This window comes from Gymnogyps californianus, chromosome 4 (assembly GCF_018139145.2).
Source record: "Gymnogyps californianus isolate 813 chromosome 4, ASM1813914v2, whole genome shotgun sequence".
Lineage (NCBI taxonomy): Eukaryota > Metazoa > Chordata > Aves > Accipitriformes > Cathartidae > Gymnogyps > Gymnogyps californianus.
In genome coordinates this window covers 31,783,464-31,855,552 of record NC_059474.1, presented here as the reverse complement: position 1 = coordinate 31,855,552, position 72,089 = coordinate 31,783,464, and the positions used below count along the sequence as shown (strand labels likewise).

General features: G+C 38.6%; 1 protein-coding gene across 1 annotated transcript; it reads left to right on the top strand.

Annotated features, from left to right (window-relative positions):
* Positions 1-52,620: 52,620 nt before the first annotated feature.
* LONRF1 (LON peptidase N-terminal domain and ring finger 1) lies at positions 52,621-70,957 on the top strand. The gene is made up of 12 exons (XM_050895871.1): positions 52,621-53,245; positions 59,091-59,209; positions 61,523-61,645; positions 62,257-62,403; positions 62,859-63,096; positions 63,182-63,272; positions 64,136-64,250; positions 64,838-64,959; positions 66,150-66,308; positions 66,430-66,592; positions 66,987-67,139; positions 68,683-70,957. The coding sequence occupies exons 1-12, from the start codon at positions 52,621-52,623 to the stop codon at positions 68,839-68,841; spliced, it is 2,214 nt and encodes a 737-aa protein (XP_050751828.1). The 3' UTR covers positions 68,842-70,957.
* Positions 70,958-72,089: the final 1,132 nt, after the last annotated feature.

Below are 72,089 nucleotides of genomic sequence, written 5' to 3'. Positions count from 1 at the left end.
CAGGCAGCTCTGAATTTCTCTTGTATAGACAATGCCTATGCAACTGAGACCCATTTCTGAACCTATTTCAGATCTGAAAGGATGTGGTGAAAATATCATGCCATGTTTTGCTTTCTAAACAACTCCTACAACAAACTTAGCCTGGCCAAAGTCTGTTTGCAACAGCAAATAGAATCCTAGTTGATCCAAGACTTAAGGCTTTACAGCTTCCTCACCTCCAAAGAAAAGCACATACTGTGGTAATATGATTACAGAACTTCCAGCAGCTAGCACAGCGTTCAGACAAGCATGTTATTGGCAGCAGCTGCTCAAACAAGTACTCACCTCACTGTGCTCACCATATCCCAGCAACTAAAGGAGTGAGAAATTATGTCAATGAAATCAGCCTTTTCTGAAAACTTGCACAGTGTGCTTTCATATCAATCCAACTACTTGCTGAGCAATTAAAGTTGCCAGCTTGACAAACTATTTAAAGGTTACTTAAATCTATCAAGGTTATTTGATCATTGGAAAGAAAATATTTTAATAGTCTGGATATTACCAAGTTAGCACTTAAACCACTAACCTGCCAAATTACTAGGCATTTCACCAAGTTATCATCCAACCTAAAATAGCTGAAGATTACGGCTGTAAAATGCTAGGATAAGGCTTTTATGATAATTAGTCTGACACAATTTAATTATGCATATACATATAAGTCTACTGTACATACAGTCCAACAAAACAGAAGAGAACAAAGTCTAACAAAGCAGAGGCTTAGTAGCTTCTCTCAGGGAGTTTTCTCTAAGGCCATTTCTCTTCATTTTGCTTGATTGGGTATCTTTCTCATCTTCCTGCCTTAGAAAAGATTTATACTTGTTGGCCTGCTGTCCCAGCATGTAAAGGATTACAATCTAAAGCATCTCATGATTATATAGATAAATTACACAATAAAAATTAAATGTACTCGAACGGATTAGAACTTCCAGTAATAATATCAAAACTCATTTGATAGACAACCACCTAAAAGATAAAAAAGGGGGCCATAAAAATGCACCAAATTACCTGAAAGACCATGGGTTAAGTTGGTAAGAAAATAGTTTGATTGCCACAGCTTTTTAAAACAAATAGCTATATGAAAATACTCATTATGAATACACAGATTATTACATGTTAGCAAATTCTGGATACAGCACATTCATTTGCCATTTATTACATCAGCTAAATCTAATTTATAACAATTGACTTCTAGTCTGGGCTTTCCCTGCACAAGAGGGAAAATATAAAATCACCATTTGTGCTTTTTTTGGCATAGGTTTCTACCATAGACATATGGTAGAAAAACAAATACTTGAAAACTCTCATATTCTTCTACTTTTGCACATTCCTATTTTGTAATCATAATGCATGTATAGCTATATAATTTCTTAATCCTAATTTCCCATTCTACCCATATAAGTATACTGACATATTCCAATATTATTTGAAATCCTGATCTCAGTTTTGAGGCAGCTTTCTTACTAAACTAATTTTAGATCAGAAAAAGCTGTTTATCAGTTATTTCTCACAACAGTGATGGAATTTTAAAATACCATTATCCTCTGAGATCTTCATATAGTGCCAATATAGTTCCAGGTAAGTCAACATAGCTGCTCATTAATATCATCTGAAGATCTGGCCCTTACATCAGTTGTGAAAATTCAGTAGATCTAAACTTACGCCTCTGTTGTTCATGGCTCTTACATGTCCCAGCTGCCATGATTCTATTGGACCAGCACAACAAGGTTTCATGCAAAACGTTCACATATGCCATTCCTCAATTAGCTCACCACTACAGAGGTGCAAGAATAATGGCCACAACAGAAAAATAGCAATAGTTTCATTGACAGATTCAGTGGTCTGCAAGCTACATAGCTAGATCCGTCAGATCGTTTGGAAACCTCAAGCCAATCCTGAAGGTATTTTTGATGCCAAAATGAACCCTTAAACTACAATGGGATGAAAAATCTGAAAATAAAGAAAAAAAATCAAATTAGAAAACCCTCCCTCTTTCCTCTTTTTCCAGGTCTCCAAAATAGGCAAATGGATTAGTTCAATCAAAATTTTAAACTGAGAATTTCATCAGGTCTTCTGAGTGTCGACCACTTTTCATTATAATTAAAACAAAACCACTTTTCAAAACACCCATATTGTAAAGAAATTGAAAATTAAACAAGTTGAGAAAACAACTCATCAGAACCATCTTCTTTCAGAAAAAGCCTTTGGTTCTTATGAATGAATATTATCTGATGATAAAGCATTTGCCATAGAATTCTATTTGACGGCATTTTCTATAACACAGTTTTGCCACTGCAGATGAAAATCTTCTAAGATGCCTTGTAAGATACCATGGGGATCAGTTTCTTTCTAATTGCCAGGTGATGATATCCTACATGGGTTTTTTAAATGCAGGCATGTATGAATCACTTAAACATTTAGGTCTAAGAAACTCTGTTTATCTAGAAAAAGAACTAGCTGCCAGTATTGTATGCTGGCTAGATATGCTGAGTGCATCCAACATTATCAACATTCTTCTGCTTCAGCAAATTACTTTATTAAATTTTCCTGGCAAGAGTCTACTCTGTATGAAAAATGGATGTACTTGATGCACTTCCAAATTGTTAACTCATTGACACGTCCTTTATGTTTCCCTAAAAGATTTCAAAGGACAAAGATAGTGTGGATCTTGAGATCAAACAAACTAGCAGAATTTTTCACTAGGCTGTCTTTGTTGAGTAAAACACATTACCATAGATTATTTCAGAGCCTGAACACATCACTGGTTTGTCAGATGAAGACATAGGGTTGGCCTACATGGCTTGGAGGAGAGGAAAAGGTATGATTCCTCTGTTGTGGAAGTTAATGAATCTTGTGACAGTTAATGAATCCTCAGCACACTGGCATTTTTTATGAAATACTGTGCAAGTATTTCCAAGTTCCAATTCCATTGGCTATATTTCACTCAGAGTCTCTTTGGGGGTTGTTGTTGCTCTTTCAGTGTAATAGCAATAAAAAGATCAGCAGAGGTGTGCTGATGAACTAATGCAAAAATGCCCACAAGACATGCCTGTACTTTACTAGACTGAGGTGCTGTTATCTTCTCATGCTATAGGCAAAGATAAATTATAACTTGAAATACTAGTTGGAAGTTTTGAGATTTACATTTCATTTAATCAGAATTTGAAAGCATGTAAACACGAATCTCTTAACTCATTCTGACATTGTCTATAATAAGGAAACTGCACAGTAGCAGCTTTAACAATCTTTGTCAATGTAATTATCTAAGCTGAAGCTGAAAGGTCAAACCTTGAAAATCGTGTGCAGGCTAATCAAGTAAATCAGTCAGAACAGAAGGTTTTAGCAGAATAATTCTCAGTTAATCATGTATACTCTTGTACATTACACAGACGTCCAAAGTAACTACAGCCTAATAGTTCAGGATTCTGACTTCTCTAAGAACTTCAGTTTTAATGTGGTTTCTCCTGTACAGATGGTAGGTGGAAAAGTAATGAAGAAAGCAATGTTTGGTATATCTATTATTTATGATTGGGGATAAAAGGTAATCAACAAAGACAAATTTACATGTGCATACACATGATTGACTTAAGAGTAGATTGACTACAAAGATGTACAAACCGCATCACACATACAGAAACTAATTTCAGGAACTCAAAGTGACAGCTTCCTTTTCTGGATTTTTGAAAACAAGATCTAGTAATTAGTCTGAGATCTAATCAGTTACAAAGTTCCCCTAAAAATAGAGCTGATCAGCACTTCAAAATTCCACTTCACAGGAAACAAAGGCATTTCAAAATCTGATGTCATGCCAATTCAGAACAAATCTGAGTACTCTCAACATTTCCTATGAAATACAATTAAAATGCTCTGTTAAAATTGATTTTTTCATGCTTATATTTATTATTTTTATCTTATTCTATTACAGGTATCTACTATGTGTTATTGGATGTTGTCAATGCATAATATAATTTATATTACGTCAAGTTGTCATCTTACATCATGACATACCAAATAGTCCAGTATTCTATTTTTATATTATTTTTGTATTATTTTCATTTAAAAGCAAAAGCACTTGCTACATTGTTTATAATGAAATAGCTTATTTTCTAAATCAGGGCTGCCTAGCATTTTAAGAACTGTGGCTTGGTATGAGTTTTGGGACTCCTAAAAATCAAATTTATCATTTCCTGGAGATAGATAGGCTCAGCAGGAGTTTGCAGAACTAGATGCTCAGCATAACTGTACCAAAATTATACAGACCTGAGACAAATTCATCCTTCAGGCTAGACAGTTCACAGGCCAGCAGTTCAGTGACCTTGCTGTAAATCAGATTGGTTTTTATTTAAGCTGCAATGAGACAGTATGGTACTTGATGCAAAATTTATTGTTTTACTTTCAGTGCCTAACAGCATTATGAAGAAAACAAGCTTTTGATCTTTCTGAATATTCCCTAGACACATTTTTCTTTGAATATCCTAGTCTTCAGAAAATCATCTGTTACTTTGTCAGATGTTCTTTATTAATCAGTCCTTGCACCCACAGATAAAGAAAAGACTAGAGATATTTCTCACAGCTGAAATATATGCATAATGGATAATCAGAAGTGTACATGGAGTTAATTTATATCATCAAATTATGCAAGCTCTCAGCTCTTCCCAAGATCTTGGTCCCTTGATTTCTCATACTGCATGCATCTGAGTTCTGCTTAGGCTCTCATTTGGAGCAAACTGACTAGTTCCTCTAAGACAAAGCTTAGATGCAGTCCAGAGGTAATTTTTTCTGAGGATTTCAACCTAAATGTAGTACGGACAAGATGACACCAGGGCTGACTCTTTCCTCCTTACATAGTCCCCCAACACTATTTCAATAGACTCATTCTCAGTAGACCAGTAGTCTCAAACATGTCTCTACTACCCTCGCTGTGGTCACTTGACCCTGGCTGGATGCCAGGTGTCCACTAAAGCCACTTTATCACTCCCCTCCTCAACTGGACAGGGGAGAGAAAATATAACGAAAGGCTCATGGGTCAAGATAAGGACAGAGAGATCACTCACCAATTACCGTCATGGGCAAAACAGACTCGAGTTGGGGAAATTAGTTTAACTTATTACCAATCAAATCAGAGTACAATACTGAGAAATAAAATCAAATCCTAAAAACACCTTCCCCCCACACCTCCCTTCTTCCCAGGCTTAACTTTACTCCCGATTTTCTCTACCTCCTCCCACCGAGCGGCGCAGAGGGATGGGGAATGGGGGTTGCGGTCAGTTCATCACACATTGTCTCTGCTGCTCCTTCCTCCTCAGGGGGAGGACTCCTCACACTCTTCCCCTGCTCCAGCGTGGGGTCCCTCCCACGGGAGACAGTTCTCCACGAAATTCTCCAATGTGAGTCCTCCCCACAGGCTGCAGAGGGAATCTCCGTTCCAGTGCCTGGAGCACCTCCTCCCCCTCCTTCTTCAATGACCTTGGTGTCTGCAGAGTTGTTTCTCTCACATATTCTCACTCCTCTTTTCTGACTGCAGTTGTGCAGTTTTCTTTTTCCCTTTCTGAAATATGTTATCCTAGAGGTGCTACCACTGTCGCTGATGGGCTCGGCCTTGGCCAGCAGCGGGTCTGTCTTGGAGCCGGCTGGCATTGGCTCTATCGGACACAGGGGAAGCTTCTAGCAGCTTCTCACAGAAGCCAGCCCTGTAGCCCCCCCGCTACCAAAACCTTGCCACGCAAACCCAATACACTCGCATATCATGCTCCATGCATGCAGTACATAACCCTGGTATCGTCTAATAAAAACGTCACTGCAGCAGCCCCGACACAACCCTTACATGACTGTGGGCATCTTCAGCAGAAAAACCACAAGCTAAAAATTTACATCCCCAGAGGGACACCAGATGCAGCCAGTGAGATCCAGGGTGAACATTCTTCTGTGTGGATGTAGATAGTCCTGTCTAATGGAAACAACCATTAACAACATACTTCACTATTTTTGGCTTGGAGGACATGGGGTTTCTTCCAGAGACATATTAACCTTTACTCACCTGTCATGATGTTACCTATTCAAAACCTGAATCTTCCTCCTCTGATATGAAGAGTTTGACTTTGCAGGTACAGTTGGAAATGAGAGACGCTCTGTTCTGGCAGATCAGAGTTTTAACAGTAGCTACTGGAAGATTGTAGTCCCTACTGGGAAACAGAGCATTTTCTGCGAAAGGCAATGCTAATTCTAACATTAACAGAGAGGAGTGTGTCTTGTATAGAAGAGTACAGGTAGGTTATGTTAAATATCATTAAAATAAGGGGGGCTTTTCTGGATATTGTTTCAATGAGAGGGAGGTAGAAAAAGAAGAACAAAACTCTAGAATTATAAAGGAAAGGTAACATCAAAATGCAGTTATAAAAGCATTCAGGCTGTAATTCCATGCTAAAAGCATTCCTGCCTTGTTTCTGCTGCCCCCAGCTGCTCACTCCTATCTGCATCTTTGTTATGTACACAGCATGGCTTCAAAAACACAACTTGAGAGGGTGGGCAATTGTACAGAAGAGCAAGAACCTTTAAAAGGGCTTTCCCACCAAACAATGATCCTGTAAAACTGTGATCTCATAAGATTACCATAAGAAATGACTTTTTTTTAGTTTAAGTGTTGACTGGAATTCTTGAAATAAAAAAAAAAAAAAAGAATTTATCTTCTTGTGAGTAAGGAAACAGTTGTGTTTTGGTTTTTTGGGTATTTTGAATTCTTTGTCAATAAACGGGGGGGATTGCCCTTAAGACACATGATTTCATGCTTTTTCTGACAGAGACAACCTGCATGGACCTGAATTTTGCTTCAAAATAAGGTAACAGGTGATACTGTTTGATGCATAAACTTTTTATTTTCTTGTTTTTGCACATCTGCATATAATACATAAAGGAACTTTATTTGCCTCACAGCGTAGTGTGTTTTATGAATTAGAACCTATACCTAAATGCACTTTAGCTATAAGAGATGATCTTCAACATTTCATTAGTGCAAAAGCAGTTCTGCATCATCTTTAATGAATAGCTTTGTTGATTACAATTTTCAGTATATTCTGTAAAATAACTTCATGCAGAGCATAATCAGTAAAGCTACACATAAAAAAACAAATACAAAAACTTCTTTTATGGATAATTTCAAAGAGAATAAGAGGAGCAGCTCTGTTTTTTCTAGGTATGTCCATATTACATACATATGCTCCTGAGCTAGTTCAGTTCTATGTAACCATGCCAAAAATAGAAGCATAGTGCAGACATCTGAACTGAACCTATATTTACAGTTCCAGAACTGGAAAAATGATATGACTCTGTTCTAAGTGCAACACAGCCATTATTCACAGTCACAGCATATTCATTTGCTGTGAATGAATATTCACTTGGCTGTGAGCAGCCAAGTGCCTAACCAGGAGAAGGTAAATGAAATCCAAAAGCTTCTTCCCTCTTTCAGTGCCCCTTGGCACAGATTCCTGAAAGGACTGGGTAAATATAGTAGTAATTTTATTCCTAATGATGCTAGCATTAATAGGCCGTTGTATAAATATCCTAGAAAGAGCTGAATGGAAATTAATAGTAAGGTATATCAAGAAAGGTGTTCAACTGAAAAAGGGATTGCTCCTGTCATTATCAGAAATTGTTTTTAATAGAAACAGGAAATAATCATGTACCAATAGCATCAGTGTTCCTTTTACAAGAGCTTTTGTATTTCACTGGAAGACCAATACAATCTACAATAAACAAATGTGTTTGCTTTATCACATACTATTTCCCATTGGATATATTTGATTAGTTGATTGGTTTAAACTCACCGTGCCCTGATCCAACATGTACTTCCAAACAGCGTTCAAGATGGAGAGCTACCTAGTGCCAAATTAGTTTGGGGACAACACAAGTAGTGGGTAAACAAATTAAGGTAATCAGTGATGAAATATCATCTTTAATAGAAAATACGTTTGCAGAATGTAGGAATGTTTTCGTAGTGGTTCTAATCTAGCAGAGAAAACCTTCTTTTGCTCTGACCATTCACATGAATTTTAATCAATGTTAAAAAGTTGCTGTTGATGTTTCTAGTTTTTTTGATTCTGAAGGAAAATGTTTGGGACATCATATATCCCTTGAATATGCACACAAAGATGAGCCACCCACAGTATTTTTTAAATCCTAAAAATGGCCTGCTGCACTGAATTGCTCGCAGTCATTGAAGCTCTGAAATACTGGCTGGGTTCCAAAGCAACTCAAGTGCCAAAAGACCAAGTGGAATTACTTTCAGATTATTATTAAACTCACAAAGCATTTACAGAATTTCTACGTTTTGATCAACAGCAACTTTGCCTCCCCTGTTAATGCAACAGCTGAAAGTGTAGATCCAATGCAGTGTGACCTAATTGGCTGAAAATCTAATTTACTAAAATATGCATTTACTTAAAAAACAAAAAGCAAACAATAAATGACAAAAGCCCATAACAGGTTAGATCCTTTCTGGATTCAATACGAAAAAGCTGAAGAATGGCAAAGCATGAAGCAAAATATTTTTCTCTGTGACAATCAAAGAAGCCTGAAAATTCTGAAACTGCTTTAGGGGTCAAGCCACTTCCTAATATTGTAGTGGCAACCAGATCAGGAGTTAACCCGTTCCTGTTACAACTTTACTGAGCTCTGGAACAACAGAGAGTGCAAATCAAACATTTAAAGGAGATTTAAGAAAAACAGTAGAAATCAATAAAAATTGGCAACTATTGTTACGTGGTATTCTGATAGTTGAGTTCTTCTGAAATTTATGCTGAATACCAGCTGCAGCTATAAGTGCATGCTATTTTGGGCAGTAATACATTTGTCAGTGACAGGATAGAGAAGAGTCAGTATTTTCATGCTATCTTAAAGACCTGCATGTTTTCATAGCTAAAAACACAGTATAAATCAATCAGAAAGTAAGTCAGATAAACAAACAAACAAAAGAAAATCCTTGAAAAATAGGTAACCTTGTAATATTTCTGGCTTAGGTAAAGCTCCTAAATAATTTTAGACAAATAACTGTGGATAAACTACACTTGTAATTCACAATGTACTTAGACTACATTGTAATGCTACCAATAAAACTGAAATGTCCACTGGCTGAAAGATAATCAATGAGATTAAATAAATCAACTGAAGTTTTACCATAAAGGCACTTCTGTTTTACAAGATCTAGTAAGCATTCTTGGATTGACCTCTAAATTAATTTTAATTTTCTCAGTAATACTCTCTTGGATTCCTGGAAGCAATATTCCAAGCCTACAATAAGCATGCTCTCAAATTAAAAAACTAATCTGGATACGTACGGAGGTTTCTAGAGCCTGTTCAGAATACTAGTGTAATGCCCTGAGATTTTAATGTAAACTGAGGCAAACATTTCAGTTATCCATCAGTCAAGATCTGGAAAGTAGGTAGGAAGGACTACAAACAAGTTATAAATTGTTATGTGGACTGGTACTGCTACTATTTCCAAGAAAATTTATGAGGTTGGATAAAGGATATTAGAGACAAGGGCAGGCCAGAGAAGGGAAAGAGTATTGTACTACCCCACATAACTGCTCTTGCTGTATTCTATTTTTCCATGTCTTCCAGTAAGCTTATTTTCACCCACTAAAGTAGAGAAGTTTGATTGTGAAACACCAACAGTCCAACTTCAAATTCTATTTGTTGCATGCATGGAAGAAAAAAATATTATTCCTTACACGGCTGCAAATAGTAGTCCCTGACAGTGTTATCAAAATAACAGGAAGAATGTAGAACAGCAAATAGATGCATTTCAGAATGAGGGAACTGCTTATTCCCTGATTTCAACAGATTGGCCTGTATAGGTATTATCATTATATTTGATACGTTCAGGGAAACGTGAAGCTTGTCTTAAGATTCAAATGTCAGGAATCACATCTATCTGAAATTTCAGCTTCAAGTTAATTTCAGCTCTTCTTAAAAACGGATTTAACAAATAGAAACCCATAGTGCCCTACTTCTAACATAAAGATGTGTTAGCTTCAACACTTTTGTATGGCATTGTAATTAACCAATATAAATTCACGCACATTCTTACTAATTCTTTCTGTTTAGAATAGAAATTATTTTCTTTATTTTTAAAATACCAGGACAACTTCCATCTTGCTCCGTTCTGTCAATAGAACAATTCTAGTATACCACCAAACAATCAAAAAAACCCCCTAAGATTTCATTAAATGAACTTCAAAGCTATGCACTTCAACAAGAAAGGAAAGCCTTGGGAAAATTAGATAGAAATGACTCTCCGTGTCTTCATCTATCTGGAATGGAGCTCACTCATGCTAAAAAAATGATTTAGAAAAGCAGCAAATCCATTTCAGGTACACTGGGACTGAAAGAAGGAAAAATCCATTGCATTTCATATTTCACAAATTTCTTTATTATTTGATAAGAGCCAACACAAAATAAATTATATAACTGATTTCTGTAGTGAGCAATTCAGAGAAAATATACATAACCTCTATTTGTATGTTTGTCTTAGGAATCATCGCATGGTCATCTTAATTTGGAGCTGAAGAAAACCCCTAGTTTTATGAAAAATTAATTACCAACAACTCAACAGCTCTCCTCTGGAAGTGTCACAGGTATACATCCAAAATAAAAAGTGACAATTTAGATATCTGGAAAAGGCATAATTTGAAATCTTGGTTCAACCATACTTTATCCTAACCATAGTCAATGTTATTTGGATCAAAACTGCAGAGGAGTACCTTGTTATTCACTGCTCATGATAAGTACTTAATGCTGACACTACATGAATATATTTGTTATAAATCTAATTTTACATTGATCTCTAACACAGAGTTTCAACCAGTAAAAGTTCTAATGATATCTCATTGTTCCTGAAAAACAATACTAGTATATCAGCATTGCAATGTGCTTAGAAATGCTGTCTCCTGTCTGCAGACACAAAAATGATTCAAATACTTAGCCCATGAGTCTTAAAAGATGGGGACACCACCACAGTGTCCCGTGTGGATGACAGCTTCTGACAGTGAACAAATGTTGTTTCTGACAGTAAGTTCCTATAAAGAGCTGTAAGGATCCTTTGATAAAATTTGGCCTTGAACTAGAACATAATATTGTTATTGGTCAAAAACACTTTCACATGTAGGGAATATATAGGAAATATATAGGGTCATATATAGGGAATAGAAATGTCCATTTGTCTCCTATTACCAGTTATCAGATAATTAACCCTTCAGCCTGCTGCTGAAGTTACCATTATCTCAGTTCTGCTCAATACTAACATCTGTTTCACCACTCTCTTAAACAGACCTGTGAAATTATCCTAAACTTAAGAACAGAAGAGTAGCATAAAGTACGTAGGGTAAAATCCCCATCATAAAGTGGATTTTTTTATTACAAAACTTTAGCAGATAGAGCAATCAAGTAAACTGCTATTGTAGCAGAATAAACAGTTTGGGTGCCAGCAAGCAGGTGATAATGCACAGCTGGGAGGGGGCCAGGGTTGGTATCTGCATCAGCCACTATTAAAATCATTTGTAAAGCTACAGTTTTAGACTGACAGAAACCAAACACACAAAAAACAAAGACCAGTCATTGAAAGGAATAAGAGAAAACAAAGACAAAAAACCAAGATCATAAAGTGACAAAACTGTCAGAAAGACTTGAGCCAGTATCCCACAACTTTTAAAAGTCACTCTTGCGAGTCTAGATTTACTGATTTACTGCTTATACTGAAGTATATTATTAACAAGAAAAAGACAACACACCCATGTCTTGCCCTAGTTGCCACCAGTGTCCTTTTCCCGAGGATGTGTAATGTAATGCAATAATCTACTACCGAGAAGGAAAAGCTCAAGTGAAAGAATGATTGAAGAGTTAATCCATTCATCCTATTTATAGCAAATCATTTCCTCAGTGTCTGATAATACAGCCTATGAATAGGCTAAAAAAGAGAGAAAGAAGTTGCAAAGCCTCTTCCCTCCCTCTCCCGGTATATCACAGCAATAAGCATCAAACTGCCTTTTTGTCCGAGGGAGATGATGCCCCTGCTCTTGTAAGCCTGTTCGAGACTCCGAAACTTGGCAGGGCCAGAAAGGACACTGCAGCCATCCCCTGGGCCTCTGCTGATTTGCAGCTTCACTCAGCACCACACCGTGGGAGAAATGCAATATTGCATCTTTCCACCAGCAAACTAAAGCACGCAACTATTAGCTTGTATTTCTTTCACTCGTTTACGTCGCTTTTCTTCTTATTTCCGTGTGAGTGGCTTCTTCCACTGCTTTTTTAAACAAAAAAGACTATATTTATTCAAAATATATTGATTCAAAACACCCTCCTTACCAATCTCTGCCTTCCAACCACAGCATCTGTTATCTGCACCATGTGATTTGCAAGACCCACCATCCCCAGAAACATACCCAAACATATGGGGGGCACCTTGATTGTCTTTTTCCCCACCACTGGCACAGCCTGGTGTGACCTGCACTCCCACATGTGATAATGTGAGGACTGGGAGGCTGCCAAGCCCTCCTGTACCCCTTCCTATCGCCTCTCTACACCAGTCAGATCAGGACATGCTGTAAAACTGTGTAAGAAGTCCTACTGATGACAGTAGCACTCAGTGTGGGTATAAAAGATCAAATCTTTTATACTGAGATGTAACAGGTTACCATACCCAGAACCTGATCTATTTATTTTGGAGAGTAGTAAGTCAGCTCCTACCCCAGTTCCATATTGAACTCTCCTACTCACGTGCTGAGAAAATTCTAAACTCTCCCTGTCTATGACACACTGAAATGAGGCCAAAAAGATCATTTTAGTAGAAACAGAAAATGCTATTTCCATTAAACGAAAAATTCAACAATTTGTCCACTACCATTCACCTCTGCCTTAGTTAGCTTCCAGAAACGAAGATAAAGAAGAGTAACCTCAATCTTACAGTGAGCTCCTTAAAGAAAAAAGGATTCACTCACAGAGACATCTCTGTTGGATTCTACTGTCATTTTACTCTTTACTAAATCAAAGCTTCACAGAAAATAGAGTCACTCCTCAAGTAATTAGATTTCCCAATCTTTATTTGTATAGAAATATTCCTTCCTAGTTTCCAGAAAAATCTACTGTTCATCTTCATACCTGTCTCCTCCCATAACAATTCATATAACAAGAGAGAGTCCTGGACGCTTGTAACATAAGCCCGTGTCTGGGGTAGAGGATATGACTGTGAAATTTGAGACAGACACTGAGACTGAGAAACTTGAGACAGCTGAAACATTTAATGCAATAAAGTAGAAGACAGCTTAAGGCTGCTAATCAAAACCTGGCTGTTAATAATTATGATATCTAATACTTCATATTTGTGTAGTCTGTATCCTAGCTTAGCAAACCTTTTTTTTAAAAAGCAATACCTTAAAATGGGTTAGATAACAAGCAATAAAGAGCCGCAAAGCTCATGTACATGCTGAGGTTAAATAGATGTGCATCTTTGTATTAAACCATAGACATCCTAACAAAACATTCTAAAGAGCAATTAAGGTCTAAAATGTTTCTAAGTGACACTGTGCTGCGATGAGGCCAGTGCCCAGCCAAATCTTACTCAGTATACAAATAATGGGAGATCCTGGCAGAATGCTCAATACCAATATGCCTTGATTTTGCAATACTTTCACTGGAAAGGTACAAAACATGTTGACCTTCAGAACATGCTTTCAAGCTCATCTGTTTGCTCTGGAGTTTAGAGGGATTGAGGCATCTGGGTAAACTGGAGGGGAGAAGGTGGTCTCTGTAACAGCTGAAATAACCTTCTCAGGTCTCACTGGTATTGTTTTGCTCTGGGGTGTACTTCTTGCTACTGTCTAAACAGATATTAACTGACAGTCTTTTTATACAGACAAGTGGTATTTTATATTTATACATAACTAAAATGGACAGATTCCAATAAGAAGCCTTTTGCAAATGAAGTATCACTAGCCCTAATACATACTACTCTCAAAAATGCAGTCATTGCAACAACAAAAGGAACAAAATCATAAAAAACCTAAACAGAAAATATCAATCTAAACACTTATTAGAGCTATATTAATGTGACAGTTGTCAGACAAGACCGTAGACGTTAAACAGTCCCAGTGTTCTTCAGACAAATTATACCTATTTCCCGCACAATTCCAGAAAATATCACCTGCACCTCAATCATCCGCCTTTGCCTCAAGTCTTGACAACGCTTACCACGCTTCCCCCCTCTTAATCAAAAGCAGAAGTTGAAACCGGACCTCCATCCCGACGAGATTTACTGGCGCATTGTGCGCAGCGGTGGGGGCCGGCGTGGGCCCTGTGAAGCCGGTGACCGGGCCGGGCCGTACCGGGCGGCGGGAGCGGCAGCGGGACCGTGGGCAACCACAGCCCAGCGCCAGCGGGTGGCAGCACCTTCCCAGCGGCCGGAGAGCAGACACCGGCGGCGCCTTCGGCGCGGCAAGCCTTGTCACTCCCGCTTCTTGAGCGACGGTCGTAATTAACACATATCAAGGTTCATTATAAGGCTCCCTCCTTCCCTTTGATTATACCCTCTTTTCGCGGTTCCAACGGGAAATGCATAATATGCATGAGTGTGCAGATTGATTAATTGAAAGCTTTAATAATTTTTTTCCTCGACTAAGAAAGCTAACCTTGGAATGATCAGGCACACCCATAAGGCACTAGTACTTTGGGTACCACTGCCAAAGTCACGTTTTCAATTACAAGGCAACATCTTCTGAGAAAAAGGACACAGCTCCACAAAACGTCTTCTCATTGCACAAAAGCTACCCCGTCGCTATGTGCCCTGCAAACAAAACACAGATGTTGGGACTTCTCCACAAGAAACGGAGCTACATTTGCTGAGAGGTGCAGGCTCCAGGGAAGCTGGAGCAATGTACAGATTTTTCAGAAGGTTCAGCAGATTCAGTAGCCATTATTTTTAAGTTTAAAGGTATTAGTTAAATACATAGTGTATCTTGTTTCAGTATAGATACATAAAAAGCACAAAATTAAGCATTTTGTTGTTCAAATTCCAGGAAGCACCTATATACATATACATTCACTTTCAATTTACACTAATTTTGAAACAGACAGGAAATGTGTGTCATTTGTACACATTTCTACACATTCGTAATCCTTTAATCACTATCAAGCTAAACCACCTTAACAGGAACGTTTCTTTTGCACTGCACACCTGTCTTGGCCCTTCTTATAAATATCCGAATTGCTGAAGCTAAAACTGATTCATTTTCAATGTGTGATTAAAGCTATATTCTTATATATGCACTACAAATTCACTGCAACAGACTCAAAAATTGAGCAATTATATGAAAAACTTGAATTGTAAGTTACTTATTTGAATGTATGCTGAAGTCACAGCCAAGACCCCTACTGACAAGTTCAACAAAACAAAAAAAGCCGAAAGGCCAAGCCCTCTCACTCACACGTGGCACGTTTATGCCCCCTGTGTCTTAGCTATCGATCCTATTCTCAAACACTGTTTTGACTCATTCCCCTAATTCTTAACCAAGACTTCCCAGTCAAAAGAGGCTACAGGCAGTCCAGAAAGCAGATCTTAATCAAAGTCCTCAAAACAGAAATGGGGTTCACCCACAAGTATAAAAGCCACAGTCCTTTACAAGCTTACCCTGGCCACAGGGCTAACAGACAGGCAAAACAATTAGTTAGGTCCAGGCTTTTGACTTTAAACACAGACAAGGTCCTAATTCCAGTAGTGAAACACAGTGGGACTACCGGGAAGAACATAAAGGCTTTACTAGATACAGCCTGGTCTTGACTTATGAACAGAGTATCAGTAGTGGAGAAAAAAACCTGAGACTCATTTGCCTATTACACCCTGAAAAGAAATTGTTCCATCTTCTCCGTACTTGTTGCCATAGTTATAATCTGCTGGTAACTCTGCAGATTTTCTGTTAACTACGATAAACCATAAATATGTGTTAAACTGAAAATCAATTCAACTATTTACATTAGAAAAGTAATCCACTTGATTTGATCCTTTAGCTGCAGTACACCAAGTCTGCACAGGGCCTTACAGGTCTACAAATATCTAATTAAACAGATAGTGAACTAATTAAACACTAACAACTGAAAGAGGAGGGGAAAAAGAACCAGGAATCCATGACCGATAGTAATGAACTCCTCTTAAATGTAGGTGTGAGGAAAAGGATTTGGCTGGAAGTTGATCACATCTTTTACCCTCAAGTTTTTGACACACAAAGAAATGAAAGTGCATATGCAATGGAATGGACACTGCTGGTCCAAACATTCTGCTCTTGAGCAAACCAGAGACGTTGGTGGCCATTTTTTACTATTCTTCCACAAATGCCTGACAGATGCGACAATCTATGCAAAATATATCACTGAAGTTCAAACTCATTTTAATTAAAAGGAGTAAAAATTACTCCAGTTTGGGTGAACTGCAGCCTTGTTTGTGAACAAAGCAGACTACTGGTAAAAAGTATCTTTGAATACTAATTTCTAATTCTTACAGTTCTGGCTTCTAAGGATAAACACATGACTACAAAATTGTTAATCCACAATCCCTGTACATGCTGGTACTGGTAGATGCATTATCTTCTCAAGAAGGAATTACCAAAAATGTGGGGAAAAAGGACACAGCTGTATAATTATATGATATTTAAGGATACATAGAAAATCCTCACCTTGGCCTTTCCTATCTCACTCGCCACAAATCTAATGATGGCTAGCCCTATATCAATTTGGGACTAGATTTTGAAACCTCCATAAGACTGGGCCACTGCTCATTTCACATACTTATCCAGCAGTTTTGAGCCACATTTTCTAGTATTTGCACATGATAAGAGAGGGACAGGAGGATATGGAGGAAGCGCAAGAGCAGAGGGAAATAATTAATTGGTAAGCCTTCTTTTTATCATGGGGCAATTTCAAGGACTGAGTATCAAGCAAAGATTTCATGGGTTTCTTTGCCAGGTTTGATGGCAGCTTGTTATAGCTACTGGGAAACCTTCATTCAAAGAAAACATTTTTAACTGGTTAACAGTAAGTAAGCATTTTAATTTTAAAATATGTACTTTTTAAGAGGAAGAGCACCTTTTCATGAGATCTAACATACCTTACATTTCTATTGCTTTGTATTTGTGCTATGTAGGACTTTGCTTGAAGTTCTTCATTGGGATTCAACAAAGAATCTCAAGCAAATCTCTGTCACAAACAATAAATATTCTTATTCCCACAGTTAGCATTTCTGTCTTCTCTTCATAAAAGGCTTTCCTTCTCAGGAGCCTCTGAAAAATTTCATGGATGCCAATCCCTTTCTTCAGGGCACAGACACTAAACAAAGGAGAGCCCAGTCTTTTTATTTTGACTTCCACCCAAACAAATGTCTGTAAATGTCAGTGGTATGATAATGTAGGATCAAAAAACAGAAAGCTCTTGTCATCCTTTCCTGTACCATATGAGAGCATCACAGAAATCTCTGCATCATAAACTTGCAAACTTATTTTGATTTTTTGCTAGTAATGATTTAAATGGAATATTTAAATATAATTTAATGTATTTTAACAATTTTTCTCGTTAAATACTACACCATGCATTCTTGAAAGAATATCTGCTAAACTATGATAAATAGAGATTAACTATGACAATATGAGAGGATGTGGAACCTTCCAAAAAGATTTGGCAGTCCAAAAAAGTTTCTGTCAGTTTTGAGGGATCTTCACAATGCTTGGCAGAATACAGGCTCGTAAAATCCATCTGACCTCTTCCTTATGACAAGCGTTACAAAAGATGAATGTGTTTTAGGATCAATCCTGTTTGCAATATATTGTGCAGTAGTATCAGATAAAGCAATGCGTGACCTTAAAGCAAGCCTCATGATTCACTTTTGCACTGTACGAGAATATTTTCCATACTATTGGATATAAATGACTGCATAATGGTGAATCATTTCTAGCAAGCTTTTCAGTTGCTAATACATAAAACTTCAGATTCTGCAGACAGCTTTGGAGTAACAGTTTGCAGAAAACTGAATCTGTCTATCAAATAGCTTCTTCCATATCTATCAGCAGAACTGAACTCCTAGTCACCCAGGAGTTTATTTTTCTCCTAAGCATTCTGCCACAGTGACGGACATTCTCCGTCGTATCCAGAAAGTGACCTGAACCTTTGGCAGACTTATGAACTGAGCATGGAATCAGTGCTGGAAACTGCTAAACAAGGATGAGATTTGGACACTGCACAGAAAGGCCCATCCATCACTGGGAATGTTCTACTAGAGACACATTTGTGTCCCTCTGTATGGGTCCTGAGAGTATACCCCTTCCCAGAGGTTTGGCTGCCTGGGCTTGGGGCCAGCTTAGAGATAGCGCAGTCGAGGAAGGTCTCCCTCCTGCTGGCGACTTTGGACAGAGCCCCCCAGACAGCGTTGTGGGGAGGCCTCTGCCGGGGCTGACTCCCCTTTCCCACACAAGCTGCTTTTAAGCTGAGCCACTACCACTTGTCTCCCACCCGAGCTACGGATCCCGCTGTACTGCGGCCGTGACTGCGTCTGGCCATCAGCCCTGCTGACTCAAGCCCAGACCCTGACATGCAGGCTGACTTTCTGGCCTGGCCTCAGCCCTGCCTCATCACTATGGCCTTGCCTGGTGATTGCTGGGCTGTGCCTTACCCTGGGTGCCCTGACCAGACCTGCCCTGCTCGCCCTGCCCAGGCACTGCAGTCCTGCACCCTGCCTAGCAAGGCACTTCCCTCTGCCGGCCTTGTAACCATGCTCAGCTTTTGGCTCACCTTCCATCGCAGAGCAGCTGGCCCTCGCTGCTCTCCGACACTTTTGTTAATTGAGACTGTATGACAAACTAATTGCAAAGTCATGCAGGATGCCAACTTTTTACAAAGACTTAAGTCCAGCTATGTGACCTGGGTTTATAGTTGGGTGGACAATACGTAAAATGTCCAAGTTGCTCTTATACAGCAAAACAAAATATGAAAATAGGAGGTGTGGCTTCTTGACTGAAGTGAAACTCAATGGGCAACTTTACTGAGATTTGAACTGCAAATAAATCTTGGTGAAGTAAGATATTTGTACAAAACCAGTGATTTAGCATTTTGTAACTTGGAACATATTTCCAGCTCCACAGATGAATGCTCTTCTGAGGCTGTAACACCATGCTGAAGAAAAATTACAATAGCAGTCCACTGTGAATCCAAAATGCTTTTTCCAATCAATCTTCAAATCCTTTCCATACCTAGAAAGCCCACTTTGGCCAGCCATTTCAGGGTCTTTTTTTGAAGACTGCAAATTTCTCAACTCTTTGGCGTATTGCAGGTCAGCCCCACTCCCCCTCCCTATGCTTACACACACCAGCCTTGTTGCTCCCATCTGAGGAATACCTCCACCCTGAGTCATGGGACAGGGGAAGAGCCTCAGCAATAGAGCATAGTCAGAGGAGTGCTATTAAGGTCATCACCATTTTCAGTCACCCTCTCATTCTGTGGAAAAGAAAGTATCTACGGCTGCATTTTGAGGGAGAATGGAAGCTCTCAGAGATTTATTTGTTCTGACTGAGTCAGTACCAGACGGAGACCCTACAAGGCGCCATTCTTTTCTGCCTCAGAGACTCAGTGTGCTTGGGGAGAAGCAACACATCCAGCTTCTTTGATAAATGTTTCTGGGGTTACAAGGGACCAAATTGGTTCAGAGGAACAGGCAAACAATAAGACATTTCATTCTTACCAAGTAACTGTCAGAACCAGGTGTCCAGCCTGAGAATACCCAGAAGGTGCAGTTCTTTCACAGAGTTACACTGGCTGTCTTGGGAAGCCATTATATAAATTACCTATGTGGAAAAGACGTTGTCCAATGAACAGAGCAGGTTCACTGGTATAGGGCAAAGTTTTTGGTAGAATGCAAGTGTACCTAGTCATGTTGCAACAGGAAGCTACCTCTTTTCTTTGATCAGGTCATTTTTTTAATAATTCAACCTATTTTCTGAGCTATTCTCTTGAAGTTTAATAGGAGCTAAAATCATAGATCAAGTAAAACCATGCCCCTGATTTCCTACATAAAGCTTTTCAATTGCACCTTGGTGCAATTTTTTGAATTTGAATTATTATTAAAGAAGAAAGACCATCAAAAGTTTTCAGGGAAATTATTTTCTCATCTGCATGTGGCAAGGAGCTGCCACTCTGGTAGAATTAAGCCTTCAGTTAATATTTACTCTCAAACAGTTTCTTAAACTAAAAACTGTATTATTTGCTGTGCTTATATGTAAAATAAATTTCTGAACATGTACTAGTTATGAGATTAGCAGGCTAGAAGATGTACATTTAGATACAAAATATCTATAAAACATCTCAGCATCTCAAAAGAAGATTTTGCTGTTTTAAGAACAGTTTAAAGTAACTAAGGCAGAACATGAAGTAGATGTTACTGACAGCTTTCCAATACCTCCAAGTTTTCCTTAGTATTGAAGGGTTAATACTTTAGAGCAGGAATTTCCAAAGCTTTATTTATGGTAAGACTCTTAAGGATGGGAAGTCAGGCAAGGGGCTGCATAACAAAATTTAAAGTGGAGCATCACCAAGGTCCTGGTTAACTCTAGAAGAGGCATTGCTGCATTTTTTGTTGTCATAAAGACTAGTAAGAAAGGCTGGAGAAGCAGCTGAGGCCTGGAAGGTGTATGTCCAATCTCAGGATGACATTTCTTGTCAGACACAGTGCTTCTGCCTCTGACATGCACAGCTCCTGCCCTGTGAGGAACCAGACAACTAACAAAGGCCCAGCACTGTCTTGGTTCTGTCCTGACAATGACCACATTTAAAGGCTTGAAGAAATTCTATTTCAAGAGCCTCTGCTCAGTAGGTCCACTAAAAATATCATCTTGAGATTATTATCTTTTTCAGATAAAAACCCTAAAAGGTGATCTTCTATGCCATAAAAGAGGCTACACAGCATAAGTTCTCAATGACCCTGAACAGAACATTGTCATGGTGTCTCCAAATGTGCTTTCTGAAGATAGAATTTCCTCTTTTACCAGATTTATAATCTAAGTTTTTATAAAATGTACAACTTCCTGTTAAAAACTGATAACAAGTAATAACTAAAGCCTATTTGTATCCTTTAAAAACATTATAAAGAAAATATGTAGAACATTAATATAATATATATACCACAAAGCTGGTTTGAGAGTTTGACAGCAACTGTATATCTCAAAAAAAATCAAACATTTTTATCCATTAGGTGACTATGATCCCTTTTCATCTATATTAAGATTTACCTGTTGCCTCAAGTAACCAAAAAGAACTGAAGGGTTAACAAATGGTGCTATTACAGGTTGTCTGTATAGCTTGAGTTTAGATCTTTATGTTTTTTCCCCTCTCGCTTTATTCTCTGATGCTATTAGCTAGTCAATTTTTGCACTTGTTGGTGTGTGGAAAAGATTATATGCATAAACCAATTAGAGGATTGGAAGTGCTTTCCTCCTATAAGCTAGAAAACTAGTTTACTCATGGTGAATGAGCTAATTGAGTACTAGCAAGGTGGCAAGCTTTTTATATACCACCAGAGACAACTAGAATAGTCAGGCAGAGAATCTAATCTATTACATAAGCATTACGCAAGGACATTAACTGGCTCTTTCCTGCAGCAATGTCAAATTTAATTCAGATATGCTCTGGGTTTCATTATATCACATCCTGTGTTAGCAGATAATATGTAAGACATAACTGACACAGGTTGTGTGTTAAGTGCTTATGCCAAAGAAAGCATACTTCTGAAGAAGCTGTCAAGGTACTAAAAGCTAACATTGTAGTTCAACTACACTTTGCCTGAGGTCAAAAACAGACTATGAATACTAGATTTCCTCCATTAAATCTTTATCAGTGTAAGTATTTACTCAAACATTTCAAAAGCTATAAATACTGTTCTACAAATTGATGAACCTCGAAAGATCGAGAGTTCTAGTTTAGATTGGAGCTTATTGTCAGAAATCAGGTGATGTATCAAGCCCACACTTAGCTCCTGCCCGAAGTGAATCTTCTGTGATACGTCACTAATATATTAACAAGTAGCTCTTATACAAATGTATCCCCTTAACCTTTGCTAAATCCTGCTTATCCCTGGAGCATGTCCCTGATGACAAGGTTGAGCAGCTGGACAAATTATGTATCTGTTTTTCCATTTAAATGGAAAGGTTTTCAAAGAAATAATCAAACAGTAAGCCAAACTGCACTTGCTGGGCATGTTTTTCTGAAATCTATGGGATAAAATCGTAACTTTATCAATGTCAAATGCAGGGCTCCCTTGACAAAAAAACAATAGCAGTGGCCATGGCAGACTGGCAGATTCAAAGGCAGATTAAAAGGAGAGAGGAGAGGAAGCAGCCTCCGAACATGGGTGTGACATCATGAAATAGACACATTTTCCACCATCTGCACTTTGGCTTTGCAAGGTCCTAGTTCCTTCGGAGTTCTACTGAATAAGTTGTGTACTTATGCTTTAAGAGAGACAAAAAATCCAAGACGGGAACCAGCATGGTAATTGGGCTCTGTGTTTGCCTTTCTTGCTCTCTGTCATATGTGTTTTTAATCCAAGTTGTTTACCAATCAGGCTTCCAAAGAAAAATTAAATACGTTAATTGTGAAGACTGCACTGTCCAGGGTGAACATTAGAGAGCATTAATGAGGGAAAAATTCTCTTGTATTCACTCTAACTCCAGTAAATTGAGTCTCTAATCTTCATTTGGTGTTAGAAATCAGATCAGATAAGGGTCTAAGATCCACAAGACTTTCTAGCAAAAGGAAATGGGAGAAAAAACAGCCAAGCCAGAGCTCCAACTTAGCTACAATAGCCCTATAACTTAAACAGTCATAGAAGCACAACAGGCCTAAAAACACAGAAAGCTCAAAGAAAAAGCAGTGTAGTGAGTCAAGGATGAAACAAGCAGTGAGCATAGGCATGTTGTTAAGGCCAGGCTCAGCAGTAGGCATCAGTCCGATTCCTTAAAGAATGACACCGCTTTGGCCAAAGGTGGCAACAACAGAAATGGCCACATGTTAGCTAACCTCTCTCGAGTGATGATCATGCTGGATAAGCAGATCCTAGGGATTAAATCCAGTTTAGATCAACAACAAGAGACAAAGGAATACTCTGGTGTATCTAATGGGGTGTGCATGAGAGGACATAATCTATTCCAGAAGGCTTACAGCTGCTTACATAAAACTATTCAATAAAAAAGTAAGTTTCATATCACACCACAGTGTGATTTTTGAGAAGGCGCAATCTCACTCACACAGCAAAATAAAGGTAAATCAGCAAACAATTTCAGAACAGCCCTGTACAGTCTAATCCTGCACTGTGATTATGGGAAGATGAAAAAAGCATTAACAGAAACAAGACAGCATATGGGGCTGAGAGATAAGCGATTAGAAAAATTCCCAGATGATCTAGTACACTAGAGATAGTTAGGAACACGGTTCTCCAAAGTCACTATATAAAGAAACACCATCTTCTGAGGATGCCCAGATACATGAGGAAAAATGTTGCAGAATGTCTAGAAACAGTATCTCCCTAAACCAGTACAAACACAAAGGGAACCAGAAAGGAGACTGTAACATGTAATGAAGAAAATAAATACAAGAAGAACAAAATAATCCCAATAGTATTACAAACAGTGACAGCTAATGGTTTTGTCCAGCAAATGACACACCGTACCAGAAATGCCTTTAAAAAAAAGGGTACACCACAGTCTGCTTATGTAAGCATCCCACAGAAGCTGCTTTTCAGGAACAAGTCTCAAAATGTACATTGCATTTTCCTTCAGTCATGAGGGGTGATCAGCAAGAACTATCTATGTCTCTTGGGAAAATATGAACTAGATGCCAAAACAAAATTGATTGTAGAACTGTGAGATCAGAATCTTTCCACAGGAAAACAAAAGCACCAGTGCTTCCAAGCCAAAGCAGATAATGAAACTGCCGACTGTATCCATTAAGTTTGAAATAACAAATCTGGACGTTCTACAGTTAGAAGAGAACATTCTATCCCAAGAGATCCATATATACTGTGCTTTACCTGGATGTTGAACAATCAAAATGCTAAGCACTATTACAAGGAGAGAATCAGTGGAGATAACCCTTAAACCAGGAGGAGATTTCCAAAATTACTTAGGTCTGCGGACAACAGAGGAAGAATTAAAGCAACACCTTTTTTCCTGTCATCACCAAACAATGATTTTTTCTTTTCTTTAATCTACTGCTAGAATGAAAACAGAAACCAGCCACATGAAACAGACATATTAAGTTTCTTAAGAGGTAAATTAAGTCAGGGATATGCAAGCATGGTAGTAGTCACAACAGCAAATTGTAAGATTCAGGATGGTATTAAATCTAAGATAGCTAGGCTTTCAGAAACATCAAGCAATGCCTGCACATTATGCCAGTTCTGAACTTATTAAAAAAAAATAAAAATCCTCCAGCGCAATTTCAGCTGGTTCCTCATGCTACAAACTTTGTATATTTTCTAGTTGGAGAGTGTCTAGCAGCATATGCCTTAAAAACACTCTTCAAAAACAGAGCAGCACTGAGCACAAATAGAAAAAGCAGTTAAACCAGACTTGCACATGTTTCAGGCATTTTCTGGTAGGCACTGAATTTCATATAGTGATTGACCTTAAACTACCAGTCCCTCTTCCATATTCAAAATCCTAGGTGACTCATGAGATAAACCATTTTCATAACAGATGAGCTTTCAGCTCTCATTTGTTTATTTGTCTCAAAAGAACCTCATCACGGCTGATAAACTCCACTTCCGTGACTGCAGTCACTTTGCAAGAGGTGGAATAGAAAAGAGTTGTTCACAGAAGACATGATAAATGCATTACGTATATTATTTTCGTACTACAGGAAAACGCTTACAAAAAAAAAAAAAATCAAAAAGCAAGAACAGATGGAATACTGAGCCAAGTCATAAACTACTGCAAAAAAGGCAGGACAAAGATAATGATCAGAATAGGATAAAGAAATTTCAAAACCAGTACTGAAAATATATGGGCCAGTTCCCTGACCAAATTCCAAACTGCAAGGAGGGACCTAAATACTAAAAAAAGTAAGAAATAATTCAGAAGTTTGATGTTTTTGCTCTCACAAGAGTCAGTGTAATGAATTCTTACTAGCATTCTCTCAGACAGGTCATGGTAAAAAGTAAAAATTTATTTTCTATCTATCTGGCTAGCACAGTTAATTTTCATAATAATTCATTTTTTTTAATTGCTGCAGTAACGAGGCTGTTCAACACTGTTGATAATGAGGTGCTGATAATGAAACTCATTTTTTTCTAGTCTTCAATCGCAAGAGCAAAAAGCTTTTGACAGTCTTCAATTTTTCTCTTAGACCTTTGATTTTACATATGCCATATCCAATCACAAAACATCTCGGAATATATTCAGTAGATAAAAATAATAAAACAAACCAGGATTATTTATAAAGCCTCATATTTTCATTTTGCCCGGTTGCCTTTCCACCTAGATTCCCATCTGATTTCCTCACGTCTAGAAAGAGAAGGAATACCGACGTTTGAGGGAAAGACTGAAGAAAAAAACAAGTGTCTGAGGAGCCGGAATCACTTTGTCCTCCTTGGTTAGCAAGCAAGTGAAAATTAGCTATCAGAATACACATTGCTTTGAGGCATCTTCAGACAGATTTCCAATTTCTCTCTGTCTCTGTCATGATTACCTTGGTAGGCAACATCTCACCTGCCCACACAAAACCACCAGCATGTCCTCCAGATCCATTCCTGGTAAGGTGATATCCAACTGAAAGGGAACTGGCCTCACACATTCCTGTTGGTCTATCCATAATCTTGAAAAGCCAAAATAGAAGTAAATAATTTTGAACGACAAAGTTTTATGCAATCTACCCAAACCTTTGTAAGGCCACTGGTTTTGTGTCACTCTTCGGGGTTTCATTATGCTTTCACCAAAAAAACCCATATAGGCATTAACTGGGAATGTTTGACATCTCTTTTTTTTTTAAATCAAGTCAATTGCAATGTAGCATTGCTCTAATAGGAGAGGACTCCATGAAAACGGGGAAAACAGGCAGTGTTGCATTCATGGCAAACACAATGTTTTGTCCACACATCCCAAACAAACTCTCCGCTCAGTCCCTCCAAGCCTCACTGTCTGCAATGCTCTACAGGATGGATTTCTACTCACTCCTCTTCCGTGCCGCCTCCCATTCAGTGGCTGCAAGATAAACTTCAATTTAATCTCCATGAGATAATTCAGAGACATTTTGGAAAATCCAGGATCTAGAGGTTTCAGAATTCAGGTGTCTCTAAAATAAAATGAATGGAACAGTCTTCCTATTAAATCTATTATCTGAGCTCTGCAACTGCAGGCAAACTATATAGCAGCAATTTATATCCATGGGAAGGTGATGGAGAAAATAATCCTGGAAACCATTTCCAAACACGTGAAGGGAAAGAAGGTGACCGGGAGCAGTCAGCATGGGTTTGCAAAGGGGAAATCATGCTTTACCAATCTGATAACGTTCTACAACGAGGTGACTAGCCTGTTGGATGAGGGGAGAGCAGCTGATGCTGTTTACCTCAACTTTAGTAAGGCTGACCCTGTAACATCCTCATAGACAAGCTGACAAATTAAAGGCTAGATAATTACACAGTGAGATAGATTGAAAATTGACTGAATGGCCAGGCTTAGAGGGTGGTGATCAGCAGCACAAACCCCAATTGGAGGCAAGTCACAAGTGGTGTAACCCAGGGATCCTTACTGGGGCTAATACTGTTTAACAGCTTCATTAATGACCTGGATGATGTGACAGAGTGCACCTCAGCAAGTTCACAGATGATACAAAACTGGGAGGAGTGGCTGAAACACCATATGGTTGTGCTACCATTCAGTGGGACCTTGACAAGCTGGAGAATTGGGTCAAGAGGAACCTCATGAAGTTTAATAAGGGGAAATGCGAAGTCCTGAAGAGGACTTTGGAGAGGAATAAACTCAGGCACCATATACACTGAGGGCCAACCTGCTGGAAAGCAGCTCTGCAGAGAAGGCCCTTGGCGTCCTGGTGGACAAGCTGACCATGAACCAGCAATGCACCCTCACAGGAAAGAAGGCCAACACCATCTTGGGCTGTATGATGAAGAGCATTGCCCACAGGTCAAAGAAAGTGATCCTTCCCTTCTGCTCAGCACTGGTGAGGCCACACTTTGGAGCACTGTGTGACCAGGTCTGGGCTCCCCAGTACAGGAGAGACATGGACTTAATGGAATGAGTCCGGCACAAAGATGATTAAGGGACTGGAACATCTCTCGTATGAGGAGAGGCTGACAGAGCTGGGACTCTTCAGCCTGCAGAAGAGAAGACTCGGGGGGGATCTCATCAACAGGTATAACCAGTCGAGTCGGGGTATAGCTCAGTGGCAGAGCATCATCCATGCTCATTGCAGGGGGGGGTGGACTAGATGACCTTTAAAGGTCCCTTCCGACCCAAACTATTCTATGATTCTATAAATACTTGATGGGAGGGAACAAGGATGAGGGCACCAGACTTTCCAGTGGTGCCCAGCAACAGGTCAAGAGGCAATGGGCACAAATTAAAACACATGAACGTCTATCTGAACATGAGAGGACACTTTTCTTACTGTGAGGGTGGTCAAACACTGGCACAGGTTGCCCAGAGAGGCTGTGGAATCTCCTTCTGTGGAGATATTCAAAATCTGATGGCCACGGTCCTGGGCAATCAGTTCTAGCTGACCCTGCTTGAGTACGGGGGTTGGTCTAGATGATCTCAAGAGTTCCCTTCCAAACTAAAAGATTCTGTGAGTCTCTTGATATCCAGTAAGACTAGAAACAGTTTTTTGCAAGTGCAAGGCAATGCAGTCCCTAGTACAAGCGGATCAGTTGCCAGAATAGAGACTTTTCAGCCTACATATTTGACATACAGACGTGAATGAATAAGTGAAGTTGATGAGCCAACGATATCCTAAAAGCAGAATTTGTTCTTCAGATGTATTCAGATAAACCCCAGGCCTATTGTCCCTGCTTATATGAAAAGGAGATTGGTAAGGACATGCTTTGGAGAGTTCTATTAGAGTCCTCATAGTGGATAATTATGTAAGTTGTATACTGTACTGCTGCATTTTTAATAGGGAACAGACTGTCACCACCATCTTTTTAGGCAGAAGACTACAATCCCCAGGCAAGATAAAATCTGCTGTTTCCACCAAGGTTCTGCAGGCATTGTGGAGCAAGCTGACTTGGAAACTGCTGCCTAGAGGAAGATAATTCTTACAGCTTACTTCACAGGTCTGGTAGGAAGACAGCTGAAACTTGGGAAGAGCCAGAAGCTGCTAATTTGCTGATTGGTGTTATCTTGTCTCTTTGCTTTATGCTTATGCCTTGTCAGCAAGGCAGCAGGGTTTAAAATCATACCCAACTTCTTCTCGAAGCCTTTGAGAACTATGACTTTGATACTGTGGGATTTGGCAAGACTGAAAATAACAGACAGATGCTTGATATTTTAACTCCAAAATGTTATCTCTGCATAGAGTATGAATTTATAAAAGGCCAGCTGTTACGCTATGCAAATCTTACCCCATATTTAATAGAATTTAAGGAATTTTGCACCCAGTAAGGAGATATAAACTGAGACTTACCCATACAGGCAGGCTTTACAGCAGAGCAACTAATGTACGATAAGCCCATACCCTAGATTATCACTTATAATTTAAGTTAACAAATAATTACTGCCAGAATATTGCAATACTTGTCTGATCGTTCATCATCTGTTGTTTTACCAACAATGATGAAAAAATTAGCCAACAACCATCATTACTTGTGGATGTTTAGGAGGAGGTTAATTTCAACCAGTCAAAAGGGATTTCATAATTAATATATTTAGAGATGTGAAGGAATCCTGACACTTCAAAAATTCTAAAATGATGTGCATGGGAAAGGTAAGAGATTGTATGTACAAGTGATGAGGTGCCCTCTTCCTACGTAAAAATGGAGCTGAAAAGCTGAAGATTATATAAGTGGATTAGGAAAGCTGTAGATTCCTCTTCCATCTGCTTTGTTTGCAGATTTTACAGTGCCTTGATGTTATGGCAATAAATCAGGATGACTGTGTTTAGCCTACTTACCTTCTCTTGCAAGGACAAATCTTTGTGAACCATCTCTACACAGGGCAGAACAGAGCAAAGGACCATTGCAGCAAAGTATCAACGTAAGGGTTGGATGATTTAATACAAACTGTGTAGCCTGGCAGGAACTTCCAGTATCCAGAGCCACATTTTTCACTTTCAGCATGGCAGAGAACACACTGCCCTGTTCTCAAACACTCATTAAACTTTATTATGGCATGTCAATATCAGAACAAGCTGTCAACCACGGTTTTAAAACCATAGCATTTACAAAGTCATGTAACATGAATTCCACTTTGATTTCAGATTCACAATATACAAGAAGTCTTCTTATATTGTCTGCTTTTAAGGCAACAAAATATTTTAGGTCATGACAGTTCTCTACATACACAACACATGCTAGAAGAAACAGTATGGACCTTACATATGCACTGAGTGCTCTGCAACATGCTACTTCATGCTGTGTAACATGTTACCTACTAAGAAATAGGCTATAATGGCAAAATACATGTAAAATGGTGACAGAGAGAAGGTGACAAGAAACTTGGAGTGAGAGACAGATTTTCTTCATAATTACTTTCACTTGAAAATGTGCAAAGATATCAACAAAGTAATATTGATTGCAGTATCACTAATTCCCCCATGGTTTTTACTCCCAAGTCCATTCATGTTTTACTCCCCCAATGCAAAGGAGATGGTACTAAAAAAAAACATGAGGAGAAAATCAACAGCCCCTAAGACCACATGGCTGGGTGCTAGGGAAGGGGCATAGTGGCACAAGACAGACAGTGGCAGCTCAACAAGTTTTAAAATATTCTATTTGGAAATATGATGTCATGATTTTGCTTTCCGATTATTTCTTTACTCTTAGCTTTGCTTTCAAACTAATTTCTTTAGGTTCCTCATTAAGAAACTCTGTTCAACGTGGAATTTCACAATCATAAAACCTCTGGCCTTCCAAACATAGGTAAGGTAAGACACTGTCATTGAGTAATCCTTCATGATATGTAACTGCCACTACACTTAGTGCTATATATGTAATGTGCAAAGGAATGTGTATGAGTTGAACAGAAACAGCTCAGCAGAGATAGACACCAGTAAGAAGATGAGACATTTAATTAGAAGCAATGTTTTGAAGAAAACACAAATTCACCTGCCCATTACTGTATCACCAACTAAAAGGCATGTCTACCATGCAAGGAAGCAATAGGAGCTGGGGCATTATAGCCCACGCAGCCACTGTAGTTTATCTGTACTCAGATCAAGAAAGTTAAATTATAATGCCCAAGGATCTCTCTATACAAACTAAAGGTTATTTCTGGCAGGGCCAATTAAACTTCATAAGCATCTTTGCTGCCACAGCTGGAGCACTTTAGATCATGAACTGTTTTATTTCAAGCTCATTTAGGTACTACATACTACGTTGCCTTCTGGCATATAAAGCAGATAATAATAACAGTCATACATCCTCACCCTATGCACAGCACTTAGTGAAAATGTCAGCAGTTAGTTACTATAGATACAGAAAGCAAACTATTTCCACGTGTGAAAAGCGCTCAAGTCACAGCCCACAGCAGTAAGGTTGTAATGTGGCTTACCTACAAGAGATACTATAGTGGCATGATTAAAATGGTGAAAATCACACTCAGCATCAGCACAGGCTAATCCAACATAAATATAACCTCACAGCAGAACCACTGCATTCCATTCCTTCAGAGTGTCTGATGGATGGTAGCATTGCATGAACGCTAATAACTTATCACAACTAAACACATACCCAACATTCCTTCCTTTTCTTCTGTTGGTGGCTGATTCAAACTAAGGCCATCTACTGGAACCGAATCTTACATGATGACATAGCACTACCTTGGGTTATTTCTTTGCAAAAGGTGTCTACATTCTTGGCCACTATACAATGGAGTGCTAGAATGCTGCCCTGTCAGGACTTCTGTTATGGTTCTGTACAGCCTCAGCTTCTTTTACAATGTGTTTTTACATCGTGTCTGTTCTGTATCACCTGAGTAAGGATTTCACAGACATTATCACAAAATACAAACCTAATTTTACAGCTCTTTATCATGTCTTGTGGTTTTGTACCTAATTTCCCTACACTGTTCTTCTAATGAGGGAAGCCTGCATCTTAGAAACTATGCCAAGGAACTTTTCTTTAGAAAGAGCCCAAAGTAATTTACAGTGTATGCAAACTGTGCTGAATATTTCTTATGCCCAGGCAAGATAGCTATATTTAAAGAATGTGACAACTGCCTAACTTTGCAACCATCAGTACAGGCCAACCTTGACTGGAAAGCAGAGACATTCTACATTTGTAATATTTAACTCTCTAGGTATGAGCTTAGTCAGCAGACCCAGATTTGAACATTTTAACTTTAAAAAAAAAAAGGCAAAATTTCACTGCTGAGAAGTCAGCAGGTACCACATTTAAACAGGGCATGCAAATGAAAGCTATTACTATTCTTTACTAATTATTAAGTTTCCAAGTGATCTCAGTATTTCACTGTAAAAGACAGGAATAATGAATTCTCTCATTATGAATTATATGAAATATAAAATAAATGGGAGTATATCAGAGTATATTGTAATTTAGAATTCTTTTTTTTCTTAAACTACACAGTAACTCCTGATTTTTCATTCATCTTTCCCTCTTTAGAGTTTTATAAAGCCTCTTCAGAAATAGTTTTGTGATTGTCTTTATTTTGTCTGTTGAAGAAGTTGTCCAGTCACTAACAGATGGGTTTGTTGAGGTAACACTGACAACATGACATTTGACATTAGACACTAATTGTAAATCTGAACCACACTATGAAAGAAATGGGGGTTGCAGATGTAGGAAGTATGGATAGGGTGGGCAAAGAATTAATAATTAATTAGGATAATAAAATTATCCTAAGTGACCCAGACCATTTAACTGCCAGTGAAATTCATAGTATTTATTGTATTAACAGAGATATCACTATCAATGAAATTAGCTGATCATTTTTGATTAACCAGACATAGCATCAACAAACTATGTCTGAACTGAAATAATGTGTAAATGGTTCTTAAAATTTATATTAAAAAGTTTTGCCAGATAAAAAATATAGCAGTGCTATACTACTGAAATAATCTGTAAATGGTTCTTAAAATTGATATTAAAAAGTTATGCCAGTGCTATGCCTGCCACAGTGTTTTAAGTGTCTTCTGTAGTAAGCAAGGAAATTCATAGTTTAATTCAATAGTGTAGCATGCCCTGAGCGGAGAAAAAGAGAAAACATCTGCAAAGACACTTATTTATAGAGGCATGTGATACACAGATTCATGTGCTTATTAAGTTAAAAAAGAATAACATTCTTTTCTGATTAATTAACAAAGCTACCATGTATCATAACGCAATTAATCTGAGTTTTAAGATTGCTTATTTACATATTTGTTCTGCTTTGGTTTACTTTTGTGTATCAACCTTCTCAGTGCTGTAACACAATTCACTACTCTGGTTTGAAAAGTAGTCAGCCACGTTTTTCATTTCCAGCACAAGTAAACTAAGCTTCATTACCAGGTAGACTTCCTTCTGTGTAGCACTTTTTAATCAAAGGTTACAAAGGTTATTGTGAGGATAATCTAGGCAGTCAGAGGACTGAAGATCAACAAAATGCTTAGGTTTTTTTAAATTTTCTTATGTAAGTATGATGGCTGAGATCCAGTTCTCCTACTCTGAAAGCTACTCTGAGTCAACAACACGGTAGACATTTTGGAGAAGTTACAACAAACTAAAAATATGAATTCTTATTGCTGCCTGTTATGCCTTACAAAAAGTTTCTGTTTTGAAAATTTTTTCACGAAAAATAATTTCAGAAAATGACTTGCAAAAACAGAATAACTAATGAAATATACTTTTTCCTTTGACTTTTTTGGACATCAAATATGTTGTCAGAAGGCAACTAGCTAAGCAACAACTAGCAGGGTCATACATGTTTGCAGAGATAACATTTGGAATTGTAGGCAGGAAAATAACTAGAAGAATTCACTAAAAATAAGGTAGATAATTCTTAGTCTGAAGAACAGGAAAAAGTTTCTTACGTGTTTGGACTTCTGCTAAGGGACAGTTTCTCAAGGAAACCGACTGCAACTCTCATCCTGGGACATTTAAAGCTCAAAAGTTGAACTCCAACTCAATGTAGAGCACAGCCTTGCATGGCACAGAGAGGGACTGCGGGGCCCGAAGACAACCCATTCTGTCTTCCATGACTGTATAGCAGAAAGTTACTGGATGTGAGCTCCCGCTCATCTCCCAGGTTCAACGAAGAATCAGAATCAACTGTTACAGAACCACTAGTTCTTTTAGACACATTCCTCCTTCAGCCATATTTTAGTCATACCATAGCCTTGGTGAATGCAGATCACTTGACAGGAAAGTAAAGTAAGGTTTGTGGGACAAGTATTATCTTCTACAAGACCACCTGATGTAGTTGGAAAAAAGACAAGTTTAAGGCACACAATTATTTTCAGGTTTGAAAGGATAAATAAAGTTTTGAACAAATTGATCCCAGTTTATTTTACTTATTTTTAAAAATTGCACAATTTGAAAGAAAAATGTGATTCCTCCGTGGCCAGGGAGCGCCAATGAGGTAATTAACAGGGCAAAGAATGACACAGAGAAACAGAACTGCTACTGGTAATATTAGAGGTTCTTGTGAAAGACAAACAAAGAAATGATGTGGAAATGATTAAAGATCTTAAAAAAAATTAAACACATTTAAATAACCATCATGGAATTCAAATGTCATGAGACACAAAAAATGATTACTTCTTCCAAGAAAATAACAAGAGAAATAATTTTCTTGGTAATTCCATTCCAGATGAAAAAGTGATATATTAACACTGAAGAACTGTACAATAACCAAGCCCTGAAACCACTCAGTAAATAATTTAACAGAGTTTGGCAGATAGTATCAGGAAATGCTTAAAAAAACTCTCTCCCCCTCAAGACACAAATCACTGCATTATGAGTCTGAGATACTAAAAAATTCTTTGTGTTAGCTTTATTTGTTATAAATGTGAAATATTCCAAATTTGACTAAATTTCAAGTTGTTCAAACTTTTCATACATTTTAAATTTACATCTTGTTATCTTCTTGTTTTCTTATTTATTTTTCCCAGAGTTAAACAGTTCATCACATACCCAACTAAAGGAGCTGGCATGTAAATGTAAGGTGCAGCAGGAAGTGACGTAAGTAATTCATTAGGTAATCTCTGATCCTCTACTCAATCAGTGTCAGTGTGATATTTCTACTGTAATAGCATTTCAGAAAACAGCATTCTTCAGATGAGACTGATATTCTTGTCCTAACAACTTTTGTAAGTTTTAACGAGTTTTTGGGAGAGTAGAGATGTCCATTCTAATGTCAAGAGGTGAATCTCATGTAACGGTGTATTTTTTGTCTCTCAAATCTTTGCACTGCAATATCAACTCGACATTGCGCTTTACTTCTTGTCCTAACAAGTCATGTTGCTGACATACAGCGGTTTGTTCCACCCAACAGTGGGGGCAAAAAACCCCCAGTGAGTCTTAAATGATTTACTAAATATATCTTGAGATGAAAGGTACATACAGAATGCAAGATAAATAGACATCTTAAACAAAGAAATGATAAAAAGAAGTGTAACTTTTTGTCAACAGTTTGCAGTATGTACTCTTACAAGCATAACCAAAATCCTAGCTGTGTCTTCAAAGATTGAGGTCATGCCAACACAACTCCAGAAAGTCCTTTTGCACTACCGCTGAAAGCTGTATAATGAAGGTATTCCTCATAGTAAATCTTACTTTTATGGCTCTGTAATGGCAGCATTTGTCAATGCTGTACTTACCAGTGTTATGAAGAGGGAATGTGCTAACACCATTTGGTATCCTCTGGTTCTGAAAGCATTTAGTACTAAACAGTGCTGTGTAAGGCAGAACAACAAGAAACAACACCAAGACCAGGAAGGACACTTGTCAAACATGTCACATTGTTTCCCTTATATACTTATCTTATAATGTGAACTCTGTATTTATATTCTGTTGCTGTAAATTAGTTTTCTCTAATTGGTATGAAAAGTTGAAGTTTTTCTATGACTTTTCTCTTTCCACAGAGCTTCACTCAGGCAGCCATTGGTCCATTATTAACATTATTCCACTGAAACCACATTATCATGGCATAAACATGAGCTGCCAGAAATTGTGGATTTGCACAGAGGCTTTGGGAAATCTGTGAGCAGGCTTTATTATATGGAAAGACAGACTGCACAAAGAAACACCACTCAATAAGCCAAAATTTAAGATCTTAAAAGTTGCTACATCTGAGCTAGTGAATGCTTTTTGAGAATATAGATCTCCAGGCTTTGCTAATATGAAAACCTTCTTTGAGGGATAGTTTAGCTATGATAACTATTTTATTATGAAAAAATGTTTGTTTTATAATGATTAGGTATTGATTAAAAAGAGCTCTTAGTAAAAGTATAGCATACATATTCATATTACTTAAATAGACTGTAAACCAATAATGTTATTTTCCTCACTGAAATCAGGTTAGATGTACTGTAAGGTTCCTGTAAAGCACTAGAGAATACTTCAACATCTTAATTCTTCTCTTTACTCTCTTCCGGCTCTTCACGGAAATGCTCTTGTATATCATCCTCCTATTTGCCATCATTCTTTTCTTTGTTATACATTTTCAGCTTGTATATCTCTCTGTAACTGAGTCAACTGGTTGCTAATATGTACTTACTTACCAATTTGGCAGTGATGGACGCAGTTGCATTTTATAAGCTCCTGGAAAGCTGTGGGGTTTTGATGACCCAATCATTCATCACAGGCCCACACTTCTTTTGGCATTACTTTTCTAATCAGAACTCGTTGGATAGGTTACCAACTGGCAGAGTGAATTCACATTGCAAAGATCACCCTGAAATTTGCACTTGGGAGTTTGCATGTAGTATGTGCTGGAGAAGACAGTATTTCTGTGGCGAAAATAGTTTACTCATTTGGTACAAAAAGATATGATAATGCTATTCATCAGAAAAACATACAGATGGCAGCTGGATTTTCTCAGCAAGGGTTCCTATTCTGTATTCTCTCTCTCAAGTAAAGTTGTCTTGTTTGGTTTTCATGATGATTCATCTGATGCTGCCTGGTGGGCAACTACACTGCTAAAAGCCTAGTGGGGACAGAGAATACAGCCTGGCAGGCATTCCAGGACTTCTCTGATGTCCAAATTTGCACTTTCAGTAAAAGCCAACACATTTCCAAATACATTCTTGCCTATTCTGACTTCCTTTCCTGAGATCTCTATGACATCTTTCATTCTGTTGTCATCTGGAAACATTTTATGCTTCTGTTTGAACATCAGTTCATAAATCTCTTTTGAAAGGAGGATCATACCAAAGACAATTCTTGAACTCACTGTATCTACTCTCTTGCTTTGTGTGTGTTCAGTATGTGATCAGGAAAATCTGTAAGACTGACTGATTGACAGACTGACAAATCCTACCTAATTAGTACTCACCAGATTTAGCCAGTCACCTTCAGCACTTCAAGCAATATTCTACCAATGTAAGATCTTGCTTTTCTAATTCTAAATACCTGAAGATTTGCATGAGTCAAAGAGAATTATTCAATGGTATTATGTCTCTCACCAATTTTAAAGATATTTCAAACCTGAAATGAAAAAGTAATGTGATATAAACTGCACAAAAACTAAGCATGAGATAAAAAAGAGTGGATGTGCAAGAAAAATAACATTATGGAACATAAATTGCATTCTGCATGCTAACCTGGAAAAAAACACCCTTTGAAAGATTATTACATATTAAAAAAATCTACCAAACAATACAAAATAAATGACTTAAGATGGGTTCACTTGAGAAGCAGTTTATTACCACCTGCACTACTAGACCAAATGGGAATAAAATCTTCAAAAAAACCCTCACTTAAAAAGATTTTCTCCAAGTTAGTTCCAACTAGTTTTTCTCCATGAAACAAAACCAGTAATGAACAGAAATATTTTAATACACTGCCAGACAACACATAGATAATGTACCTACCAACCACCCCACAAACACTCACACTATATTGTTTGAATATCAGATATACACAAACACAATACATTTGCTATGGTTAAGACAGAAATTGAGCCACAAAGATAGCTTGCCCCATACAGTACAGGAGATCTACAAGAAAGGCAGGAATAAAATTCAATTCTTGCAAGCCCCTGTTTTAACCACATCAGCTCCTTTAGGAATTGCCCGTAGTAAAGAAATTTCTTTTGATACAAACTTTTTTCTTTTCAAAAAAAAAGCTCTAACATAGGAGGAAACACTGCTGATTTTTTTGAAGTGCTTTCACAGTTATGCTGGCCTAAATGTGAACAGGAGCTGTCCTATAAGTTTTAGAAATACTTGGCTAGACACCAAACACTGCACTTACATAAGGCCATATAATCACCTGACACTTGTAGTTGCCTCGCTGATTTTCCAAGAATTTTAATCCTCTTTTCCTGAAACTATCCCTTTAGTGAGAAAATACATTTATTCTATTACTTATATGCTTGCTTTGGAGACAGTTTCATTTATCAAACAGGAGAATAATATTTTCCACTCTTAAATATCAGAAATCAAGAGATTTCTTTGTACAGCAATGTACAAAGTGTGGCTTGTCATATAAAAGGGCCCATTCCTCAACTGTGCGCTCCCAGGCTGCTTCTACACATTGAAAAGCCTTTCAACAGAATAATGAAGCTTCCCAGCTCTTCCTTCCTGCCAAGCAGACCGATCATGCCAGCAAGTAATGCACATAGCTGGTGCACAGCAATTACGAGACTGTGCAAAGAGCAGACCAGAGATAGCTGCTTGATGGTTGGAGACAGAAGTAACTTTAACTTCCTATTATCGTAGGTTTTTGGTTTTATAGAATGTTTAAATACATAACTAACCTATTCACTTTGCTTTAGTTCCTATTTTATGTCAGATATAAAACGTAATGGGTCAAATCCCTAGGCCCATGAAGTCAATGGAAGTTTTAACTACAGACTTCAAAGAAACCAAAATCTGTCTCATTATTACTCAAAATGTTTCTAATTAGTGACTATACAACTGGAGCTATTCATTAACAATGATTTTGGTGTCCGTTTTTTTGCATGTGTAATTTACACTTACATCCTTTGTAATAATTAAAGGTCGCTAAAGTGACAACAGAATATATTAAGAAGTCTCTGAACCACAAATTGTGGGAAGCCAGAACAATACTCCAGGGAATTACCACTTCACTTTAAAAAGTATTATTGCATACTTTTCTTACAACAACAGAATAACAGATTGGTTGAGACTGGAAGGGACCGCTGGAGATCTTTGGACCACCCTCTGCTGAAAGGAGGGTGAACTAGAGCAGGTTGTTCAGGCCATATCCACTCAGGTTTTTAATATTTCCAAGGATGAAGACTCCACAGGTTCCAGAGCTTGACCACCCTCACAGTAAAAAATATTTTTCTTATTTTTAAGTATTTCAGTTTGTGCCCATTGCCTCTTGTTCTGTCTCTTCTTTGCAGTGGTGTCACCTTGTAGTTGTACATATATTGGGGAAATATATGGAAATCTCCACTGTTGCAAAACCACCAGCGTAACTCCACTTCAGCTGTACAAAAGATCACTCAAAACATCATTCACTGTCAATCACTTGTGTGTCAAAGGAAATTTAAATTCCCACCATACTCCTACATAAGCACTTCCTACTATTAATCCTGCAAGCAGTTTTTCTCTGAAAACCAGATCTATCTCATAACACTTCTATACCATATGAGGTTCCAGAAACCAGAAAGGGCTTGTCATACAAAAGGGGTGGAGGGTGGGTGAGGAAATGAGCTGTGCCTAGAAAGTCAGAGCAAATTCTTAGAAAACAAGTTTTACTTCTGTAGCTGCACGATCCATAATTAGGAGGGAGGAGAGCATGAAATGAATGGCTGGGAAGAGCCACTGATGACTCCACAGCAACTACTATTCTGTGCTTTCCAACACTTTCCTCCCTTAACGTCAGCAAAGCAGCAAGAGGAAGGGACTACAGGCTGTACGCAGTGCTGCAGCTCTGGCACAGATGGAACAGACAGCAACTGCTCCCAGCAGCCTCATACCCTTGGCATCTGCTTCCTTTGCCTATGCCCAAAGACAGTCTTCAGTGGAAATTTCTCTAGTGCGAAACCAGCTGGTAGTTTGTAGCTACACCGGGCATTTCATTGTTCTAGCACTTGTGCAGATGCAATGGTTGAGGTAAGAGGAGAGCAAAACAAACAAAACAGTGCACAGGGACTCCTATTGCTACCTTGTCCCATTCTGCTCTGACACAACACAACTGGAGGCCATCAAGGATGGAGTATGTAAGGACAAAAGTCAGTCACTTAAAAGCAAGTACCACAGGAATTGCTCCGCAGAAGGAATACTTTTCTGCGTGAACATAAGAGATTCCATATTCTTGCCTAACGCCAGAAATGCCCACAATCTCTAATATGAATGAAGCTTTGGTGACCCAGAACTCAGCTGCCTTCCACGAGGATTATGCAGATCAAGTATGGAAACTGTCCTGTGGTACTCATGAAATTCAAACTCTGATGACAAACCAAAAGGAACTAAATATAAAGTTGCAGTTATTTATTAAAATTCCTGCCTAATTGAAACAGTTATGCATAATGGAATGAAAACAATTAAAAAATGAATCTGTTGCTCCTTGTTACTAAAAAATAGTTTATTCTTTTTGTCGTTTTCAATAACTACACTGTTCTGCTGAAAACGGAATCTCCTCAATAAAAAATGCAGTTTTTAAAACTTCACTACCAAACTTACCATACTAAATAATTATTTGAAGGGTTAGCAACAATCTCTATTTTTGTCTTTATCTTCACTTTCCTAAAAGTGCAGTTCTTTCACATCCAAATACATATTGCTTCTGGGATGCATTATGTACAACAGGAAGTAATTTGAAAATTGTTTAAAATCTTAGACCATTAGTTTTGTGCAAATGGAGCTGACTTCAGTTTCTTGCTTGCAAGATTTTTTGACAAATGATGCAGTTGTTAACTGCAAATTTTCTAGTGGGAAAACTAAACATAATTTTAAACTATGATATTTTGTTTTCTCCATCTCATCTGAAACATTGTTCCCAACTAGTTTATTAAACACTGAATATATCTCCAGCTCAGCACATTTACCAAGTTAAGCAGGAATTTAAACTTCCATTCCTTCTAAGGGCCAAGCCTGCAGGAAAACAACATCTGCCTGGAGATCTGTGAATTTTCTTCTGCATCGTGAGAAGTACGTTCTAGCCAGAGAATCTAACTTATACAGCAGAACAGGCACATCAAGCCCCTCTAAAATTCCCATGTGGTACTGACCTAAAATGGGAAATGCTGAGAGTTGAATTTACATGAAATAAAGCATGTTAGGTCAGTTGTTAATAAATAAATAAATAAAAAGAAATCCAATTTTAGGGATATGTGTTTATGTGTCCATCTGTCTATATCTCGACTGAGTGGGCAAAAATTAAAAAATTAACTTTTGTTCTATCTGGAATGAAAGAAAAAAAGAAATTGGACACCACTTTAGAAAAAAACTTCCTAATTTCATTCAGCACTACCTAACACTTTCCATGAATAACAATGGAATTTTTCATAAGTATCATGAATTTGCTTCACAATTAATTTTTAACTCCTCTTCAGCATCTTCAGAGACTTTTTCCATAGGGCCTGCTCCTAACTCCAAGAGCCAAGTAGTGGAACTACAAAATAGTGCCTCTGCTGCAGGAAAAATAGCAGTGGCTTCTCAAAGTAATACGGTACATTTTGATAGGGTGGTGCTGGCAGTTTGTAATACGGGCTAAAGCAGGAATACAGGTACGCACAGCTAATACTAATGCAACTAATGCCGATTTCTCTGGATGGAAGCTCACACATGTTATAAACTGTTCAAAAGATCCTTTTCTTTCCTTTAACCTGTAATATGCAGTAGTCATCCCGACCAGAAGACCACTGTACAACAAGGAGCTAGTGACCCACACACCAGTTAACCTGAGTAGGTCCACCAGGCCTGTGCTGCACACCCAGTTTGGCCTTCAGGGCTGTGCTGTGTGGCACATATCCCTTGGCCGCAGGATAAACCTAGCCAGCTCATTGCAACCAGCAGCTCCCACTTGGTACCAGTGATTCCACCACCTGCATGTCCTTCCCTTTATCTAAAAGGGCAGCAAGGAGTTCTCATGTGAACATCCTTTCTGTTTGACAGTAGAAATGATGAATCGAGCTGTTTACTTGCAAGAAAAGCCTATAATAGCTCGAATAACCAAAAGGGGATAAGCCTTTCTAAAATAGGACCTTCACAGCACACTGCATGCTGATCGCAGGGAAGATAAACTACTGAAATTTTTGGAATGCAGAAAAGCACACTGCACCACTTTTACAGACAGAAGTACAAACAGGGGCAAAAGTAGTAATTTTTTTTTTCCATTTAATAGCACTTATTACTCTCTTCATTTAAAACTCTACTTAATTTTTGTTTCAGAAAACATTAAGCCTTACAGAAGCTAATGCAAACTGTTTTTAAAAAGGTTGTAAATACTTTGTTTACAGGTACAAACATATATTTTCATGTATCTATTTTAATTTTAATAGGATAATGACATGAGAATTGTAGGAATGAAGTGTGCAGTGGAAACAATAGTGGAATCTAAGGTAAAATCCAGTATTCTGAAAACCAAAATTTTCAAACAAATCAACTAGAACATCTAAGACAATGACATTGTACAAGTGCTTATGTAAAAACAATGATCAATCATTATATAGGCATTGTTATTTCTTATGTAAATCACCTTAAAAATGATGACTTTAAGGCAAGATTTCTTAAAACAGTCATTCCGGGAAGAAATTGTTATTTGCAGTAAGAATTGATAAAAGCATTATGGCCTTCTATTGAGATCTACAGAAAGGTAGTCATTGTCTCAAAATAAAGCGCTACCAAGACTGAAGACTTGTTTCAGATTTACTAGTGCATGTTATCATTCATATTCTTCTGTTTGGGGCAGGAAAGGAATGCTCAGAGGTTCCTTCCAGTTATAGTCGTGCTCCCAAAATGCTGTGGACACAGGGAAATCTGAGCTAAGGTACAATCTGAACACAACCTATATTTTGCTTTAAGTGACACCAGAAAGTAGGAAAGTAGCCACATCCATGACTTGCCAGCTTTACACCATCTGGAAAGAGGTGATTTCAGTAAGAAGAGGGACAGCTCAGTCCCACTAGTGTAAATATAATCAAAGAGATTTGCAGTGTGTCTTTGGAAAATGTAAATGAACTACCTTCCCTTTTGCTTCCACCTCCTTCCCAATAATTATTTATTCTACCTAAATTTCCCCCTTCAAATACCTGATATTTCTCTTACAACGTAAGCCTTTTTCAATGAGAAAGCCATCTGGATAAATTAGACTACAGGCTGCCACCTTCTTTGTTCACATTTCACCATTCTTGATATGCGGACTCTGGTATGCTGTAATCTATCAGCGTACAGCTTATTCGGAAACCTTTCATTCTGATGTATTATTGTTTACTTAACCGTAACAGTTTACTTAACTCAGCTACTCTGCCTAAGATATGAATCAGCCCTACAATCAGTATAACCTGCTTTTAAGCCTGGAATCAATTACTGGCCTGACTATTAATCTTGTTAACGATGTTGCAGAACTCAAGAATTCTGAGAGTCCGTTAGCCCCCAGGCTTTAGTAGTGTAAACATCAGAGTATTCCAGTCACCATTTCTATCAAGGTATTCCATGTACCAAAAAAAAAGAACCTCGGAGAGTAATTTTTTTTTTTTAAATAAATATTTAAATACAATAAAGAAAAACATGTTGCACCTTCTATTTCTACAATTAATTATAAATATGTACATCTAGTCTTCATAGTTAACTTTTGGCTTAGATTTATGGCCAGGAATTGGGGTGTTAAAGCAGTACCAGTGGGAGGATGAAATATTACAGGAGTGATGAAACTTGACACAGTGAGCCATACATCAAATCTCCACAGCTGAGAGCCCCAGAACACAAACCAAGTACTTTGTAACAAGAAGGCTCTGCAATGTGTCACAAAGGAAAACAGTAACAAAAGCTTGTCAGGTTTTCAGCTCTTCAGTGAAGGACAAGCATGAACTGGGTGTGAGGTGGGGCTCTCAGGTGAACTACCAATACCAGCCCAGCAAAATGCAAACATGAAACAGGTCCAGCATGCCAGCAAACCCCTGAAAAACAGCAGGATAAGCTGTTCACTTAAAGCATCATGATTTTTTTTTTATTAGAGGTAGAAATACGAAGATAAATAGCATATATTATGTGATTTTAAAAAATAGTCTCATATGCATGGGATTATCACAGTCTTTCAGCTCTTGTGAAACCTTTCCTGGACAATCAGGAGTTGAGGGACACAAATCATTAAAAAAGATCCCTAAAATGTAATGCTTATATGTAGTATGACAAGGACAGAACACGTAAGAGACAGAATCCATTTGGGATGGGCTACTTAACACAGAGCCACCTGTGAGAAAGTGTGATCAGCCTAGACTCGTATGACTGAAACTTTGTACCACTGCATGGACAAATTATGTTCAATACATGTTGGAGGAAAAAAATGTTTTATTGTTTTTTCAGGAATGGAAATGAAATTAAATGAGGTGTTCTTTTGTCTCTACATAGATCATTTGTGGACAACAGCCAAAGACCAGATACTCATTTATCTTGTATAAATATGGTGAAGGAGAAAGATAGGTAGGAGAAAGACTGAAACACTAAATGTTCTTTACACAATCATGCTGAAATGAAGAATTTGAGAGTGCTCACTTCTCTCCTGTATGATCCCGTGCTCCGTTGAAAAAACTAACGGTCTCCAAATTCAATCCTGTCATCTGCTGTCTTTGGCAGAAGTGATATAAAGGTGTACATTTCCTGCAGTATGCTTGTAGGAAAGGTTGAAAAGATGTGGCTGTGATATCCCAGCCTATAGTGCAGAACATGCTGCTGTGTGATGCTACTAATGTTCAAGAAGCAAACAGGTCATAAGTAATAATAAATAGGTACGAGCCAACGTAGAAAGGGGATATTGAATAGTCAGAATAAACTGTAACATTCATCTTGTTGCTAAGAGGTAAATTATTGCCAATTAGGCCATTTAATTAAATGTTTTCTGCCACCTTGACTAAATTTAAAGTAATCACTTTTTTCCAGCTCAGATTTTCTTCACATAACACTACATTTAGTAAAGAATACCATTCATAGTCTTTGAAGAAAATCCATGTACTGTCTGTTCTCACTGATGGGAAATAGTTGCCCAGCGCTCTAAAACCTCTGAGGGAAGGACGCTCATTAGATAAGGAAAAAGCAGATATACATACAAACTCTATGGAAGTCTATGAATGAGAAATACTGAGACAAGGAGCCGTTGCTCCTCTGATCCTAAAGAGTTAATCTAAGAATAATAAATAAATCCAGATTTTGTAACTATATCAACTCCTTTTGAGTTTTTAAAGACTGGTAACTTTATCATTAACTATCTGGAAACTCGGTGATTTATCTAGTACTAGTAGCACTGATGTACACTGTCTGCTTGTAGGCAAAGGTACTTGCCAATCACAGTCAGTAGTATTATACCCCATTCCAGTCTGAAGTCCAGTCGTAAAAAATAATTTTTTTTTCCTCACCACTATAAGTAGGCTGCGAAGTATTTTCTGATTTCTATATGCGTTTCTTAAAATGTATTTTAATTGACTGAAAGTCTGAATTTAATTCCACATTTACTACTGACTACCCAGAAAATAAAGTTTTTTTTCAAGAGGCTAGATATCAAGCTTAATAAGCTTTTTTCCTTCCTTCTCCCTTGGTTTAAGATTTGATTTTACAACACAGGCATACTTTTAATTCAAATATGATGTAAAGACTGTAATTTTTTCCCCCTTTTTTTAATTGTATAAGAATGAACAGCAATAATTATTAGAAATTAAAAGAGAACTCTCCTATTTGGCAAAATATATTCAAAACTAAATATATCTCAATATAATTTGTCCTGGAGGATGATCATAAGTAGATGCAAAATACCCGACTTGATAGCAAGGGATATATTAGAGAATATATATATATATCAGGGAACATATTAGAAAATATTAGTGAATATATAAACAGATACCAAAATAAATTGGTCTTTAAATATCAAATTAGAACACAGAACACATATGCCAATCATTATCTTTTACTGTTGCTATACATTCTTTTAAAAATAGTCAGCTTGTACTTTGTCTTTAATGTGAGTACATTAACACCCAGAAAAAAAAATTTAGTATACGCAACAACTGTTAGCCAGCAACTTTCAGCTGAAGGAAAACATTCTGATAAACTGAAAAAATGCTGACTTATTTGCTTTTTGCACACTTTCTTAGTGAGCAATTTTTATTTAAAAAAATCCTTCTTTAATGAAAGTCTTTTTAGTACTTCCTTAGCTATTCTGCTTTTTGTTCATTATTCCGTTACAGTCCTGCACTAAGAGCTTTAACTTCAAGAATAAATAACTGATTATTCAGAGCTCTGTATCTCTTTAAATTTAGTATTTCACACTAAGTGCATTACTATTTGAATAATTACAACGTATATTAATAGAGGCAAATATTCCACTGAATATTTAGCTATTTTATAAACCTGTAGATTATATGCGACTCTCCTACCAGGCAACAATGGCAGAAGGAAGGAGTCCGATCAGTCCATGGATTCTCTTCCTAAAGAAAAGACAAACATGACTCATGTCATATCTAGAGCTAAATTACTTTTTTAAACTGGAGAAATTTAAAATAAAACCTTCTTGATCACATTTTTAAGTTTGTTGTCTGGCACATGTAGAAACATTCAGCTATCTTTTGGAATGCACAACCACATATCATCATATATGGGAAAAGAAAAAAATACAATTAACATGAAAACAGGGAAATGAGTGACTCCACTCATTGGTGTTTCCAGGATAGTCAATGTATTTCCACAATTTCAAAGTATAATTGTCAGATTTACTGAACTCCACTCATTAATGGCAGCTGATATTAATATCCATACAAACATATCCACATATATCCAAACATGCCAATATTAAGTGTGACAACTGTGTAGCATTTTAGAAGGGGATACATTCAGTCCTGGTACAAGCAAAGGAATGAGTTAACTGGACACTTAAAATCATGTGATTGCAAACCGTTTTCCATTTTTCTGTTTTTCCTTTCCCAACAAAGAATCTAGAACTCCACATGAAATACCCACATATGCTACACAGTATGTATGATGAAGTTTGGTACCGTACTGAGGCATCACGGTTGTCTAATGCTGGTCTGCAAGAAATGCAGCAGTGTTATCGCAGCTCCTTAGAAACTTAACTCAGGCCAAGACACAGACACCACAGTGTGCTTACAATTCACAGCCTAGAGTCCTCTCTTAACTGTAGGATCCAGTTACCATTCTGTTAAAAAAAATGGAGCAGGGCTTGCTGTATTCTGTTAAATCACAGCCAGGATAACAGAAGGAAGTGAGAAAACAAACGCCTCCCATATAGCAACCTATTGTTGCTGCGTATCCCCATTAAACAAAAAAGATTCAAGTCAACATATGGCAGAAAAGTGATCCCACTCAGCAAGAGACAGGGCTATCGAAAACAAAGATGACTCTGCTCTGTTCCTGTTAAAGTTGTGCCACTGTGAAGCAAAGAATTCTGTAGTCTGTAGGAATAGAAACTATGTGTGAGTTTTATCCCAAGGTACAGGGCATTTAGCAGGGAGTGACACATCCTTATCTCTAATTCATGCTCCCAAGACAATTTAAATTCATGCAGTCACTCTTTAAGATAGATTACTTGGAGAGAGGAGATGGATTTGAACACTCTCAGACAGAACCAAACTGAATCTTCCAACTCATATCAGTAACCTAACAGACAGGTTGTTAGATAAAAGGTTATTCAATCTCCCCATCCTTCATGTTAAAAGCAAGCAGCTACACCAAACTAAAAATCTCTGAATATGAATGCGTGCTTGGTGTGGCCTGAGAATACTGACAAAACAGAACCCTTGGACACTTAAGGTGAGGATTGTAAATGGCTGAATGGGAAATAGGTGCTAAACTGCTCTAGCTGCTGCACACCAAATGTGCACACAAGTAAAATCCTAGACATTCTAGAGATACAAATTAATATCAAGGAAGAGCCTTCTGATTTTAGGCATCTCCTGGGTTAGGCAGCAGCTGTGTGAGATTTCTCAGATCGCATTTTTGGACTTAGGCACCTGAATTCTCCCTAAATCCTGCTTTAGGTACTTAAGTCCTTTATTGGATCTAGCCAATGAACTCATTCTTTCTGTCTTTACTCTACCTGGTTAAGTACTTTAGATCCTATTATGTTTTGCCTCCCTTTTTATTTTTAATGAGATCCTTATCTTTCTAACATGTAGTTAACTGTTTATCCTATGTGTAGTTGTTTTTTTTTTTAATACTCACTAGTGCATACATAATTACTAAGTGTAATTAAATAACTCACTAAGGGCCTCATTTCAAAAGTACTGAGAACCCACAGCTCCAATTTTCTCAAAGGGAATTAAGATCCCTTGGAAAACCCATACCGCAGTGCTGTACAGAAATGCCAGAGATAGCAGTAGCAGTCTAGCCCTGTTCAGCTCACCTTAACTAACTTTTGAGACCACGCTGCAAATGCAGCTTTGTGGCTTCTCGTACCTAAAAAAAATTACTCAAAGCCAACTTCTGCCCAACACTGTGTTGCACAAACAAAGGTTAGCATTTGTTTTACTGCAGTGATGCTGAGCATTTTTCCATTTAAAAGTGTGCCTGCCGGAACTGTCTCTCTAAAGCCCCAAAAGTCTACTAAGCAACAAAGAACAAACTGAAACAAAACAAAACCAAGCTGGTTCTGAGCACTCATTATTTCTTAGCCAGAGCTGAAGTGACTCAAACATCATCAGCTAAGGTCTTCAAAAGCCATTCAAGAATTGCTTTTTTTAATATGGTTTGAGACTTCCTTTTTTTATGTTCATTTGTTTTTTCTAGAAGAAAAGCTGTTAATAGTTTCTCAGGAGAACAATTAGTTCTCAGGAACATTATGGGGGTTTTTTTTTTGGAAGAGTATGACTTTTATTTGCCTAATCTACTCTTTCTCCAATTCATTTTATCTTGCCTTTGCTACACATACCCTGGCAAAAAGTTACAACAGCTGGATAGCTAGCTAGCTACCTTTAAAGAAATAGAGGGAAAACAGCCAGAAAGCCATTACCACATTTCTTAGAATATAACTACCTTCTTTGGGTTAACTACTTTTTCTTGGGATATATGCAAAGAGAGACTGTGAAAATGGGGCTCGGCTCCAGACTTCCAGTACACAGCCATTAATTTTTAGGTCCACTGCTGGTTCCCTCAGCCTGGGTTGGTTTTGCTTCATTTTGTTTATACTGCTGTCGATTTCTGAAGATCTTAAATCAGAATAATTGTGTATAACTTACCTAAAGTGGGGTCAAATACAACTTAAAACACTATTTTACTGTCATCTCATGTTTAATTGGGGTGCACATGCTACTTGTACAAGGAATTGCTTATAGAAACATCCAATCAACAGCTTAAAAAGCATAAGAAAGGAATGTACTTCTACCTCACTGTATTGAAGGCATAGCACTTTGTAGGTACTTTTCTGAACGAGGACAACCAAGACTTACATAAGCAGTTGTAAAATACTGCTCTACAGTAGGAAGGGAGAGGACAATCCCTGAAGTCTTTCTTAGAATGGCCCACGTGAACTGCGCAAGGGCATGGTTTTGTTTTAAAGTATCATTTAGCTGACCCTACAAGAGGGGGAAAAAAACAACGGATTTTTGTGTGTGTGCTATTTTTAATGGAGTGGTGGTGGAGCTGTGTGTTATCTAATCTAGTAAAAAGTTGCATGTCTTTTTTTTTTTCCTCTCTTACATAACGATCACATCCTGATGGTAACACAGTGAAAGATTAGAAAACTGAGTTTTTTCTTGTTTAGTTAAATATGCCAAAGGTGAAATAATACATCAAAACCAAAGCTTGAAAAATCAACTGTAGCTTAAAGATATAAGAATGACTACACAGGGTAATACCAAGGTCCAACTAGGCCCAGTACCCTGTTTCCAATGGTGATAAAAATGAATGTCTAGAGAATAAGGACGAGGTGAATATACAGTCAGATTTCTCCCCAAATAATCTCCCAGATTCAAGAGATCTATGTCTCAGGGACTTCTTGACGCAAAGGTGATCATTTTTATGTAATGGACTCTTTTCCATGAACTTCTCTATACTCTTCTTGAACCCAGCCGCAGGATGCCAGGCTCCAAAATTACTTGATATCCAGAGGATTCCCTCTATTCTTGCAGCATACTGCTGACATGTATTTAAGAACAAATTTGAAGTCTGTATCTTTAATCTAATGAACTTCAACAACTTTCTACAACCACACAGAACAAACTTAAGCAAAAATAAATCTTTTGTCTATCTATCTGAACCTAGACAATTTTTTTTCTTGATGCATGGAAGCCCTGAGTTTCCAAGAGAGACCTAAGACAATAAGGGCAACTGTGAATGTAGACAACAGCATATATCACAAACATTAGGAGACAGTGAGGGGCTACAGTGACAATAAGTACTGCTAGCAGAAAGAACAAGCTCTGAAGACAAGTACTAACTAAAGATAGATTTCTACAACTGGTGGGAGCAGTGTAAAATGTCAGGCTCCCTACCCATCTATTCATCCATCCTACCCCAACTCACTTCTTTCACTGTTTTTAATTGTTTTGAAGTGAAAGATGATGGGAAAAACCTCAACTCTTCTGCTCCAAGACCCCAAGGCTGGCAAACCCATGAGCATCTTGTTCCTGTACATTGGGAATTACGAAAAATAGCTGATTGTAGCTGACAATATCACTTAAATCATCAGTATAAATGCAAACATACAAACTTTTATAGGAATCATTGGAAGTGGCAATGGTGGAAAAAAAAAAACAGGTTTTCATTTCTACTTGTTTTTAATTGTTCCTGCAGAGGACAACCTTACTATCCTAACTCCAGCTTTTTATGGAAGTCCCACAAGCCCTTGAACTTTGTCCTGTTTTATTTTTCTTCTCTATTTCCATGGGTAATCTAATCTGAAATGCATAATAAACCACCATTCTCTTTAATGATGGCCCACAGTACTTCTTTCAGAGTTTTACTTCTGCCCAAATTCTCTGCTTCTCTCCCTGATACTTTGTGAAGGAGCAACTCACACTTGACATGTCTAAAAAGGAATCCACAACCCATTAAAACCACTCATAATAATACAAAGCATTTTACCTCATCCCACCACCATTCAAGCTCACACTACAGGCATCTCTTTTACTTTGATCTTTTCTTAGACTGTCATTTCCTAACTCACTCCATTTTTTAATGAATTACTCTAAGAGACTATCTTTCCCATCCATGTTTAAAATATATCCATATTCTCCCTCATATTTCAACTACCATAACATCTTTTTTTCTTTGACTTTAGGAACTTGAAAAACACTGTAAAGGCAAAGGATGTGGTTTAGAGTTGTTGAGTTCAGACAGAACACCTGGATGTAAATCCAGATGTATCTGGTTACTTCCAGTCATGGCATCTTTGCCTACAGCCCTCTTAACAACCTTCAGTATCATCCTCCAGCCTGTCATACGTGAAATAGAGCTGAAGACAAATCTAGCTTTGTTCCTTTCATAAGGCTGTAAGTTAATTTTCCTGATGTGTAAGCCTGATGTGGAAGGTTTTAGAGGAACTGCTATATTTATCTGAGACTTCTGGATTTATGACAGCCTTCTAACTTAAAAAAGAAAAAGAAAGGCATCGTAGCAACTGTAAATACACACCACTTATGCAACAGACTTTAAGCTTTCATTAAAGGCTGACATACATCTCAAAACCCTCAACATTTTCCCACGAAAATGCACTGTGACTACTACTGAATTTAGGTAAAATAGATCAGGTACTTTCCCAAAAGCGCTCGACTTACTGTTTTACACTTGCAGAAAACACACGGTTTACTGCACCAACTGACTGTTATGGCATTGCACATGCACAGCAAGTCTAAACAATGAACGCATCGGACCCCATCCTATGGGCATGCTACAGGAAGTGCTGAAAACATTCAAGTGAAGAGGGGGAAATACATAAACCCTAAGGACAAAGAGCTTTTTCTTAATCTTGTAACTTTTATCTTATCGTGTCGTCCATCAAAAAACTAACACAGAAGGAAAAGGGGCCAGCCCAAGCGGCCGGAGACGGGTGTGCGCATCAGCGGCCGGGAGGGCGGCCGTCCACGGGCTGCCTGGCAGCCACCCGCCAGGTGAAGCCTTCGGGGCCACGGCAGCTACGGACCCCCGTCGCCCCCGCGGCGCTCGGAGACCCGCTAGAGACCCCTCTCCCCGCCCCGGCGGCTCTATCCTTCCGCTTCCCCGGCCTCCTACCTGCCACCCAGCCCCAACAGCGCTGCTAACGCCCGGCCCTCGCGGCCGCCCTCACCAGAGCAGCCGCTCCTCAGAGCGCCGCCGCTCCCGGGAGCCAACCCGGAGCCCGCCGGCCCGTCCCTCTTCCCCGGCAAACTACCCTCCTCCCCCCGGCCCCACTAAGGCGCTCCCTCCCCGCCGCGCCGCACTCTCTCTCAGCCCCGGGGCGGGAGAGGCGGGGAGGGCTGCGCCCGGGGCTCCGCTGCCAGGCGGCGGGCAGCCGGCGGGCTGTGAGGGGCACTGCGGGAACGGCACTCCCCCGGCCGGGCCTTCCCGCACGAGCCCGCCCCGCCCCGCCCCGCCCCGCCCTGCCCCCCGCGTGACTGACTCACTCCCTGGCCGCCTGGCGCCAGCCCCACCCCAGCACGGCGCGCGCATGGAGCGGTGTTTTGTAACCTCCTTCCATCTTGCGCCCGCCTCCTGCCCCGCCCCTCCGTGGCGTCGCCCGCCGCCAATGGCCGGCCCGCCCGGCGGTCAGCTGACGTAGCGTTTTATGTAAGCCGGCGGGGTGAGGGCGCGCGACGGAGAGGTTTGAAAGGGGGGCAGCGCTGGGCGCGCGCCGTCGCCTCCTCCTCGCAGGGCGGGGGACCGTGGCCCCAGGTCGCGCGCGCAGAGGCGCGCACGTGACCCCCCCCCCCCTCCTCCCCCACCCACCCCCCCCCCGCGAGGGTGCCTTGCTTCCTCCTCCTCCCCGCACCGCCAGTGCCTCAGCGCCGCGCGCGGAGCCGAGCCCGGCGGCCGGAGCGGGAGCGCCACACCCCCCTTGCCGGAGCCGGGCAGCCGATGGCGTTCTCTCCCGTGGCCGTGGGCTCGGAGGTGTCGCCGGAGCCGGGCGGCAGCGGGAGCCCGGGCGAGGAGGCGGATGGAGAGCGGGAGCCGCTGCCGCGGCTGGGCGAGAGGCTGGTGCCCGGGAACCGCCTGAAGGAGGTGGTGGGCGCGTCCTTGGCGTCGCTGCGCCTCGGCCCCCTCGCCGGACCTCAGCGCCTCGGGACCCTGGTGGATTGCCTGGTGCTGAACTACCGCCTGCGGCAGGGGCTGGGCAGGAGCCGGGGCCGTGGGGCCGCGGCGGAGGGCGGGGGCGCGGCCGAGGGGCCGCTGCGCTGCTGCGGCTGCGGCAGGTTCCTCAGCGAGCCGGTCACCGTCCCGTGCGGGCACACCTACTGCCGCCGCTGTCTCCGGAGGGAGCTGCGGGCCCGCTGCCGCCGCTGCCGGGACCGGCTGCTGCCGGCGGGGGGCACCAGCACGGGCGCTGCCCCGCTGCGGACCAGCGTCGTCCTCAACCAGCTGGCGGAGAAGTGGTTCCCGGGCGAGTGCGAGAGGGCGAGGACCGGGAGCCGGCTGGAGGAGCTGCTGGCCCAGGGCCGCTTCCGAGAGGCTCTGGGTGCCGCCAGCCAGGCTCTGCGAGCAGGTAAGGCTTGTGGGGAGCGGGCTCTTCCTCCGCCCGGTCCCGCGGGCTTGAGCCGCAGACTCCCGCCTCGCTCCCCGCCCTTGTCCCGGCGGGAGCGTGGGGAGCTGGTAGCGAAGCACGGCAGGCTCGGGCGGCTGGAAGTGTGGCGGAGTAGGTGGCTGTGCGTTTCCTTCATGCCCTTCAGCCCCTCTCCCCTGCTGCTGAGGCAGTCAGTGATTGAAATGGACCAGTAAAGAACATGCGAAGTTTTCTCGAGTTTGCTGAGAGGATTCAAGGAACCTCCCCGTAGTCTGGTGGAGTGGAGGGACCGCTTGCGGGATGCGTAGGTGTTCGGACCTCAGCTGAGCGTCAAGCCTGCTAGTGGGGTATACTTCAGAGGCACGGAGGAGCGTCCAACGTGGGCATATTCATGTCTTCCCCCCCTCCCCCCCCATGCTTTCGTGGGACTTGTTTACAGAAGAGTTTGTGGGCTTTGTTTTGTTTTGTATTTACTAATCGCTGTACATGGACAAGAGAAATTCTGTTGCTGTATTTAACCTTATTTCCTGAGAGAGACCTATTTTCAGTCTTAAGTGTCACCAAGACAATTCCCAGCAGGCTGGGCCCAGTTGCATAAGCAGACAGGCATGGAGGGGGACAGGTTGTGTAATGGCAGTGACATCATAGGTGGGTGTGGTTGAAGTTTTATAATGTAGTGTTGAGAGAGGGTGCAAAGACAGGAGGAAGAGCCATGCTTTTAGACCATCCTGTATCGATCGCAAGCAGTATGTCTGGTACCGTGAACACTTGAGATACGGTCGGTTTTTCAGAGTTTAGTCTTTGTAGAGGGAGTCAAATTTGTGTGATTGATATACCTAGATGGATCCAGTGACAGATTCCTTTGTTGTTTTTATTCGACTATGGATTTTAACACCTGGTGACCTGTGGGGTTCCATTTTCGCTTGTGCCATTTTATTTCTGTTCAGAAATTTAGGAATTAATACTTTTACAGATTAAGTGTATTACACTTGTACAGTTGTCTGCAGCGGAGAAAAAAACCAAAAGCTTGTCTAAGTCTAATCCTTCCAATCTGTTCTGGGGAGATACATTAGATCTAGTTCCAGAATAAACTGTTTTCAATGTAGGTGGGATTAAATCTCAGATATATTTTATATGCCTTTTGGCAACCTAATTTAAAGAGGTTCAGTTGTGGCCTTCAATTTGCCAGGGTGTTTCCAAATGTAGGATATAGGATAGATATGACCTGAGAAAGTGGCAGTTCTATTTTAAATCTTGGAACTGTAAGAAGCAGACTTTTTTTCTTTGTGCGTTCTGAAGTACAGCATTGACTCATACAGGTCACGAGGAAGTGGAGTCAAAACTCAGTGGCCTTCAGGGTACAAACTGATGAATCCGTTATTGATCACAGATGTTTACAGGGGTCCTGTTTCAAGATTGCTTTGAAAGAATAAAAGAGAAAATTAATTCTACAGACTCTAGTTAATCTTTCTTTTGTGGATTTAGCAATACCATTTAGATATCTATGGGGAAAGAATTTTGATTCCTTTTTTTGTGAAGCTACATCTTAAATTTTGGCTTTAAAATGGGTTTAAAATTTGAGAATAGTTACCAGCTGTGATGCTTATCCAAAATTTTATTGTTCAAATTCAGTACATGTGCTAGAATTAAGTGCTAGAAGTTCAGTTTAAGGTCCTTTGTACACTATTTCCTCTGTCTCCAGTCCTGAGAACTATCAATATTCCAAGTATTCTGGTAAAGATACTAAAGAACTTAATGGATCAGAATGCAGATGTACATTAAATGTGAATTTAGAGCTGTGGGCTTACAACTACAAATTGAAGGTGATTTCAGCCCAATAGAGAACTAACTAATAGCTGCTGGTAAACTTTCTATCTTCCTCCAGAACATGAATCTTGAAAACACTTAGAGGCAGAAAAGATGTAGCATAAGAAATGTATTCATGTTTAAAATCATTCATGTTCTGTTTCAGTGTTTCCTCACTGCTAGTTCATCTCTGTTTCTTTTTAATGGAGATAGAGAGTTAAAAAGTTGCGATAAACATACATCTGATGTCCTAAATAAGGCATTGGCACTAAACCTTTACTCAAATGGCATCTTTTCATAACTTTCTTAGATTTCTTGAAACATCTGAAAGAGAAATATTTGCCATGGTGCAAAAGCGACTTTTGAAAAACATGAGGAATGTTAACATTCATATGGTTAATATATTCCTTGCAGGGATTGAAATGAAATAGTTTAGTTAAAGGAAGTCTATTGGATTAAAATACAAGTGCAGCTTGTCTTTAATCAAGTATCCTGAAACACATGGCTAATAGGCTTGAGTTTGGTCTGAATCACAGACTCATTCCTGCTGGAGTGGGCCTCCGGAGGTCTGTTGACCAATCTCCTGTTCAAAGCAGAATAAACACTGAGTTCAGAGCAGTTTGCTTAAGGTTTTGTCCAGCTGGATCATGAAAACCTACAGGGATGAAGATTCCACAGCCTCTCTGGGCAACCTGTTCGAAGGTTAATTATCCTCATAGTGAAAAATTTCCTCCTTATTTCAAGTCTGAACTGCCCTTGTTTCAGTTTATAACCATTGTCTCTTGTTTTTCCCCCATGCACTTCAGTAAAGAGTCTTCTAGGTAGCCTCCTCTTGGATTCTGGGAGGCTGTTGGGTTCTCCCAAGGCCTTCGGGAATTATTTTCCACTAAACAAGCACAGTTCTCTCAGCCTCTTCTCATGGGTTGTGTGTTCCAACCCCTGATCATTGGGGTGACCCTATAGTACTGTATTAATAAATACTGTGTCCTCAAGTTTTTCTGCATAGTGGTTGTGATGTGCATGTCTTTTATTTTGAAGAATTTGGTATATTATTAAGAACCATATAAAAAGCATGCAGGATCAGACCAGAGATGGCCCATTTATTGATATGCTTGTGGTGACAGTAGCCAGGAGCAGATGCTTTGGAAGTAATATAAAAAAAGAATGCATATTGAGTGGGGTTTTGTGTGTACACCTTTGTATACTTTCCTATTAATGTAATAACTGGTACGCACAGTTCTGCACTGAAAGTGCTTGTTGTGGTTTAACCCCAGCTGGCAGCTAAGCACCACGCAGCTGCTCGCTCACTCCCCGCCCCCCCAGGATGGGGGAGAGAATCAGGAAAAAAAAAAACCTCGTGAGTTGAGATAAAGACAGTTTAATAGGACAGAAAGGAATGAAAAACAATGATAATGATAATAATAATAATGACAATAATAACACTAAAAGAATTAAACTATACAAAGCAAGTGGTGCACAATGCAATTGCTCACCAGTCATTGACCGATGCCCAGTTAGTTCCCGAGCCGTGATCCCCCCTCCCAGCCAGCTCCCCCAGTTTATATACTGGGCATGATGTCATATGGTATGGAATATCCCTTTGGCCGGTTTGGGTCAGCTGTCCTGGCGGTGTCCCCTCCCAACTTCTTGTGCCCCTCCAGCCTTCTTGCTGGCTGGGCATGAGAAGCTGAAAATCCTTGACTTAGTATAAACACTACTTAGCAACAACTAAAAACATCAGTGTGTTATCAACATTATTTTCCTACTAAATCCAAAACCCAGCACTATACCAGCTACTAGGAAGAAAATTAACTCTGTCCTAGCTGAAACCAGGACAGTACTTAGTGTCTTTTTTATTAAAGTCATTTGTCTTTAGGTATGCTAGAAGTGAGTGATTTCTGTATTTACAATATATTGGGTAACTGAAATTAAAAATTCAAGCACAAATTGTGTTTCTGCTCTGTTTAGTCTTTGGTCTAAGGATTTGAAATAGTTTTGCATCCTCCCTTTAGGTGGCAAACATTAAAATATATGCTGAAACATTGCAAAATGATGTTTTCACAATTACAAAGCCTAGAAATTAAATTATGGTTGCAAAATTGGACATATAAGTTTAGATCCTTTGGTCTTGCAAATATTTAGACCCAATTTGTTATATGTATTGATCATTCATTGGCAGTGTTTGTGTGTGTTTAGCAGCAGAGTTGGGGTCCCAGTTAAACTCCTTGGTTTAGCCCTTTGTTTTGTACCAGTTCAATTGGAATCATGCTTTTCTCTTTGAAAAAGAAGTGAACAAAATGTCCACGTGCTGTAGACTTGAACTTTCATTTTTATCTTCAAACTACCCCTCAACCTCCCCCCAGAAAAGAAGGCTCAGAGTTCCTCAGGTCATGTTATACACTTGCAGTCTGAAAAATATGAGCTCCCTCTGATTATGTGCAAATAGGTAGCTTACCAGAGAACAAAGATCCACACTTACTGCTACCTCTGAGGAAAAGAATTTGGTTTGATACTAACTGCTGGACACCAAAGAGTCAAATACAACAGAAAAAATGGTCTGAAGAGTTTGATCTGAGCTCCTGCCTGACTAGGCTATAGCAGTCAAAAAACACAAAGCCCCAGGAAAGCAGGCTTCAGAGTTGTTCCGCTTGCAGAATTAGTGTTGAAGTCAGACAAAGACAGTTTCCCAGACTTCTGTTAATACAAACATTTTATTATGTCTAAAATAAAATAAAAAACAAACAAACGAGGTTTGGGAATATTTGTATTTGAAGGGAAACTGTCAAAGGAAAGACAACTCAAATCAGAAAGACACTTTAGTTTCAGCTGTGAAATCTTATGTGAGTTTTGATTTTTCTTAACCCTTTCTTTTCCATTAAGGTCTTTTTACATGTAGCATTGTGGATCTAAATACAAAACAATATGTTGGAATACATGCGAACGTTGACCAGTCTGGCTTTTAAATGTAAAACAAGCTAATGTTGGAAATTATGAAAATTTAAACTAGATGTTTAGAATAGACTGAGATAGAATATCAAATTGAAGTGATCCACTTCCAAGAAAACCTTATTGAAACAAACTTAAAGAACTATTTAATTGTAGTGTTGTTTACAGTAGACCAACGTTTGACTTGTTTATCTCATGCAATGAAAAACACAGGTGTATTTTTTTAAAAAATCAAGAACAAAGCAGTGTGCTGGCATTTTTTCCAAGCAACAACTACAATTAGTTGTGTTATGAAAACCATAGTTTTAGTGGTGTGGAGATGGGTGTGCTTCCCATTTAGAGGTTGCTTTACTAAAAGCGCAAAATGCTGTATGTTGGACATGAGAACTTGTCTTTACTGAACACATGCTAATGTTTTCCCATTGCAGAAGTTTCACTAGTACAACTCCTTACAACAGGGCTGCAAGCTGGTGTTAAAGGCTTTCTGGTATTGGCTGTCTCTTTTCAGACCACATAGCGGTAAAGCCTACTTCTGGTACTTACCAGATGGATACCATTGTGAAAGTGGCATCTATGTCTCCAGCCATAGTTGGAAGGGGTTGGGCATTATTAAAAAAAAAAAAAAAAAGACAGTCTAAAGAAAAACTTGAACATTTGAAAGCAGACTTTGTAATGCTTTTTAATACAGGTGTGGTGAATTCCCAGATTTCTGTGATTTTGAATGGGTGTACTGTAAAGCTAAAGTCTACTTAGTCCTCAGTTTTTGTTGTCGCAGCAGTACTGAGCAATACTTTATTCTGTCAGCCTCAATGTTAGATCTTTTAAAATATATTTTCTTGTTGCTGCAAGATACATTAGAGGGTCCAATATTTGATCTTTAGCTTGAAAGACATGAGCCTGGAATTGCTGCCATTTTTATTACCCAAACACTGGGGTGTGGGGGAGAATGTACTCCAGTAATTTTGAAAGTATGGTACAAAAAAGTGTGGTTATGACATATCACTATGAAAGCATATCTAATTAAAAATTACAAATTTCTGAATTATTAAAAATGTTACTTAATTTTTGTCTTCAGATTCCAGTGACTTGATGCTAAGAATTTACAGAGCTGAGTCCTATGTTGGCCTCCAAGAACATAAAACAGCCATAGAAGATCTAAATTTTGTTATTTCTAAAATGCCAAATTGGCCAGAGGTAAGTTGATCTGAACTCTTCGTTTTTCAAAATCTGTGTTTATCTGTAAAACTAATGAATTCTAAATTATACTTCCTTCAAGTTAAGAATCTAGGTCAGCTACCTTAAACGTTACCTTGTAAGACATGCAAAATGCTAAAAGGTATCTTTTATGAGACAGGCTACTGATGAGTACGGCAGGTTAGAGTTGATTGACGAATATACTTGGAGTTGGGATAGTTTATGGTGATATAACCTGTAACAGCCAGGGTTTGGGGTTTGTTTTGTTTATTTGTTAATTTTTATTAAGAGAAGGACACTGCTGTTTTAGCTTGGAAAGTTTTTCTTCGAAAAGCCCAAAGAAACTTAGTGGGAACTGAGCTTTGCAATTAGTGCAGGCAGCTGGGGAGTCACTGGCCTTCAGAACTGTAAGAAACTGCACATTGCAGTACTGTCTAAACTGAGCACAGCAGGAGCAGCAAGATCTTGCCACACAAGGGGAGATTGCTGATGTCTTGGTATCTCCTGTGTTCAGCAGTTCCGTGGCTGCCGCAAATTCAGAGAGCATCCTACTTTTCACCTCTCAGCGTTGGTAGTACTGTCTACTTTTTTCTACATATTTGGAAAGAAACCTCACTTCACTTAACTGAGCTTGGTTTAATGGATTCCTCTAACAATTCTTATCTCTAGGAAAATAAACTGTCTGTAAGAGGAAGATTAGCATACTTTCCTTCTTCAGGATACATCTTAATGAAACTGCACAAATCCATCAAAGATGATGGATGCCCTCGTCTGACAGCCTTGTTTAACAGATGCTACTGTTAATACTGGCAGTTGTTCTGTAGAAACTGCACTCTAGGGTTTTTTTTGTTTGTTTGTTTTTTTTAAGTTCAGTTTCTGGCCCATTATTCAAAATCTCATATACAGCTAGATATTGTTGTTTTATCTAACTTGTTAGGTAATGGTTGTTTTTATCTAACTTGGATTTATATTACTGCAAATGCAACTTTTAAAAATTGAGATAAGTTGGATAAGGGATTAGTTCCAACGTCATATAGTTATAGGTAGGTTCAGCAAAATTCAGTAGTCTTTCCCCCCCCCCCCTTTTTTTTTTCTTTCAGAGAAAATAGTTGTGCTGGTTTTGGCTGGGATAGAGTTAATTTTCTTCATAGTAGCTAGTATGGGGCTATGTTTTGGATTTGTGCTGGAAACAGTGTTGATAATACAGGGAAGTTTTAGTTGTTGCTGAGCAGTGCTTACACAGAGTCAAGGCCTTTGCTGCTTCTCACGCCACCCCACCAGCGAGGAGGCTGGGGGTGCACAAGAAGTTGGGAGGGGACACAGCTGGGACAGCTGACCCCAACTGACCAAAGGGATATTCTCTACCATATGATGTCATGCTCAGCATATAAAGCTGGGGGAAGAAGGAGGAAAGGGGGGATGTTCGGAGTGATGGCATTTGTCTTCCCAAGTAACCGTTACGCATGATGGAGCCCTGCTTCCCTGGAGATGGCCGAACACCTGCCGGCCGATGGGAAGTGATGAATGAATTCCTTGTTTTGCTTTGCTTGCACGAGCAGCTTTTGCTTTACCTATTAAACTGTCTTTATCTCAACCCATGAGTTTTGTTACTTTTACTCTTCTGATTCACTCCCCATCCCAGCCTGGGGGGGAGCGAGCGAGCAGCTGTGTGGTACTTAGTTGCAGGCTGGGGTTAAACCACAACAATAGTATACAGATTTTTTTTTTTTTTCCCTAGCTTCTGTCTAATGTTCAAGAATAAAATACAGTTTGAGGAAGCAATTCCAAAAGTGCATTGTTTTGTGTTAAGAATATAGATTAAGATGTATGTAAGGGATGCATGGTTGTGTGGATTGTTTTGATTGTAGTCACCCTTCTCCTGCAGGCTGGAACCGTAAGGCTTTTAATGAAACAGAGGGCAAAAAGGGTATCCTGTAAGCTGTTGTATGAAGTTATGTAATGATTTGCATTTCGTGTCCCTCTTCTTCCCCTCCAAAGGCTCACAGAAGGGGGAAATTAAGGCCTGTTGTGAATTCAGCACTAGTCAGGTTTCTAACCCTTCATGTAAGCCAAAACAAATTAACTGGAAGGAGACTAACACCAGCCTATCCCATGACTCTTTTCAAACACTGTAGGGGATGTATGTTAGACAAGGCATATAGATGATCCACACTGTGCACAGCTGAAGTTTGTTGAAGAGCTACATTCTTTTTGTCGTGGAGGGTTCTAATTCTAACTCTTGTAATGCCTGTAAGATGAATACTGCAGTTCTACATACTCTCTAGAAATGTCTTCATGGTATCTGTTTTTCAGGTCTACTTCCAGAAAGGAAAAGTGCTGCAAGACTCTGGCTTTGTAGGTGATGCCTTACAACTGTTTCTACAGTGCTTAGCCCTTGATGAGGACTTTCTTCCAGCCAAGCTAGAAGTAGAAAGGGTAATTCTATTTATGAAACTGGATTACTATCTCTGACTTGATTCTTTTATAAAGCTCCCATTATGGTAGACTTTGAGCATCTAAAAATCTTCAATACATACAGAGAAGGTTCAGGTGGCAGATTAGTTCCTTTCAAGATACATCATACTATGTTGAAGAGATAGTCCTAATGTACACGTTTTAAGTACACGTTTAAAAGTACATATGCTTTTGAAATTACTAAATGAAAATCGAGAAAACTAGAAAACAGGCAGCAAGTTAAATACTCTTAAGTTGAACTCTTTTGTGCCCAGAGCTCAACAGTTTTTCTCTGATAATAAAAATTTACATTGAAAAAACTGCATGATATTGAATTGATAATGTCTAACTGTTCGAAGAGCTCACTTGCTTGTAGTAGAAAAGATTTCTAGATAAATTTCTTTTTAGTAATATAGGTATGTAGGTTTCTGCTTGTTCTCAACTGTTCTTTCTCAGTTACTGCTTAAATAAAGATCTATTTATGAGGATAACTTCATATCAATTAAATTCTTATTTTTGGTATGTAGTGTTATAATAAAGCTATGTCTAGATCCTTTTTCATTATTATGAACATTTAGCCATTTGTTTTCTAGACATTGCGTGATGTGCTGTCACCAGAGAAGTTAGGAGAGAGTCTGAAGGAATCTGCTTGGAATTCACCACATATTAGAAATAAACCTTTTATACTTGATTCTGATGTGACTGAGTCTTACTGCAACTTACAGCTTTGTCCTGAGCAGGTAACAAAAACTACAGGATAACATTTCTCTTTGGCTGTTGTGCAAACATCAGACATTCTGATATCCGTGTTTGTCATACTTACCAGCCTAAATGCTGACTTTCTGTAATTGGCTAAATTGGAAGAAAAGAATTGTGATTTGGGAGTAATGTATTTTCATTTGGAGTGTTCGACTCCTCATTCCAGTGAACTATTTATTAGAAGGTACTGAGATTTGATATTAGTGACGTCAAAATAGAGAAATACAGTTTTTCTTCTCTTTGAAGCAGATGAAGATTTTTAAATTGTTAATGCTAAGCAAATTTGAGTATTGTCTTTACTTATCCAGTTTCTCTAGTTAACTAATGAACTAACTGTGGGTATCAGTTTGGCTTATGTATCTTTGCATGTTCACATCTTATATACTTACATTTGTGTTACTCTTTAAGTACAGTTCAGTTCATCTTGCCATTATAGAGTTTAGGAGGATCAGATGTACTGGAGCCTGTCAGTGGAAGCTTAAATCGTGCACAGTCTGCCCATGCTCTTAACTCAACAAAAGACCTTTCCAAGGAAGATGGCTTAAAGAGAGTGTCTTCTGAACCCCTTCTCTCTGGCCAAGAAAAAGGTGCTTTGTTGAAAAGAAAGCTTTCCTTTTCAGAACAGGATACAGTTGTATGTGAAGATGGAAGAAACAAACACAAAAAGCAAGGAGGTAAACAGTCACTTACTTTGAAATTTAAAGTATTTACTGTCTTGTGCCTTCCTTTGAAGGAGTATTTTGTCTTGCTTTTCCTTAGAAAGTACTAAAAGGGACATGACACTGGCTTTTGGAACAATTCCAGGGGATTTGATTGATGTTTCAGATTTTGAGTGCTCTCTATGTATGAGGTAAGATTTTCTCCTTGATTCAATATTTCCATCATAGATGATTGGCCACACATCTGTTACACACATGAACTGAGGTACTTCCAGGTTGTGATGCGTTCTGATATCAGTCAATAATTTTCAGTCTTCCTCTATCCCTGCAGTTAAATGCTTATTTAAATGTGTCACTTGCTATAGTGCTATATAATACAGCATTATTTTAATCTAGTTGCTTTTTAAATTAAACTTGGTGTTGTTAACTGGTGACTTTAAAAGGACAGGATCTTTTGTGGTTAAATGTTAGGGCTTTTTTTTCTGTCAATAAAACTGTTTAACTTCTTATTTTGGGAAGGCTAATGCTTAGAAGTATTGCCTGTGAACCTCGTATTTGTCTAGGAGATGTAGATACTTCAGAATGTTCATCTACTTAAATGTAGCTGATATATTTGAAAGCTCTTACTGAGTTGTCTTGGTTTTCAGAATAAATACCTTAAAACATATGGTGTATACTAAACTGTCCATAGTTATGTTACTAGTATGTAATACTGCTATTAAAACAACTTAGCTCCTCAAAGAATCACTTAATTTTGCATATTCTGAATCTCTTTGTAGTGAGACCAAAATCTTTGTACATTGGGATAAATGTTTAGATATTTAGAGTGTTGAAATGTGTCCAGATTCATCAGAAAACAAAAAATGAGTGGTGCGGTGGTAAATGGAAACAAACTGCATTACAGGGGAAAAAGCAGAATAAGGAGACATGGGATTAATTTTTCTCTGCTTTGTTATGGTATAACTAGTCTTAAAAACTAAAGAGGTTGATCACTGACTTTTTTAGCAAAACACACACTTGCCATGGCATCTAACTTCTCATAACTTTGTTTCAGGCTATTCTTTGAGCCAGTGACAACCCCTTGTGGACATACTTTTTGCAAAGGTTGCTTGGAACGGTGTTTAGACCATGCTCCTCAGTGTCCACTCTGTAAGGAGAGTTTGAAGGAGGTACTGTTTCTCAGTAGAGCTCACAAATACAAATATTGTATCATTTTAAAGGCTGTTTCACTTAAACCCAACAACTTGGATTCACTTGGGTTATGGATTGCTGCTAGAAAGGGAAAACTTCAGAAAAACTTTGTCAATAGAAGTTAATGAGGTTTGCCTCAGGGTCTTAGAAGTTTTTTGTTTCTGTGACCATCTACTTTATTGGTGTAATTAAATCTTGAGTGTTTGTAAACTTTGGTAACTATTCAGTAAAACCTCTCTGTGATTTCTGTACACTTTCCTTATTTGTATGGCTGTATAACCTGGGAAATCAATTCTGTCTCTGGTAAGCATAGAAATACAAACTGAGTTAGACACTCGAGTTGTCAGACACTGAGAACTAAAATAGAGAATCTCATTTTCAAATATTAGAGTAACATTAGGAGTTAAGTAATGAAACATAAGAACTTCAGAGCTCTAAGTTTTCATGGATTTAAATCTAATTTATGACCCATTTCATATATCATGGTTTTAAATAAAAGCTGCAAATTTTCTCAAGCCTTTTGTTAGTATATATGAAAAGAAATATTTTTTTAAATTGCTTACAGTACCTCGCAAGCAGAAAATACAGCATCACAGAACTGCTGGAGGAATTAATAATGAAATATTTGTCTGATGAATTATATGAGAGAAAAAGAATTCATGCTGAAGAAACCGCTGAACACTCAGAGTAAGCTTGCTGTCTTTTATCTAGAAAACTTGAGAGATTAGTATGGAAATCCTTTTTAGAAATGTTTTATCATTTTTGTGATTGTTAATAATGGCATATTATGGATGCAAGGAGGAGTAAAAAAACACGTTATTTTGGTGTCTTAAATGTGTATTTCAGAAAATTAACAGTTTCTTAACTACTGTGGAAATAAAAAAATCACACTTTGATAGTAGCAAATGAGGCTCTTAAGTCCTCTACAAAATACATTTGCCCTTCTGTTTCTCTCTGTGTGCACTGTCATGGAGCTTCAGTTTTAGCTTTGCTTCTGTTAATGGAATTGTCCTCTTGAGTTGGCTGCGGAGTTTCAGATACTTGAATTTCTTTCAAAGCAGTTCATGATAGACATTAATTGTATAAAGATAGATGTGATGAAAAGAAATCATTGGGATTTTTTTTGTAATCTTGATGTTTATCTCTAGTAGAGTTCTTCAGATATATAAAGCATCATGTATTGTAGATACGAATGTTGGAAAGCTATTTAAAACTATAGCTCATGCAACTTGCATAATGGAATCCATACATCAGAATTATGTTTTATAGCCTGAAAGATATTAAAATTAAATACCTGATAATGTTTTAATGCTAACTTGTTTTTGTTAACTGTACCTACTTGATAAAATAGCATGAAAAAAATATTTTGTTTTTCAGTTAGGCCTGCTGAGGCATATTGCAAGATAAAAATTATACCCTGGGTTGCATCTTGTGATCTGGAGTCCATCATTGAAAATAATGTAAATGGTGACCTAGCTACTATGTAGTTACTGCTACATCTTTTTAGTTCCAGGAAAACTGTGACTCTGAGGGCATAATGGCTTGTATGGCTCAAACTAAAACAAAAAGGAAAAAAATAACTAACACCCCTGTCCCCAAAACAAAGCTCTTCATTCACTGACTAGATACTCGCTAGTAGATAACTATGAGGCTTACTGTCCAGTATGTATTCAAATCAGTACATAGGTATTCACTCACTGTTGTTAGTATGTGTTTTTATTGTTTATGAAAGTTACTACAATGTGCTTATTATTAAACTTTGAAAAGAGTGCTTTATGACCTCAAATATAGCAAAATACTGAAAAAAATGTATTGTCTTGGCATAGTTCAGTGTTTAGATTTTCAAAACACATATTTCTTTTGATGTTCTCTTGAAGCTTGACCAAGAATGTTCCAATGTTTGTTTGCACTATGGCATATCCTACTGTGCCTTGCCCTCTACATGTGTTTGAGCCAAGATACCGACTAATGATTCGCAGAAGTATGGAAACTGGAACTAAACAGTTTGGGATGTGTATAAGTGATTCTCAAAATGGGTAGGTTTGCATCCTATTTCTAAGCTTCTCATCTCTTATGTGTTTTGTTTTTTTTTTTAAATTATAAAAAGTGTCCTTTCAGAAGCGTGTAATTGCATTACTGACAAGGTCTCTTTTCTAGTTTTGCAGATTATGGATGCATGCTGCAAATTAGGAACGTTCATTTTCTACCTGATGGACGGTCTGTTGTTGATACAGTTGGTGGAAAGAGATTTAGAGTTCTACGGAGAGGGATGAAAGATGGTTATTGCACTGCAGACATCGAATATTTGGAAGATGTTAAGGTATCCAGAGTGCTGTCTAAATACTTAGTAGTATTAATATCTCAAGATTTTTGCTTGATTTGTTCTTGAGAGCTCCGTTTCAAATCTTTAGGTCCCTAGACCACTGGAAGATTCAGTGCCAGCACATAGAAGAAATGGAAGCTAGCTTAATTTTTTTTTTTAATTATAAAGCAACAAAGAAATACTGTGGTTTTTGTTTGAACTATAGTTTGAAGCTGTAACTTTTTAAAATACCATGGGACTTCTTTATTATTCAGTCATTAGCAATCAAAGTGTAGGAGAATGCAACAAATGTATCTAAATATAGTTGAAATTGAATGTTTCTTGATTTTAGCTTAAATGCCTTAATTGTTTCTTTATCTCTAATGATATTTTCATAACATTCCTCCTATAGGTTGCTGATGAAGAACAACTAAAGAAACTGAGAGAACTTCACAATTTTGTTTACAACCAGGCCTGCAGTTGGTTCCAAAACTTAAGAAACAAATTTCGCACTCAAATTCTTCAGCACTTCGGGCCAATGCCTGACAGGGAGGAAAATATACAGGTGAGGCATCACTTAATATCAATTATTAGGTGCTTATTTCTAAAAATAAAAACCCTGTTAACAACTGCTAAACATTAAAAGGAAAAAAAAACCCAACTTTTTTCTCAACTTCGAAGGCAGTAAGGCTTGCATCTTGTTTCTCTTCTGATGAGCAACAAAAGGCAATTCTGTCACTGTTCAACAGTGTTTGCAGGAAAGGATGATATGCTGCTGTGGAGATAAAACTAGTAATCTGAGAACACTTGAAGTTCCAGTAGCATTTTAAAATGTTGGTTTATGTGAAGCTGTTAGAATTCAAATGGAAAAAAACCTGTATTTTCTTCCCTGTGACACGTGCAGGCAGTAATCTTTGGCAAAGAGGTAATCACAAATAACACTTTCCTCCTTTCTGAGCTAGTGCCATAAACTGCTGCAGCTGCTAGGATTTGACAAATGTTTCTTAAGAAACTAGCTGCAGCAACCTATTTTAATGATTATAAACAATTAATGAAGGTTGGTGAGATCTTGGGAGAGTGGAGGCTGGAGGAAAGTAACATTTAAAAATACGTGAAATTTGGCTTTCAAAGTGGAATTATATATTAAGTGGGATCTTATGAAAGCCTGTCCCTCACCCATCTGCTACATACTTCTATGAGACTATATTAACTGATCTGGGAGGACTGTAGATGCTGTGGAGGCCAGTGCATGAATTCAGAAGTGATTTTAGAACAATTTAATAAAAAAACAGATTTAAAACAACATACTAGGGAAGAGGAATAAGTGTGCAAAACCAGGATAACTAGCAGGGCAGCAATACTGTGGGTCTGTACCTGAGATTTATAATAGAACACAAATGTGTCAACTGTGTGATACAGATGCAAGGGAGGAAATGTCATCCTGGAGTGTACCACTACTGGTAATATTTTTGCAAGTCATTTGAGGTAATTAATCTCTGCAGTGATAGGACCTCTGCTGAGGGAGGAGTTTTATGTCCAGTTCTGGGCATGATATCTAAGGCTTGGTGTAGAGAATTGAATAAAGTACAGGAAAAAGTTACATAGTATGTTTTATCAATTTAGGAGAAACTGATTAAGTAGTCCTGCTCTGTCTAGGAGGTAATGAGAAGGGAATGGAATTGGGAGGTGATAGAGGAGTCCTTCAAATATAAGAAACACAATTGTAATGAAAACGTTAGGCTTCAAGAATATTCAAGCCTCAAGAATAGCGTGACAGGTAATGGATTTATTTTTTATCAGGGACGTTTGTTATTATGTGACTATCCTATACTTAGCCATCTTTTCCCAAGGAAGCTATGAACTTCCTTTGTTGTCTTAAATAGTTGCTTTATCACACTTAGCATAAGTGTACTTTATTTACTTCTCAGTTGCAGAGGGATCAGAAGAGATCCCTTCAGAACCCTTCTGATCTTATGGATCTGGAATTCTCTAGTTAGTATCAAACTTTAAACTAGTCTTTGTCGTTGACGACTTTGTCTTTTGATGTCTTCATGTTAGTCAACTATACTACATTGGTTATGGGTAACCAACTTATCTTTTATTTTTAGGCAATGCCCAATGGTCCTGCTTGGTGTTGGTGGCTTCTAGCTGTTCTCCCGGTAGACCCCAGATATCAGCTGTCAGTTCTGTCCATGATGTCTTTAAAAGACCGTCTGATAAAAATCCAACATATACTCACATATTTTTCTAGAGACCAGTCCAAGTGACTAACCGCCTGGGTCTTCCTGAAAAGTTACTCTGTTCTGGTTGTAGTAGCAGCTGGAATTTTTGCTGCCTTTGCACATCTAGCGCTGGTTTGAAAAGTGTAATGGAACTGCTTTTTCTCTCTCCTCCCCATCCTCTTGACTTCCTGAACCACGTGGTTCTTTGAATGCACACTTTCTTCAAATATGAGAGAAGACCACTGACAATTGCACAAAGTCAATCCAGCTAGATATGTTTTTCACATTATCTACATTACAATTTGCACTATGTAGAAGAGAACCTTTTTGAGACTTGATCATTTTAGCCACTGACTTTTTAAAGCTGTGGGAAGTGCAGGACTTAAGGCTGACAGTCCAAGTTTACAACATTGAGGAGGTATTAAAGGTTTTGCAAATGTTTGCCTCATACAACTGTTCTTTTGCTGTTTGCACAAATATTTGAAATATAGTATTGAATGTCACTGTTGGATATTACTACTCTTGTTGAATTACCTTGACCATGAATATGGCACAGATTTTAACTTATCTTGTAAATGTATGCATCACAAAACAGGTGACATTATGAACTGTATGCTGAACTGAGAGCCTATTTTAAGGAACAAATGCAAAAAAAAAAAGGTACTTCTGTCTAAAAATACTTAAACTGTGAATATGGTTTACATACCTAGGCCTGTACATGTTAAAGAGGAAACTGAAAACTAAATGCTAGTACCAGTTACATTTCTACTGGGCTTTTCAGGCTGGCTGTTCTTCCAGAGCACACACTTAGTTTATAGAGCTTAGAAGAACTTAGAGTGTGCGTGCGTGTGTGTATTGGGGATTGTGCATCCAGGATTTAAAAGCTTAAAGTTTTATTTGAACTTTTAAGTTGGTGCAAATGTGAGTTCTATGCCTTATTCATATCAATAGTAGAGCACACTGCAATGGCAAGGTTAGCATCATGCTGCCAATAGGTACTTTTTGTAATTAAAGGTTTGCATATTTGTGACTATGTCTGATACTGGCTTTCTTGTATGTAAATCATTTGTAAAATATTTCTTAAATCTTGCTTTTGCTAATATATTTAATTTTCAATAAAAGCTAAAAGTTTGTAATATTTTTAAATTTATCAGAAACTAAAAATCACTTTCATTTTCCATATGCTTCTATTCTGGGACCTTAAGTAAATCCAGAAGCAGCTGTTTAACCTACATCAAGGTTGCGGGCACTTCATGACATAATTAGTATGTACATAATCTGTTTCTGATTATAGTACCTGTCTCAGACTGATTATTGGTCAGACAAGTTTTTTTGCTGGTGTCCTGCTTTTGTATCTACTTTGTTTAAATTAAGATGGTTTCAGGTATGAAGTTTGCATTTCACAAAACTTAAAAGTTGTGGGAAACTTCTTGCAGAACAGTTAGGTATTTCACAGACTTGCTGATCACATGCTCTGGCCTTGTTCTCTTCTGGAGTTTGAGGCTTGAGATATTACAGGCAACCCAAAATCTGCTGGATCATTTTTAATGTGGGCTTCTATCTAGGGTAAATTTCCCCTTTATTGTATGAATAAAGTCCTGGATTAATATTTGGAAAGCTTTATTTGCATAATAAAAGAAGAAAGGGGATCCTCTGTTTCTCTACTTCAGTATGTTATACTTAGAAACTTGGTCTTTGTATCACCATGATCTTCTTAAGAATGCAGGTGACAGGATTTTTTTTTTTTTTTCTTGACAGCAAAATGTCCCTGTAGCCGGGCTTGAAATACCCAAATAATCTAGTGGTAATTTTTTTGTTTGTTTGTTTTCCAAGAGCTTTAATTTTGAAATTGAGTATTCCCTAGTCTGCTGGAAGATGTGGCTTCTAGGTGTTTTTATACGTTCCCATGACTTTTTAATAAAATAAAATTTCAGATGAAGTGTCAGTTGGCTTGCACTGTCCTGTGCATATGTAAGTTCTACTTCTGGAATTATAAACCATGTAAGAGAAAACTTTATTAAAAAGAAACAGCAACAACAAAAAAAGCAGTTACTGTGATTAACACATGCTGCATTAAGACTGGTCATAAGTACTACTCTTCAGTAACTATTCCACACACATGATCATTGTAGGTGCTGTTGGGAATGATACGAAATTGAGAACGGGGAGGAAAGATTTTTAAGAGGATTTTTAAGTTGGAATTTTTTCAAGTGTTTGTTTTGTGGACCAAATTTTGTCACTTTGTGCAGTTAGAATGGGGCAGAACGAGGAGCTCACCTGAATGTTGGCATAGACCTTTCAGTAAATACATTGAAGAGAGCTATCATGCTGTACTTTGTACATAGTGTTTTGAATTTGGGGAGTACTTCCTTATTCTTTTGATTTTTTTTTTAATTTTTTTTTCCCCCATGTCACGCAGCAAGGGTTCTTTAGCTATCGAACAATAAAACAGCAACAGACTAAGGACCAATTCATGATTAATATTCAACTCTAGCCTCTTTACCTTAAATTACTCTTACCAAACGTCATTTCTTGTAACAACATGGTGCCCTGGGTGAGAACCAATGAACTTCAGGTTCAGAAACTTCCATTTTCTTGGTGTGAAATGGTGACTTTGTGTTTCTCCATCTAACTTGATTTTTCTTTTGGAAATTGGCAAATATACAAACTTCATCCATCACATTCTTTCTAGCAAATAGTTTCTCTGTGGGCCTTTTACTGGTCCTAAGTTTCTTTAAGGACAATATGCAAAGATGGCTGTAAGAGATGTTGGTGGGGGTGGCTATGAAACTCGAAGTGATGCTAGAACATTAGTAGGGAGAAATGTTTGCTCTGAACCCCATGAACGACTAGGCCAGATTCAAACACTGCTAGAGGCTTTACAAGACTTGGAAGGACGGTATGCTAATCCTTTTGGTTTTATGAGCCATCTAACCCATTCCTTTGAGCTCTGTCCCTGTGTGTGTAGGGTGGCGTAAATATCTGCTAAATACTGAAATTTTACTATAATCTCATTCGCACTGATTACAAGTGAGACGCGGTAGAGTTGATCTGCACAACTGAGTCTTCTGAACAACAGCACAAAGGAGACTTGCAGTGCAAGGCACTGCTCACCTGACATTATCCGTTGGGGCAGGGACAGTTCCCAGAGAGAACGGTTGAAACTTTGGCTTTGAGCAGGTCTTCAGGAGGAGCAGCAGACAAACCACAACTGCCTGGCCTGCACCTGACCAAGTCTGAGATGTTGCTCTTTCAGTACTGTCTCTGACTATAGAAACTTGGCTATCTACAAC

What these genes read in the sequence shown, in the direction of transcription:
- LONRF1 (XM_050895871.1), top strand. Translation starts at nt 52,621, where the DNA reads ATGGCGTTCTCTCCCGTGGCCGTGGGCTCGGAGGTGTCGCCGGAGCCG. An exon ending in TACAGCTTTGTCCTGAGCAG is followed by an intron (nt 62,404 to 62,858) that starts GTAACAAAAACT and finishes TTGCCATTATAG; the next exon opens with AGTTTAGGAGGATCAGATGT. An exon ending in GAAACCGCTGAACACTCAGA is followed by an intron (nt 64,960 to 66,149) that starts GTAAGCTTGCTG and finishes GTTCTCTTGAAG; the next exon opens with CTTGACCAAGAATGTTCCAA.